The following is a 71,354-nucleotide window of genomic DNA, read 5'->3' on the forward strand; positions in this document are numbered from 1 at the left end:
CCCGGCGGCCATTTGTAGCCGCGGCGCCCTGGCTGCGGGGGCGGGCGGCGCTCCCTTCGCTCCGCACGGCACTGCTCCTCTCGGCTCGGCGCTGCCGGGCGCTCCGTTACCCGCGCTGTGCCAGCGGCGCGCTCTGTGAGCGGTGGGGCTCGGGGCCGAGCGGGCGGCGGACGGCAGGGAGGGAAGGCGGCGGCGGGCAGGGAGGCGCCGGACCTGGCGGCGCTGCCGCGCTCGGCTCCCCCCGGCTCCCCCATGGCCGCGGGCTGCAGGGACGGCCCGGGGCAGGAGAAGTACCGGCTGGTGGTGGTGGGCGGCGGCGGCGTGGGCAAGTCGGCGCTCACCATCCAGTTCATCCAGGTGAGGCGCGGCGCCGGGGTAGCCCCTCTCGCGGCGCCGGGGAGGTTCCGCTTCGCCCGGCTGCGGCGCCGGGGCCTGGGCGCTGCCCGGCGCGCGGAGCCGGGAGGGAGGAAGGCCAGGAGGCGCCCCGCGTTGCCGGTGGGAGGCGGCGACGTGACCTCGAGGGCCCCCCGGGAAGGCGCTGCGGGAGGGAAGGGGCGGCAGCAGCCTCCGGCCTGGCGCTGCCTGCGGCGAGCGGGTGGGGCGGTGACGGGGTGCGAAGCGCGTCCCTGCGGGCGGCGGCGGCGGGGCAGGGCAGGGCGAGCCGGGCGGCGCGGCTGCCTCGGTGCCGGTGTGCGACTTACGGAAAAATATGAGGAAAGGTGCGTCCTGCCGCGCGAGGGAGGGCCCTCGGTCTGCCCCTCTGCCGTACCGCTGCGGCGCGCCTTCAGGCTGAGCTCGGGCACGCAGGTAGCTGGCGCTTCAAGAGCTTGGCTTCCTGGGAAGCAGTTGCAAACGGAGCGCTGAGATGGGACCGGTTGCCGTCTTCGCAGCTTTGTGCGGCAGCAGGTACCGCGTGTGGCAGAGCGCGTCCATGCCTGCTGCTCTGGGGGCTGCTCGCTTCATTGGCCTGCTGCAGCTGGCTCAGCGCTGCTAACGCAACGCGGTGTGGTCGCTTTGGATGGCGTTGCCTGTGTGTTCCTGAGGGCATCCGGGCTGGTGTGAGAGCAGCGTGTGTGGCTGGAGGTCGGTTCTCCGGTGCTGAAGTCTTGGAAAATGCTGCTGAATGAGTTTGTGGAGTCTCTGGCTGTAGCATGGCTTTTGGATAGTCATGGCTAGAAGCGCCGAAGGAGGGAAGGATTCTGCAGAGCGCTGTATTGGTTTCTGCGGGCACTCACATTGAAACTTTCTTAAAACAAAGCTCAAGATGCACGTGTATGGAAGAAAAAGTTTTGTCTCAAGAGCTGCTGTTGGTGCCCCTTTTCCAGAGGAGATCTGTGAAAGAGGAATCTGGTGTCTTCCTGTGCGAGAAACTCGTCAAATTATTAGCTGAAAAAGAACTGTTTCGCTTTAAGAGTGGTGTCGGAGCAGCACTGTGGGGTTGAGCTGATGTGTTCAGAGTGAATTTTCCAAAACAACTTATTGTCAGCTTGTATTACATTATCTGCCTTGTTTTGTCCTCTCAGCTGCTTTATCTTGATGTGAAATCTTGCCACTGCAAAGTGATCTTTAGCAGAAAACTTGGCCTCTGAACAACCTGAGAAATAACTGGGAAATAAAGACCCTCTGTGTGGAGCCTCAGGGGCCTTAGGGACTGGTGTTGTGTGTTTTCTGTACTTGCTGCATTGCTATAGACAATAGGAAATGAAGCTTGATGTGTTGTTTCTTGGCTAGGGTATTTTCTTGAGCTCTTAATCCTTGTGATGGTGTCAAGTGTGCCTGATGCCATGCAGCCACTGCTGTCCTTCCTGCGTGGCGACTGTATTGCTAAACATGTTGTTTTCCTTTTAGGACTGTGTAGAAACTTCTCCAAATTGTTTTAAAATTGATTACAAGCGAGTCACATGCCTCATTGCTGGAATTTCTCAGGATTAAGTGGCCGACTCGTCATTGCCTCACTGCAGCATGGCTCGGTGCTAGGTTTGGCCACACGACAGGACTTGATGTCAGTGAGGGATTTCAGCTCTGTTTTGCTTTGCTATTGCTCGTGATAAAGTGTGGTCGTCACCATCTCAGTTCTGAAGCTCTTCAGGAGGAACATTTCTTGTTGGTGAATGCTTCCCACTTGGGTTTGTTTCCCTGTACTTAAATGCAAGTGCTTCAGGGCTGCTGGTTGCTTCCAGGTAAACAGGGCTGTTGTGCTCAGCCGTGGTGGGAAAGCACGTGTCCTAGTGTACATTGCCTCCTTTGGAGGACTGAAGGGGGATCTATATCTGAAAATAGGAAATGGTTCCCTCTTGTGCGGTGAAATAAGCAAAGAGGAACTGAGGCTGCAGGCAGAACCAGTTGAGCAGCTCTCTGTCACCAGCCCTGGGATCTGCCTGCCCAGTGCAGCCCTCCTGCCTTGCTCAGTGCCTGTGGTGGTGGCATGCTGAGGCCGGGCCTCGTATTGGCACTGGAGCCTCCTGGCCTGGGTGCAGCATCCGGCTTGAGAGCGTCAGTGGTGGTTTGTGCTCAAATTTGGGATGAAACAACACTGTTTTGGTCCCGCAGCCAAAGCTCTTCAACTGCATGTGAGCTGTTCAGAAGTTCCTCTTATGCTTGGAGAAGTTGTGGGGTGCACATTTGCAGATGAGGGCTGTCAGTGTGTGGTGACTGTCAGGCTCCTCTTGGCCCTTCCTCCAGGGAGATAAACAGAGCTGGGTATTAGGGCTGGTGGGACAGGATTCCATCCTGGAAATTCACAATCATTTCCTCTAAATCAGGATGTGATATATGAACTTTCTGCTGTCCAGTCTGCATGCTGTTAGGACAGGAAGTGGAGAAGTTGTAACTGTGGAGTAGATGGCCCCTGCCACAGCCATAAACCTTAGGAAAGCCCCGGTTAGTGGTAGTTCAGCTTCATGCCACGGCCTTTTAAAACTAAGTGCCGGAGCTAAGCATTCCTACTCTTAGCTAAACAATAAACAAATAATCCATCACACTGAGATCCCAGAAGAGGCAGAAGCCTTTTTTTGCAGGCAGCCAAGGCATTTGGGAGCACGAGCCGTGCGGGGCGCACAGCTGTTGCCGCAATAGCTCCTCTCCAGCTGTCATGCAGAGGTCTGTCACAAAATACTCCACATTCCCTTCTAACTCAGCCCTTTGTAATATTCAGGTTTCCTCGCTCAAAGGGAGTGCAGCCTTGCAAGTACTTAATCACCCTCTGCATACTTCTTAGCCTGCAGTTGCCATTTACTTCATGCTTTTTTTGGTTAGCTGGATTGCCGTGCCGCTAGTTTCAGCAGCACGCAGCAGGAATGCTACTGATGTTTTATGTGTCCAAGTATCTGCTCCGCAAAGCTGTGGCTGCCTTTTGTCAGAATTTTTAAAATAATTGGTTATGTTCTTCTTCTTTTTAGTGATACCGAAGGTTTTGTTGTGTTTGCATGCTGATCAGCATCCACTGTCTCCCAAGGGTGAATATCGCCAGAGAATGCATTGGTTTGAAAACCTTGAGGTGATGTTGACTGGATGCAGTTCCTTCAGTGTGGCTGAGCTCAGCTTGTCAGTCAGCTTCATGCTAAATGTAGTAATGCATGAATGTGTTTTAGGCTGCTGGAACAATTTGTGCAATGTAAAAGTGTATGTGGGGATCTAATGATTGTGTTTTGTGTGTGTGTATTGACTTCATGCTGTATTTGCATGTGAAAATTTGCAGTAACAATAGTAAGCTTCCTACTGCTCTTCCAGCTGTCAGTAACCAATTCTGATAGGAGCTGAGCTGGTCACTTTATTCAACAAGCAAGCAGAGCAAGTTGGAGGTAGATAGCTAATACCAGGCATTGCTCTGAAAGCAAGCGTATGTGGCTTACAGATGGGTGGTGAGCAGCTGTTTGGATATGCTTTCTCTTTTCCAAACTACAGTTTTCACCAGAACATTAGTTCTCAGTACTAGAAATACAACTAGGGGTGAGTTGACTCAGCGTTATCTTTTATTTGATGGAGTTGTTGGGTGAAAAAATGGCATTGTTCTCAATTTTAAGGTGAGGCTCTAAAACAGCACAGTAAAGCAGATGGAAAAGCAACAACTGAAATGCAGCTGGTGTCCACTCTGGGGGTTGGACAGACTCCATTGTCTGACTGTCCTGTGCCACTTGTATGTGCTGTGCTTGAGGGTTTAAGCCCCTCTCATTCCTGGGTATTCTGATGAACTGCTGCTGTCAGTCAGAACGTGTTCCTCGAGTGAGCCCATTTAAAAAAAAAAAAATCAAGGAATAAAATGTCACAGATTCCAGGCTGTGGATTCATATGAGGCTATGCTATAACTGTATGCTTACATTGTGGTAAACAGCAGGGTCGTATTACAGTGAGCAGTGTGGTGTGATGCAAGGTGGCAAAACATGATTCAGGGAATGAGTGTCTTTGTGTTGGCATCCACCGAGGTTAAAGGTGGCGTGTGTGTGTGTTGCAGAAGGTGGGAAATGAAAATCCTAATCCAAACAAAACTCTTGTGATGCAGTCACCTGGAAAAATAAGGGCCTGTTTTTCTCTTGTGAAACCTGAAGCCTTGGCTCCACGCTTTCCAGAGTGCTGCCACCAGAAAAAGGTTTGTATTGCTCAGTTGTAGATCTGCAGCCTGGCAACTGAAGTAGTTAACTGCTGGCCTAACTTCCTGGCAAAGATGGGTTGAAAGCGTGCCGAGAGCTGCTGAGAACTTGGTGCGATACCCCGGTGTTGCTCCTTGGTGGGGCTAAGTGGTGCAGTCCCTCACCACAGGGGTGTCTGCAAGGCAGACGCTGGGGCTCTGCAGTGGTACAATGCATCGTAACTTAGCCAGCAGGGATGCCATGCATTGATGTACTTAGAAGGGACACGATGAAAGCAGCTCGTTAATAAGTGAGCTGTGTTCAGAACTGGGCATGCTTCCTTCCCAAACTGAAATTCCTTTGAGATAACTTGCAACTCTTTGCAGTCAGAAAGCACTCTGTTGTGCAGCAGTCACTTGCACAGTAAGTTGGTACTGCTGTGTTGTTGGTTGCTTCCAGTGCCACTTGCACAAGGAGTGCTGGCAGAGCATCCCAGGCTGGGTGCCCTTTGTGCTCCCAGGGTGAATAGCAGCGCTGGCACAGAGCCCTGTGCCCCAGCTATCTGAGAGGTTCCTGGCCTCAGCTGGAGCTCCAGACTGTGCTGCAGGCTGCAGGGGGTGGCTGCTGCAAGCACGGCCCTTTTGGGGTGTGTGAAGGGCGGAGATGTTCTGCTTCAGGATACCTTATGTTTACGTAACTTGTTGGCACTTACCGATAACATTACCAGCCCCTTGAAGTGCTGCAAGATAACTACCAGCTTTGGTGAGTGTCTAGCTGGTAGGAAGCTGGAGTTGTACAGATCTTCCTGAATTAGTCTGTTCTCCGGTCTAGACCTGTGTGATGCTACTGAGTCAGTCCTTATCGCTCACGCTGCTTATCCTGCTGGCTTGGTAATCTTGCGCTCTCTTATGGCCATACGTACTATGGAAATGTAATATCCAGGTAAATGCAGTGTGTATTATGAATGTCTTCTGTTTCGAGAAGAATGTAAAACCAACCCCAGCTGAAATCCCGTTTGTAATTGCTCCTTGTACTCTTACTCGTACTTTGAGTATAACACATCCCCAGATGTCTGGATGTGACTGTGTTCACCCTAGACAAACCTTTAATGGAAGAGGCAGAGTGGATGGGATCCAGATCAGGTAACTTAGTTATAACAAACACCCATAGGTGCTGTTTGCCATGTGCAGTTGCTGGAGCTTTGCTTTAAAATGGTGATGGACAGAAGTGGTAAGCTGTTACTGCAGGTGTGGGGAGCTGCCTTCTAGGTGAGCTGTTTCTGTATGAGCAGTGAGTGGGGCCCTCCCCACTGGCCTTGAGCTGTGTTTTTCTTTCCAAATTGATCCATTCCCTATCATCTTGAAGAATTTTTTTCTGACTTTTTTTTTTTTTTCTCATGTTCTTTGCTGTTGTTCTGTCTCTCAGCTTTGGTGCTGTTGCTGCTTGAGTCCAAAATAGCCTCTAAGTCCCTCAGGGGGGAACAGGTAATATAAAGAGAAAGTAATATACTTTCTCTCCTAACTTAATCACTTCAAGTAGGAAGCAGGCAGAAAGGGTATTTACTTCAGCTCTTTCTTTGCCTTGTCTTATGACGTGCTGTGTGTATGCTTTAAGCTGGGCACATACCAGTGTCAGTGCCAAAGTTGCTGTGTGCTCCGTGGTGAGCAGGGCTCCTTCTAGGTGGAGCTGCCATAAGGGTGAAAGCACTGTTGGAACAGGTGGGTTGCCTGCAGGAGGGTTGGGGTGGAGCGCAGCACAAGGGCTTCTCACCTCTGGGTGAGGGAAGGTCATATTTGTGTGTTTATCTAGTGACCAACTGAGTGCTCTGCAACACTGCTTGGCAGTGAGGTGAGCTCGCAGCTTCTGATCTGCCGCAGGTGCAGGAAAAGCTGTGGGGCTGTGCTGAGCTGGGTGGCGCTGGGAGGGTTGTACCACGCTTCTCTCATTACATGGGGAGGTGCTGTGAGCTCTGGTTACGGGCTGAGATCCCGGATGAGGGCAGGTTGTTGGTAGAATCTGTGTAACTTACAATGTGCTGACGTGTGGCACAACTGCCCCAGGACTGTGTTGGGTGATGTGTGTGGAGCAGGGAAGGTGGCAGGGACACGGAGCCTTACCTTGGTGGTGGTGGGAGCAGCAGCCAAAACTTGAGAAGAAAAGGAACTCCTCAAGTTCTCTGCAATTCCTGAAACCCTCAGAGTTAAAAATAACCGGGGAATGTTTCTGGCAGGGATCAGTTACGCTGCCTGCACACAGCTCTGGCTGGCAGCGGTGTGAGCATAGCCAGACCCACAGCATCTTGTTGGCCCCATCAGGGCAGGGGTTGTCATCTGTGGGGGTGGGTGCAGGAGGGTTCTCCCACCTGGGTGGAAAGGGAGTAGAATGCAGCAGGATCCCTTTCAGCATGGGAGAGAGAAAGCATTAGCTGCTGACACCAGTGTGCGTTAATCATTAACTTGGTATTCACTCTGACGCATCTGAGTGCTGTAGTTCAAGAGAAAAAGATCTTTATGCAGAAGGTATATGCAAAGCTTTATTTCTCAGCAGGTAAACCTTAGGCATCTGTGTTTGGGACTATAAATGCCTGTCACCTTCCTCAAATCAAGCCAAAAAGCCTTCCCTGAAACTTCTGAGAAAATTATCCAGAGCTGGTCCGAGTGACTGTAGTTATTGAACATGTTGAGTCTCTAGTTGTATTTGCTAGAAAAAGATGAAACTTCAAAGTAATTGTAGTTCCTTTAGCATTTTTTTCTGGCAAAACACACTTCCTCACATCATACCACAGAACATCTAGAGTATTCCTAACTTATGATGATAGAAATCTGTGAGCCTACAAGCAAATCTTGAATGTTTTTGCTGTTTATGTGGCAAGTGGACCATGAAAATGGTAGGATGCCAGTGATAAGTCAGTATGAAGAATCTGGTGTCTTTGGATGGAAAAGAGATCCGTTAAACATCTTCTGCCATTAGACTCCCTCTGTGTAAGGGAAGCAAATGGGATTATGATGGCACAAACTGCATGCAGCAGGGTGTTTCTACATTCTCCATTCCTCGTAGTATTTCAGTGTTTGTCTTTCCTTCTAAGAAGGTTCTTTGTAATCATGCAAAAAAAAAGTGCTGATAATGGACTTGTGCCTGTGCTATGCTGAAGGAGGACATACTGTTAGAAATGTGTGTAAGGTTTTTTGCTAGCTTCCCCCAGTACGTCTGCATTAGCAAAATAAGCAGTGGTGATGTATTTAGATGTTACACAACAAAGAAACTATCAGGCTGTTTTTCATACTTGCCCTGCATTTTCAGTTGCTGCTTGGGATTGTTTCTAGCTGTTGGTCTTCAGAGTTCCCTGGAACTTTGCACTTTGCATGTTGCTCTGCTGCCTGCCCACTGGGCCCTGAGCAAATTATCATGACTGCGTACCCTGATTGGGATTTCCAAATCACAAACATATGCTGTGCCATTTAGATTTCCCATACGCTGCTTTTCCTTCACCTGATGTCCCTCATCTTTGTGAACTGGCTTCTCGCCTTGCTGGGAGCTCTCAGCTTGGGTATTCGGGGCGTGAGGGAGCATCCTTGTGCCTGGCAGAGAAGTCTGTAGGCTGTGTGCTGAAATGAAAGATTCCCAGGCCCTCAAGTTGGAAGGTGAGCCAGTATGAAGCCAAAGTAATCCTTAGCGTGTAAGCAGTGTAAGAGCACTAAAATGAGGAGCTCCGAAGAGTGGAAATGCATCTTATCTCTGTCTCTTAGTGACAGGTGGTGGTTGTCTGCTCCTGCCGGGGGAATGTTGCCCACTATCTGTGTTGGTGGGATTGTATGGGGAAAGAGCTTTAAACCTTAGCAGTTGCCTCCTTTGTCCTGACTTTATCTGCCTTTCTCTAAGTAGGTTGCATTCCTCACATTTTTAATAGTGGCTTCCCCTCCTCCATAGCTGCTTTGCCTTGTGTCGTGGGGCGCTGTGAATTTTTAGACTTGTGCTCCAGGAACCCTCTCCAGGAAAGGAAACTGAAGATCAAATCATTCTGCTTGGAGCAGAATTTGCAAATCTACTGTGTGCAGCGTGAGTTCAGTGTAGTGGTGACTTAGGATCTTAAAATCCAGCTGAGTTTGTACAAAGGCAGGGATTTTGTTCATGGTTTAAGGGTTTTTGTATCCTGAGACAAAATTGCACTTGGGTTTTCTGCTTGTTTTTGTTTTCAATTTACAAATACTCATAGGAGAATAACCAGAAGCTCTGCATCTCATGCAGTGAATCTCCTATGCGAGGGAAAGTGGTGGTGATCTGGGAGAATGAGCTCAGCCTGCCTGTGGGAGATGAACAGCTTCAGCTTCAACCGCTTGCCTCGGCCTTTGGGGTCTGACAGCTATTTCCTAAACCTGATGCACTCTGACTGTCAGGGCCAGAGCACATCCAAAGAGGACTTTGTTGTAACTCCATCTCTTAGAATTGTATCTGCATAGTACTAGTGCAGTCTTGGTTCGGTTCAACAAGTTTGTGATGGACACAGACTATCTAATTGCTTCTGAGCTCTGTGATTGTGGAAGGTTTCTTTTTATACATTCACAGAAAAGGAGCTTAGGGTTCAAATCAGAGAGTTCTCTAATGCTGGAAGAAGGCCTTTAGTTGATGGCATCTGTTCTGTCTGTGCGAGTAACTTAACGTTGGTTTTGCCATTAGCTGATGGCTGCAGAGCTCTGTGCAGTGATGTTATGCTGAGAGATAAGGTGCTATCCTAATTGGCTAAGGGAGAGTTAACCAACAAGAAGATAAGGTGACCTGAAGCCTTTCTTGTTACACTGATGGACTGGCTGTCCTTAGACTTCGTCAGTGGTTACTGAAAGTCTGAATAGCACTGAATAGTCCATTATTCTAAGTATGATGAAGTTGAAGAACCTGTTTTTAATCTGTAAAAATGAGAGAAACTAATGTGCTTTCCTGTGGTTTGGGTGCAGAGGGCTGGCTGCTTGTGCATTCCACGCTGTTTTCTCTTCACTGAATGCCTTTACCACAAGATCACTACTCGGTAGAATATGGGAGCGGAAATAGCAGTAGGGTATGGTTTTTCTTTTTTCTTCTAAAAGCCAAAGAGAACCAACAAAAACAACTGATCAGCCCTCCTGCATTCTAAAACCCTCTGTAAGCAAAGAAATTAAAGGTCTGCACACCGCTCACACATTTAAGATGGCCTTTGCTGTGTTCCTGCCTCTATGCATTTAATCAGAGCGCTTGCGTGAGTTCTTGTTTGCTTGAGAAGATGATGAAATAGTGGCACTTTCAACTTATTTATATAAACAGTATGTTTGTTTGTGCATGCAGTATGTGATCAGGAGGAGAAGTGCGTGGTGTTATTTGAGTTTGGAGTTTTTTGTATAGGTGATTTTTGTAATGAGAAGTCTTTTTTTTTTTTTTTATGGGTAACTTTTTCTTCAAAGTGAGGTGTTCTGAGCCCTTTCTGAGGAGATGCATAGTAAAGGTAATTCTCCAAGCACTGCTGAACTGGTACAGTATTGGGGGGCTGCAGCAGGCTGCAAATCTGAGCAGTGTAGTAGGAGTGCCTCCCTTCTGCACATGGTGGGAGTGGAGCTGGAGTAATTTAGCTTAGTTTCTGTGAACCTTCTCCAGATGGATAACTGAATTTGCTTTGTTTCAAATGGTTCTACTACAGAATTGGATTGTGGCATGCAGAAGTGGAGTGGGGAACTGAATTGTGAATTGCTTTGAAGGGGGCTGAAAAGCAACTCGAAAGAGGTTATGCTTTAAAAGCAGGAGCTTCCCTCCTGGAAAAACTAGTGGGACCTGCCGAGCTGGGAGGCTGAACCAGTGTAATGGAGCTGACTGCAGCACACAACAGTGTAAATTTGTCATCTTAAGATAATGAGCAAAAAGGATCTTCTTTGTAAGTCATTACTAGCCTCTATAGAAATCTTTCTGTGCTGGATTCATACCAGTATCTTTTTTCCCAAGCTTGCTGTCTGCTCTGATACTGAGTTATGGTGTATAGGTTTAATATTTTCTTAAAGGAAAAATATCTTGGTTAAGAACAAATCACTGCATTTTCTTTTTGGCAGTGTCTGCTCACAGAATCTATCCTGAAGAAGGTACTTTGTTTTATTCAGGTTTGATTACGAGTTAGTAGACATAAAATCAGAGACAGAAAATTCAGAACAGCAGGTAGCAGAAGCAATTTGTCTTAAGCAAAGAAATATGACTAGCATGATCAAGTTTATCTTTAACAAGCACTTGTCCTGCCTTCCTTTTCTTGTTGTGAAGAATTGTCTTCATGGCTTAGCTAATATGTTTACCAAAACTTTTCGTGACCTGTGCTCACACCTGTGTTTTCCACTTAGCTTTTCTCCTTCACTGCTGCCTCTAAAGGAATGTGATACAGAGAACTCAGTGTGTATCCTCCGATGCAAATGAGTGAATCATGTGCCCTGCCTGCTCTGTTCAGGCCGAGGGCAGTTCGTAAGTTTAGAAAACAAGTTTATTTGAGAACTTATGTAAATTTTTGTCAGAATGAGAGTGTGAGGGGACAGAAGGGAAACCACCGTGCTGGAAACCCCCCAGAACAAATTTTGACTAACCGTGTAGTGCTGTAAAACTCAAGTATCTGAATATGTATTTGAATCCTTCATTTTTAAACGTCTATGCTTTTTATAAGCCTAAATATCCAAAAGCCCACAATCTTACACATCAGATAATGCAGTCGTCAACACGAATACAATGTGTGAGAATGCTAAATGCTAAACTCTTTTTGGTGATGTGCATCTCTTATTTTCCTGTAGAACTTGAAATGTAGTTAGCCTGCTTATATACAAAAGTTGTGCTAGGAAAAATAATAAAATCTATTCAAAGGATATCTGGTAAAGAGTTGTCCTTGCAGTTTGGTGCAAATGTGCCTGTGACTCTGTAGTATTTATTGCCTGCCTCTTAATAAGGAAAGCCACTAGGAAAAATGATTCAGGAGTGTCTGAGTCAGTACACAAAGCTTTGATTTTTGCAGAGGGATGAATAGAAAAAGTACTTAATGATGCTAGAATTCATCTAAGGTCTGTCCTAGGTAAACTAGTGGTGCCTTCCCATGTTCTGTCTGGGCTGAGGCAATTACTAAAATGAAGCATGCAGAAGAGTAATTTGCAGTCAGCAGAAGGAAAAGGCCTTTATGTAGGGGGTGGGCTTTAGAGCCTTTGTGAAAGCAATACTAGAAGTGCCCTCCTTGGAAAATTTTCACATCTCTGCCATGCTGATGTTTCCCCTGAGGTTCATAGAATTGTTAAGGGTTGAAAGAGACCACTAAGATCATCTAGTCCAACTGCCAACCCATCCTCCTCATGCCCACAAACCTGTGTCCCTAAGTACCACATCAGTCCTTTTATCAAACACGTGCAGGGATGATGTCTCCACCACTTCCCTGGGCAGCCTGCACCAATGCTACCCCACTCTCTCTAAGACGAGATTATTCCTGATCGGATGTCAGGGGGAAGCTCTTTACTGAGAGAATGGTGAGGTGCTGGAACAGGCTGCCCAGAGAGGCTGTGGATGTCCTGTCCCTGGAGGTGTTCAAGATCAGGTTGGATGCAGCCCTGGGCAGCCTGGTCTAGCATAAGATCTGGAGGTTTGTGGTCCTGCATGAGGCAGGGGAGTTGGAACTTGATGATCCTTGGGGTCTCTTCCAATCCAAGCTGTTAAATGATTCTGATATCCAACCTGAACCTCCTTGGCACAACTTCAGGCTGTTTCCTCTCATCCTTTTGCTAGTGAGGATTTAACAGTGCACTGGGGAAGGATGTAAAAAGGAGGATGGTAGAATCTGTAGTTCTCTTGGTGGTCATAAGTTCTGCTGGTTTACAGGGAGTCCACCACTATATTGGATGTATTTTGATCTTAAGCCTTGTTTGCATTATTAATTTGCTAACTGCTGAAGCAGAACTGCATCCATGAGCTTTAGATGGTAGTACTAGAAGGGGACAGCTGTCTTGGTCTGCACTGTCACAGCATCTCTTGCTAGGCCTATGTTTGAAGCGCTGTACTTTGAAAGATGAAATTCTGCACCTGTAGTTTCCTGAGAAAGGCTCTTCAGTGGGGAGAGGGGAGAATGGGTTTTGCCCCAGCATCCAGCCCTTCAGAGAAATAATGGCTGAACAAAGTGCTATTTCCTTTTAGCGGTGTTTGTCTGCTGCTGTAGTGGTGTGTGAAGAACTATTTTGGGACCTGCTTTAACATCCTGTATATCTGAATGCTGGGGGAGAAAACACGAAGCCTTGTTTCCCAGTGATCTAAGGTCTGCATGGCTCCAGCACATGCTCCTGGCTCCAAGAGAAGCAAGTCCCTGAGTGGTGAGGGGAGACCTGTGGATGCAGAACTCAGTGCATGTGTTGGCTTGCTACAGCTGGCTGCATCACAGAGGTGATGCTGCTCAGTGTGGGGCTGCTGTCACCATGCATGTGCTTTCTTTGCTGCTACCATACATGGCCATACTGTTTAAAAAAAAAAAAAAAAATAAAAGAAAAATAAAAAACCTCTTGTTGACTGCTTGTGGTGGCGGAGCATGCAGCACTGCAGCTGAATGTTTACTTGCAGTGTCTTGATGTGGTTCATAATAGATGTGGCTTTTTGTAATGCGAAAATAGATATTTGCACACGAGGCTGTACTTTGTGGCATTGCGTGGTGCGAAGCAGACATGAGCATGAGAATGAGCCTGCTAATGCTCAGCTCATGGTGTGTTGCAGGAGGTGGTTATTTCTCTGCCTCAGTTATAACACCAGCTGGCTGGGAGATAGCTGGGCGAAGCAGCCTTTGCTGTTGAGATCATGAGCTCTCCAAAGGCATTGAAGATGGTATTAACACACAACTGCATAGGCCCTCTAGCTCGAGAGTCATGTAAAATATTGATCTTGTTAGAGCCACAAATGTTTAATATCTGTGTTCCCATTCCACACAGTGTGTTAGCACCAAGCAAGAAGTAAACTCCCCCTGAACCTGCATTGTGGTTTGGGTGGCACTGAGGGCGGCACTACCCTGCAGGTGCAGAGACTAAGGGGAAGAGATGCTATAGTTAGTTTTAGTATAAGCAAATATTTTGCTCATAAATAGGCTTTTTTTTAGATGGAAATAATGCCTGCTTAAACGCATAGACTGAATGCAGGAGACAAAAGCTTTTTGAATGTAAAATTTGAGGATGTGAGTGTGTCTCCCTTCAATACTCTTTAAAACCTGAAGTTTCTGTGGCTAAAAGCTCTGGTGCTCACTGAAGCTTCAGGATCTCTTCCTTTTCCCTCCATACCAGCAACCAGGCTGCACTGAGCAAGGCAGCACCTGTGACCAGTTCTGCAGCGCCAAAACTTGCTCACACATCAGAAGTAGTGACTACAAAATTGCTTGATAGCTCTGGTTCCTGGAATTGGGGTCTGTTCACACTTACCCATAAGTAAGCCTTGTTCACATTGTACTTTCCCTGTGTGAGTGGTGCTGTTTGGTGGGGCCTGTGGTGAGTGGGCAGTGAGCACCATCCCTGGGAAAGCACAGTAAATGCTTGTATGTAAACTGTAAATGTCACTGCACATTTGCTGGTAAAAGTGAATTTGCTGATTCTGAGCAAGCTTTTGTCACTGTGGTATGGACTAAAGTGTAGCACAAGTGTGTGACATCAAAAGAAGATAAATGCAAGGGCTGGAGCTATTGCAGGAGCCTGTGCTCATCTGGACTTGAGGGAATGACACCAGACATGGAACAGCAACTTCCCATATTTCACAACTATCAGTCTGGTTTTTTATTTTTACTTTTTCCTTCTGAGCACTGAGGATAAAATTTCCCACATTACATCTTCCTTCTGTCCTGTAGCCTAACGCTGATGAGAAAAGCAGTCTGAATGACACTGTCAGATGTAAAGAAGTTGCCTTTGATCTGGAAGTCTGCTACTGATTGTAGTAAGTGGAATAAGTCTTCACAGTCGTTATAAGACTTTTTCCAGGGGCATAAAGAGCTTTAACTTCAGTGCAAGCGCTGGTTAGGCTGGAAAGAAAAGCACTGTACTGCACTGGTGCCTGGAAAGTGCTTGCTATTTTTCAAAGACATTTGTCCAGCTGAAGCTTTCTTTCAAGTCCAAGCTGTGGGTTCCTTTAACGCCTTATATTAGATTTACAATCATTTGTTTTATGGAAACTTAGTGCTTCCAAAAATAGTGGTGTTAGCTGGAGCTGCTTCTTTTGAAGCAGTAGTGTCGACATCTGTGGGAACTGCCTCTGTTTAATGGACCTGTGCTTTTCCACAGGCATCGTGCCTCATTGTGATTTCAGGTTAATCTCTCTGAAATCCGTGCCAGATCTCTCTAGTGAGCAGGGGTAGAATTTCTCCTTCGTACAGAGTTGCACGTTCAGTGGTGCGGTGGCTATCACATCGCTCTGCTCTGTTTGGCTGACAATGGTCAGGTTCAGTCTTTTCCCCTGATTGCTCAAGTGCTGTGTTCAGGTTGACAGACCAAACAAAGGGACACTTGTGTGTTGGGAGCCAGAACTGTGCTGTTGCTGCTGCTAAAAGGCTTTCTGCTCCTCTTCTACCTGGCCAAGTCCTCTCTTTTTCACAGTCGGTAGGTTAACTTGACACCTTGCCTTAAGGATGAGGTAGAAAATGCTCCTAAGTCTTGTTTGGCTCTAAATCCCAAGCTAAGGGTATAAATACTTCTTGTTTTCCTATCTGGGTTAAGAAAACAGCATTGTAGCGTCAGTCCCTTGAAAAAACATCTTGTGGAAAGTATGCTAAGGTTATGGAGCTTAGTGCTGGACTTGGGAGTGATTGGCATGTAGATGCTGTGCTTTTTTCTCATTCCTGCTTGCTTTAGGAGCCTGCCAGATAATATTTGGTGACCAGGATAAATCTTCTTTCTATTTGAGGTTTTACTTGGCCATGGACTTCAGAGAATCTGTTTCATAAGGCAAAAAAAAAAAAAAAAAAAAAGCACATTTTCATCTTGGACTGCAGAACAACAACTGATAGGGATGTGCCAGAACAGCAGTTCTGGGGATGTTGGCAGTGCTGCAGCATGGGGTTCGTATGTGTTGAGGCATAGGATCTCATCTGGTGCTGCTTTCAAGCTGTGTCTGCTGTGGTGTGAAGGAAACTTAAAGTGCCTTGTTAAAAGCATGCATTTAATACGTTATCACTATAGTAGCTTCTCAGTATGAACTTTTTGTCTACCAGCTTGCCACCTGCCAGCGATTCAGATACCCTTTTCATAAGGGAAAGCTGTCTCGGATGTTTTCATCTGAAATGATTTTGCTACATGCACTACAGTGGTAATATACGTTATTTAGCTTTGGATATTGGCGTGCCTAAGGGATTAACACACTTCCAAGAAGCTGATGACTTCATGACTTCATAGGTAGACAACCACTTCCATCATTGGCATTTAAGATTTTTCAGGACTTGAGGTTAACTGCTTTGTGGGTTTTAGCTGGACGAGGATTTGGGAGGAAAGCTGCTAATTACTGGCCTTGCTAATGAAAATGGATGGCTAAATAACTCAGCTGCCACTTCAGCATTCTTGGCACTTCTGGTTATGACACTTTCAAAACTTAAAGATTACAGTAATTGTCTGTAGTCTATGAAATGAGTCTAGACATTCTTGTCTAAGGCCAAAAGGTTGGAGTTAAATAAATACACAATTTGGACAAATAAAGCCATCAGAATCATGCTTGTCCAACACAATAGTTCTTAGTAGATTTAAGTACTATTTTATAGCTCTTCCTAAATAATTAGCTTCTAATGATCAGCTAATAAATTTTGGAAAATAAAGTACTCTGTGCCTCGCTAATGAAGCGGAACGTTTTCGTGTTGGATGTTGTCCAAGCTGGTGTTCAAGAATTCCGTGGGGCTTACTGTGGTAACGGGGGAAAAAAAAAAAGGGGTGGAACCTAATGCATTGCTATCTCTGACTGCAGTGACCTCACAGAGTAAGTGAGGTGTGGTGCGGGCTTGGAAAATCATCTTCACTTTTAATTACGTGCATGCTAATGATTCTTTGCCGTTTTTCTTTCATTAATGGATCAAATGGCATATAGCGAAAACTGCTGGGAGCTCCCACTCTTTTGGTTCAGCCTGTTTGGTAGGTTTTACTCACTTATTTGGGCTAGAAGGTGTGCATTAAAGTAATACTGTGGGTCCAGATGTCCATAGCTGGGGCCAGACAATCCGAGAAGTCTAGTTAACAAGCAATTTGCTCGCTGCAAATTCTAACAGTTGTGATTTAAGGTAAATGCTCAGACTCTCCTCCAGGGTTTATCTTTGCTGTGGAGTCAAAGTTTTCAATCTGTACTTGAGCACTTTCTGTGCATCCTTTAAGGGACTGCAAAGTGGCTTCATAAGATTGTGAATGCCCTGAACATACCTTTGTAGCCTCTAACCTGAGGTCTCTTGCTGACTGTTTTAAATAGGTCTCAGAACTATGAACTGATGAGCTATATAAATTGATTCTAACCTTACCTCATTACGGTACTTAAATTTATGAATCAAAACCTCTTGTTACGCAGCTGGATCATATATAACATCATTAGAACAAGTAAGCTCCAGCCCCCTACCCTCAGGGGCACTTCACTGGGAAAAATTTTTCCACCTACAGGTGTAGTACTATTATCTGGTTATACACCTTTCCTAAAGTCAGATTATAAGTGTAAAAAGATGTGGGCTTCTTGAGGTGGGAACTCAGATGATCCTAAGGAGTTTGTATGCATATGTCTGAGCCTAATAAAGTCTTAGAGATGAGAAGATAGGGTGTACAGAATACTTAAATGTTTCTCGAGTTGCAAGTGGCTCTTGCATATGTCTGTTGTGAAGCAAAAATGAAATCAAGATTCATCTGTGCTTGCAGGATAGAGCGTGTTTTCTAATCAGGCATGTTTAAACTTGAGAAATTGCATTGCCTCCTTCAAAGAACATTGCTGGCGCTTACTGCCATTAAAGGGCATTAATTCAAGGCTGTACAGAGAAGTCTTAAAAGACAGGGAACGTGAACTTTTCTCTGATCCTGAGCGCTGAGGGCTGTATTGCCATAAGCAGCCAGAGTCCAGAGTTTAAGGTCTGTGTATCTTACAGCATGTCTGGGAGGGCACTTGGCGCTCGGTAGGATAGCTGTAAACCAGAAGCAAGCGCTTGCAGGCTGCATAGCTCCCACTGCTGAGCTATGTGCAGCATGGGGAGCTGTCAGCTAGCAATGGGAGAAATGTAAGCACAGCACTGACTTGGATTGAATTTAAATCTGAAGACTGTTTTAAAAATATTTTTCAAAGTTTTTTTTTTTTTTAAAGGTGTTCGCATACAGTTCTTAACTGAGCCAAAGGCTGCTCCTTCCTGTGACAAAATACATGAGTTAAAAACCCTTTCATTGGTGTTGATGTTACATGCATGTAACCACTGTCCGCTCTGTCCATAACTCAAATGCTGAGGTTGCATTAACACTTCACAAGAGTTCTCCTGACAGTTTGTTTAAGCCTGGCAGGAAGTTAGCGAGAAGACGTGCCATCTTTTCCAATAAAGCATTTGCCATATTTATTCTGTGAGCCTGTGTGATAGGAGCACACACAATTTGTCAGGCTGCCTTGGTTATGTGTCAGATGCCTTTTCTCTGAGACAATATGCCACTTCTTCACGGATCCTCACGGGTTTTTTTTTTTTTCTTCCCAGAATCCTGTATTTATCTGCTCAGAAGTCAGAAGCTCTCCAGTTCCTGCTGAGCCCAAGCCATTCTGTATAGTTGCTACAGGGCAAAAATGGGAGCAGAAGTGAACGTGTTTGTGAATGGGGAAGTTCAAGTCACTTCAATGCAGAAATGAAAAGTGCTTAGATAGGATTCAGATGTATGCGCTGGTCTTCAAAATGGAGATGCTTCCTCCTGTATCCCTCGTTCCCTCCCAACCTCTGCTTCCCAGCACCTTTGGGAGAAGCTGAGTTGGCTTTGCTTTTAGGTACTTTGGGTAGGGACTGCTGCAAAGCCCATGCAGGCGAGCTGTATTATATGGCCATGTACAATAACTGCCTGTGTACCAAACAATTATTTGATATTTCTTTCTGACGTGGTTGTTCCCTATATATGGAGTGGAGAAGGGAGAGGCACAAGAATGTATGACTGGGCAATGGGATTGATTCTTCGGTGCTTCCAAGCGAAGCAGTTCCTTGACAATGTATTAGAGATCCATAGATATAACTCGCACTCCTCCCTCCAATATACATTTAACTAAGCCAGATGTTTGTTTTGTATCCCACAAAGTCTTGTTCAGGATTTAAGACTTGTACTTCACAGACTACAAATGATGGGAGTAGTGTGGTGGGACTGCTCTTAGACCTTTGTGGGCGATGTGAGAACTTTGCCTTCTCTGAGACTTTTGCAGGTGTGACCTTAATCATATATATCAATATTTTATGTACACGCAATGCTTGTTCTTCAGGAGCAGATAAAAACTTCTCTATTTGATAAAAGCAGCCTTGTTTTTTGCCAAATACCAAGGTGGGGGGGCAGCAAGAAGCAAAGCTGTGCTTAGGTTGTAGTAGTCCCCCTGCAAAGGGGTTGCTTTGTGTGTGGCTCATGCCCTCTCACTGTCACTTCAATTTAACCTTCTGCTGTTGCCTCTCAGTTTTCATTGCTGAAACTATCAGGTGTTTCACATCACTTGATAATTGCGGTAATTGCAGTTACAAATTGCCTCTGTTTCCCTGGGTAGTCATAACAGTGCTGGCAGGACGCATTACAACAGCGGGAAGTGCTGTCGATGGAGGGAAGCATCCCTGATGGCTTTGAAGCACTGGCTGCATGTCAGTTGATATTTTTCCTGAAGAAAGGAACAGGTGCTCTTACTGTTTCTAGAAGTAAAAGAAAATAACCTGCAGTGTGTGAGTATGGGATAGTTAGAAGGACATACCTGCCCTTCTGTAGCATAATCCAGTATTTTGATAGTAGTCTCTGCAGCTTAGTTTTCATCAGCATCATTCTAGACCTTTTGTCACTTGTTCTCCCTAGTCTGCAGCAGCAGAATGCTACTTTAGTTATGCAGAGCTTGAAAAAGCTGCTTTGGCATAGCCAAGGGCCTCAAAATGTGTTCCTATGGACTGGCCATAGGAGCGTGCTGTAGTTCTGGCCTTAAAGTCAGGACTTGCACTATGCTTCACCTGTTGGTGATGCTTCAGGAGTGCAGAAGAAGGACAGATGCTGGGGAGCCCAAGCAGTGCTGTGCTTCAGGTTGCTGGGACGTGTTCCAAGCTCAGGCTGAGTGCTCAGTGCATTGCATTCACCAGCATGTTTGTTTTCAGTCCTGACTTAGCAATTACATCTGGGAAGGATTTGGGGGATATTCGCAATACTGAAATTGTGGATGTTATTTAAATCTAGAGATGGCCTGTAACTTCAGCTGGAGGGTGGAAACCCTTCTATTTCCTTGCTTTCGCTGGATTGAAACTAAGCATTTAAACATGTGGAAAAAATTTAAATAAGCAACTTTATTTCTTTAGAAACATTAAGCATATATTTAGTAAATACAACAGATTATAGACACAGCGAGGATGAAAATGTATTTTGGCATGTACTGCTCCTTCAGCTTAGTCACAGCAGTGTGCTTTGCCCTTTCTATGTTTTGCAACTTACCTCGTGGTGCCAAAGGATGGAATCCAGTGGCTTTTCAGCTTGCAGGCTGTTGATGGCCCAATGAGGACTAATTAAAAAACCTCACAAAAAAAAAAAAAGCAACTTGACAATGGGTCTGTGCCTTTACATGTAAAAATGATTTTTTTTTTTTTTTTTTTTTTTGCTAATTGTTATTATTAATTTATAGGGAGGGAGTCCTGGGAATGAGTGAGTCCAGCTAATGGAGGAATTCCCCTTTGTATACTAAAGGCAGCATAATGAACTGAGGGGAGAGATAAACTGAAGGCAGATTTTCACACATCCTCCTTGCCAGAAAACTTGGGTGACTGAGACATTGTGTTAGGAGTTACTCTTATCTTTAAAAGGAGAACAACTGTTGGAATGAACGGTCACAGTCAGCGTGGTGATGTCATTGTGCCAGAATACTACAAGGAGAAACTCCTGGGAAGGTCAGGAAATCATGGGGTTGTAACCAGCAGCACAGAGTCCAGTTGGAGGCCTGTAAATAGTCCTGTTCCCCAAGCACTGGTACTGGGTCTGGTCTTGTTCAGGATGGAAAGGGTGAAGTTAACCCTCAGCAAGTTTGCTGGTTATGTAAAGCTGGAAGGAGTGCCTGACACACCAGAATGCTGTGCTGCCATTCAGCAAGATCTGGACAGACTGGAGAGCTGAGCAGAGAGTGACCTGGTGAGGTTCAACAAGAGCAAGTCCCACACCAGGGGAGGAATAACTGCATGATTCAGTACAGGTTAGGGGCTGACCTGTTGGAGAGGAGCTCTGCAGAGAAGGATGCTTTCCTATGTGACTTGTTGTAGGGAACCTGCTTTAGCAGGGGGTTGTACTCAATAATCTCCAGAGATCCCTTCCAAGCCCTGCAGTTCTGTGTGTTTGGAACACGTTTTAGGATGGTGATGGTGAGTGTGTGATAGGTGGGGGTGAGTTGCCCCGTTGCAAGGGATCATAGAATCACTAAGTTAGAAAAGACTTTTAAGATCATTCAGTCCAACTGTCCACCTACCACTAATATTTCTCATTAAAACATGTCTCTCAGTACAATATCTAAATGTTTCTTGAACACCTCCAGGGACATCTCCCTGGGCAGCCTGTTCCGGCTCCTGACAGCTCTGGGAGACGTATTTCCTAATATCCAACCTGTGGCTGTCCTAGAGATTACTTTTTTTTTCTTTGTAAAAAGGCTTGTATCCTTGGTAGGTTTTCTCATGTTGGAGCAGGATTGCCTCAGCAGTCTTAGAAAGAGGAAATCTAGAAAATTTCTTGTGTAATATTTTGGGTAAACTGTATGGTTGATGAAACAGCTGGGCTTGGCTTCTCATTTCCTTTCTAGGAAGCGGATGGAAGAAGCCTTGATTTCATTAGTGATGAAAGGAGCGGTGTAACAGAAGACCATGTTTGCTTACTATCTTCACAAAGTTTCTTCTAATTATTTACTGTCAGTGACCAACCAGAGCGAAACTAATTGAATGAGGCTCAGCTCCTCAAGTTCATCATGGAAAAACTATTACTTTTGAGAGGGGAGATATGGCAAACGTGTTCCTGTAGGGTGACCAACTGCAGTACCACAAGAGAATAATCCTGCATGGTTTGTACCAGCAAGCATCCAGGACACTCTAGCTCTGCTGTCTTATAGTTTAGCAGAGAAACTGTTGTGGAGCATGAGGGCTTATATGTACAGCTTTCATTCAGTAGGTAAGCCTGGCATGGCACAGCATTGCTGAGCAAATCTACCTGGCCTCAGCATTAGCACCAAACCCATAGGCTGGTGGTTGTTTACATCTGTTGGTGCTGCTGTTAGTCCTTTAAGCACTTCTATAGCAAACTCTATGACTACTTCTACAAAAACACTCAAGTCTTGGGCTCTTTGGATATGCTAGCGCAGAGCAGCCTTCAGAGGTAAGGGTGCCACCTCTTGGAGTACTTCAGGCTGTGCTGTGCCATCTCTTAGTTCTTTAAATGCTGGCTGAGTGGCAACAGTAAGGTCCATTTCTGCTCAGGTTGATGCATGCTGTGTCTGCTATGCCTAACATTCTTAAATCAATCCTGACTGAACAAGGCTGTGAGCTGTGGTTAATGTTCCCTGTGGCAACTACTCCCAGTGCAATTTAGGAAGACTCCTTCAAAACCAGGAGCTATTTCAGGCATGTTAGCTTTGTCCACTGCCTGCAGGTAAACTATGGCACTAACTGCTTTGCAAGCCTCACCTAGAGTGGCTGTGACAGCAGGCTTAGCAGTGTATCTCCCAGTGTGGGAAGAAGTTGCCCATATGAGGCTTGCTAAATGGGTGAGCACATGCCAGACTCCATCTCCAGATGAGTCTGAGATGCCAGACTCCAATTTGAGATGAGACTGATATTGGACTGGGACAATTTATTCCCCAGCTGAAGGTGGAACAGCATTCCATGTGGGTGTGGTTAGTCTGACACTTGCACTTTGAGGTTTTCTTATTAAAAGCAGAGAAGCTGAAAAGAAGGAAGGGAATGGGAAAGGTGCAGAAGTGGAGGACAGATTACTGATGCTTTATCAAATGCAAGGGAGGTGTGTGGAGTTGTTTAATGTCTCTGGTCTGGGGATCAGCAGCTTTCAGCATGGTGCCAGAGCTAAATGAATAGCTCTGCAGTAGCCTGTATGCACTCTTCCTGTAGCCAAGTGTAAGATGGCCAGGCTGCAGTGCATAGAATATACACAGCTGGGAAAGCGCATCACAAGAAATGAGGTGTCCCTCCCATGTAGGGCAGCAGCAGCTCAGTGTCACAGGAGAGTTTTAACCGTATTCTGTGCTGATGGAGATGTGTCTGAAGAAGGTTGGTGGGCTGGTGCTGTAAAGTACAGTTATTTTAGTTGTTTTTTTTTCCTATTTTCTGACTGTGCCATTTGCAAACTTCATTAAGTTTAGGGCACGGATGCTGAGTGCAGTAGTTTCTTGTTGGTATCCTTGAATTTATGTGATGGGGAAGATGCTTCTGCGAACTTCTGATGTTGAAATAAACAAGGCAAATACCTTATTTTTTGTGATACCCTATTCATGCCTGGACAGCCCCCCCACCTTTTTTTCCCTTCCTCATAACAGCCAATGTGTGGCTTTAAAGCACTTCTATTTCCTTCCTGGCTTACAGAAGTGAATAACATGCGTAAACAGTGCTTCTCCAGTTGCTGTAATGCTCATCCAGGTGTCTGAGCAGTCGGGGCAGTGCACGTCACCAGTGGTGGTATTGAGGGGGAGGAATTTGATGGTGTTCAGCCACTTGTTCTGCGTGGAGTCACTGATAGAAATAGTTACAAAAACGGTAAAGGATTCTAGAAATTACTGGGAAAATCCTAGTGCTTCCTAGAAACTACTTAGAGACTGGGGAGGCAGAATCCTGGAAATGTACAGGAGGTGCCAGAAATGTCTGAATGCTGTCACACATTCAGAGAGACACGGCAGTTCCTGGAGGCTCAAAAAATCCCGAGAGACTTCTGACTTCTAGGAATTCCTGCTGGGAAATACAAGGCATTATTACCAGAAGGCAGAATTCCTGTAGTAATCCATCAGATTTGATAACTCTGCTAGTAATTTCTGTAATTCATGAGCAATAGAAAGGCTGTGTTTTTGAGTACAAACTATTGTATGTGGATATTAATCTGTTCTCCTTCACTAAACCATGGGGCTTCAAGATCTTAGTGTCCTCCATATATTTCTTACACTTTTTTTTCTTTTTTCCCCTCACAGTCCTATTTTGTTACGGATTATGACCCTACAATCGAAGACTCCTACACCAAACAATGTGTGATAGATGAAAGAGCTGCGCGCTTGGACAGTAAGTAGTAGAATAAAAACTGCATCACACTGGGCTGTCATGTGCTGTCTCTTCCACATGCCATCTATTTATTTTGTTTCAAAAGTTTCAGTTCCCCCTTGTCAGTGATCTCTTCAAGGACAAAACAGCACCCCTCCCAACACCACCCTCCTGTCTCTCTGTATGTTTTACAGCTGCATCAGCTGGACCCAAATTAGTGAAAGTTCATTGGACTCTGTCTTTTAGTTTGGTCGGTCTTGAATTGTTCGATAAGTCCCAGGATGTGTTGTAAACCTTAGTAAAAATCCAATAGAACCTGTGTAGAAGTAATTTCTGCTTAGCTGTTTGTGAGAGGCTCTTGTAGTATCCTGTCAAGGAGGATTTTTACTTTTGGTTTATGTTCTTAGAACTTGAACTCTAGTAATTAATGTGTTGCTTATGTTCAGTTCTGGATACAGCCGGACAAGAAGAATTTGGAGCCATGCGTGAACAGTACATGAGGACAGGAGAGGGTTTTCTCCTGGTTTTCTCAGTCACTGATAGAGGAAGGTAAGCCTGATGTCAACCAAGTTAAACCCACAAAAAATGTTCCATCTTTATATCTGTGACTACTCTTAAATTGCTGCTCCTCATCCTTCACTGGGAAAACAAACAAACCAACCTCAAATGTTCTGCAGTGTAAAATGCTCTCTGCACTGAAAACCCTTTGAAGCAAATTGATGAACTGAAAGGGTCTGTCCCTTAGGGTAGGTGACTTGAGCATAAGGAAGCACAGCCAACTCTGTTCAGATGTTCCCTTATAGCCCAGTGTACTAGTTGCAGGTGACAGACTTGCAGTAAGGGCAATTATTACATCCCAGTTCCTAAGAAATATCTCCTTGCTATGTGCTTGTTGACATCCACTGGCTGGCTCTGTGGGTTTCTGGGCAGAGAAATCCAGCTGAGGCTGTGTCTCTGTCCTTCTGCAGGCAGGTGCTCGCTGCCTACTCCCACGAATTGACTGGAACCTGCACACCTGTAGAGCTGAGATGAAATACAAGTTTTTTGGCAGCTGAGAGCTTGGTCAGGTAGCTTCCTGTAATTGTAAGAGTAGGAAACTGCTGTGTATAAGCAGTCTCTGTTTTCACTATGATAATCTTCCATGGAGCTAGCTAGATATTGTAGAGGTAAAGGAGAAGTGGGCAGGGAGCTATCACATTTGCTTTGGGTTGTAACAGAAGAGTAATAAAATGAGGGGGGAAAATTCTTTGCAATGTTATTTTCCTTACAGATTCAATATGGACCCTAATAACTTCTGATTATACTAGAAAAAATCTCTCTATAATAAGAATTAAAATAAGTATTCTTTGGAACGTACACATTTCCCTTATGAATGCTGCAGAAGTTCAGATTCATTTTGATGTACTGTCAGTAGAGACTTTACTCTCCTGTCAGAGATACTTGTCTGGTTTTAAGACATACTGAACACTTGTCTTAACATAAATATTTTTGTAGCAGGGGACTGTGCACTTCTAAAATCACCATGTGAACTCCTTGGCTTGTCTGGAAATCTTAAGTTCTTGTTTGTTCTTTTGGCTAAGGATGTGCCTTGATCTTAAGCAGATCTTGTCATGTTAAACCTGCGTATTACTTTCCCCTCTAAAATCCTTATGAGACTGATGAGGAACAGAGTTCTTGTTTTTGTTCTGATATCCATTTCATTCAAGACTTGCCTTGCCTGTCTGTGAAGCATCTGCTAGAGGTGTCTGTTTAGTGTGGATGAGACATTCTGAACCATGAGGTCTGTGAATTAGTTGGTAACTTTCACCAGTTTCCTCCAATTGCTACAGGCATCTAAGTGGAGTATTAACAATGGTGGTCCAAGTATGCCTAGTGGCATTCTTTCTGCTTCATGTTTCCTCTCATAATTGCTTTAAAAGGCTGAGGTGTACTGTATTGTCATATCTGCCTATGTAAATTTTCTACCAAAATGTAATTGTAAATGGCTTCAGACTATATACCTGGAATTAATTATAGTGGTTGGGATGTCTCTGAGCTAAAGAAAACTTGACTGTTTACCAGCATCAGTGCTGAAGCTCTGTGTGCAAATGACGAAGCTTTAACTGTTTTTACTGAAAATGGTGTATTTTTTTTCTCTCCATAAATCAATGTTTAGGCCAGAATTAGCTGCATTAATATATTGCTTCGCTAGAATACTTCTATCTAAAAAGCATTACTACCAAATAAGACACACTTGGTGACTTTGGAAGTGTTCATTTAGCCTTCCCGTTTTTCCCTTCAAGATATAATTTTTTCCTTCCCTCCCAGTCTCCCTACCAAATTCCTGGATGTAGCTGTGGAGGTTGCTAGATGAAATATTGATCACAGGTGTTTCCAGGCTACGTTTTGAATAGGTAGAGTTGGACTCCAAAATCCGCGTTTGTCGATTGAGCTGATTCTCTTCAACTGGGTGGCATCCTGGTCCCTTTAAAGTGGGAAAGTGTGTTGCTTAACCTGTGGCCCAAATGAAGTCCGTTCCTCTCTGCTGCCAGCTTGAGTCAGGATTTTTTTAGTTTGAGTACTGCATGATTCTCTGACCTGTCATGCTGTGACAGTGGACTCTTTGATGGAGCGCCTGCAGCTGTCTGTGCTCGTGTAGCATGGCAGGGCAAGTCCCAGTAGGTGATTCACCATTCCTGAACTTGCACAGAGCCTGAGAATCTGTGAATTTGTACACTGATGCTCTATTTTTCTTTTACAGTTTTGAAGAAATCTATAAGTTTCAACGACAGATTCTTAGAGTGAAAGATCGTGATGAGTTTCCTATGATTCTAGTTGGTAATAAAGCAGATCTGGACCACCAAAGACAGGTAATTAATTTCTTACTAGTTACTGCTAGCTCTCTTAGGGAAATTTCACTATTTTTTCTCATGATAATAGAGTGGGAACAAGAAACAAATGGGGGAAAAAAAAAAAAAGATACCGTATTAGCTAACTGCAATGCAAGAAACAACTACTCAGGAACTGTACTTGAATCTTTGAAGTAGGATGGCGTTCCACATGCAGCAGATCTGTCTGACTCATGTGTGATGTTAGACCAAATCTATTCACATACAGAGGTTGAGAGCTCTGTCATGGCTCAGGCATGAATGTATGTCATTCTTCCTATCTGTTACTCACCACTGTGCACTGTGCCAAGCAGAGCACATTCCAGCACTGCCATTGCTGTTATTGCTCACTGCTGTGCTTCGTATGAATGAGTAGCCATTCATCTCTTTCCATTTGACCACCTGTCTTCTGCATAACTGACTCAAAGCTTTAGAAGATAAAACTATAGTAATACAGTGTCCTCCTATTTGAGTACCTTGAAATTTTGGATTTCAACCTCGCTTCTAGTTGTAAGAGTTGTTAAAAGATTTGATTAAATGGTTTAGATGGATTTTCTGTATTTACTCTTGGTTTTCATAAATCAAATTGATGGTTTGAACTGAAATGGAAATAATTGTACTAAACCAGCAGGAAAGGAGCATGTGTCAAACTTCTGTCATTCAACTTATTTCAGAAGTTGTATTTTCTCCTGAGACAGTGAGATGACTCTTAAAGCTTTGGTAGCAAACGTGATTGATTTTTACCTGAAAGTAAACTAAAAGCTACTGAGATTTCCCTATTTTAAAAGATTAACAAGGAGAGAACAACTTAAATGCTAAGATTCTCAGATTTGTTTACCTGTCTTTAGTCTGTCTGTGAGTGTTTACATAAATATTCTTTGCTAAATAAAATATTGCCTGTGTTAAGAACCAGTGGCTTGAGCATGGAAACATTTGACTCGAAACACGTTAGTATTTTAGTGGTTTAATACACAATTGTTGAAAGATTTTTCTTGAAGAGCACCTGAAGCCACGGAGTTCAAAAAGAAGTTCCTGTTAAATACCCTCCTTTGATTGTCACACCCTCTCTATCCAGGACCTGAGTATAGGAAGGTCATTACAGAAGTTAAGACTGATGCTGAAAGATGGTGTCTCAAAAGTCGGAGTTGGACACTGGTCCTTGTGTATCCCTTCCAAAATGGGATGTCCTGTCATGAAAGAACTTTTAACAGAAGCTCTGTGCAGACTCATCAGGAGTAACTTCACATGTTCACACATGCACAGAGCTGTGTAGCCCCTGTCCCTGAGACAGAAGTGGAATGTGTTCCCACTTCAGTTACCATCATACCCCCATCAGAATTGCTGGATTTAACCTTGCATGTCCTGGAATATGAGGTACTTCACGACAACAGCTGTGCATTAAACTGTGTAGGTAGAACTGAGCTCTTTTGAAAACTGTAACAGCTGAATGACAGACTTCTAAATAATTTGAGAGGGAAATAACATCATCTGTCAACCCACATTTTCAGAGGATACCTGTAAATGTAAATAGTAATCCTGGAGATCATTCCTAGAAATACTTTGATCTCCTCCATACTTTTAATGTTACTACACAGCCTGTAACTTATCAGCTTCTCCTTTAAAAAAGGTGCCCTCCCTTTTCCCCTGCTGGTCCCTCCATACTTGATGACTAGTTTCTTTTACAGAAAGCAGTCCAAAGCAGCTGCTTCCACAGTGCCCAACTTTGCAGTTCTCTTCCTACATCTGAACACAAAAGCATGCATCACCAGAAGCATCTTTATTGTTGTTTTTATGGCTTCATTAATTGGTCTTAGATGCTGGGAAGCATAACTCCTGGTACTGCCATGCACATTATTTATGTGCAAATTGGTAGGTTTGTCACTTTTGTCCTAGGTCAGGACTTAATCTTCATTAATCTGTAGCACTTGCAGGTTTGCTGAAACAACTAGTGGCGTGTTTTTAACTCTTCTATGCCCCTTTCTCTGTCATGTGATGGGGCTCTGCCCTTAGGTCAGCCCAGAGGAATGATTTGGGGATGCTGAGGTGACATAATAGTTCCTTAGAAGGGAGGGGCTTCCCTCCTTCTTGACTTGACATTTATGCTCTTTCCTGTGTTGTTGTTAACACTCACCCGAGGCACTGTGCAAGCTGAATCATCTCTTTAGACAGGGAGAAAAACAGACAAGCTGGAAGGGCTCTGATACGTGTGCAAGTGAAATCAGCTCATGGAGAGATGGAGTGAGTGCCAGAGCTTGAAGCATGGGAAGGGGTGGGACTGTGGCTCTTAGCAGAGCAGGGAGGAGTTGGGGTGGGGGAAAGAAAGTGAGACCTCGCCTTTTGGCAGCAGTTAGCAGTGAGATGTTATCAGCTGGATGTTAAACAGCAGCCAGAGCCTCTGCTCCATCACGTGAGCTCAGGCTGCCAGCATCTATTCAGTGCGCTGGCTCAGCTTGCTGACCTGGCTGAAAGCAAGTCCTGCCACCACATCTTCCCAAGTATGGAGAACTCCAGCCTGCTGCAGGCTGGCTACACAGGCAGCATGAGGGAGAGGTGGGAGCCAAGGCAGAGTTCTCCCCCCACTCCTGAGCCCTGTGGTGTGGGAGGTTGCTCTGTGCTGTAGCTTGTGGGCATGCAGAGAAGTGCTGGCCTTCTGCCAGTAGTGCTTTCAGAGATTCAGAAAGATGAATTTTTAGAATCAGACTGTTTGTGATCATCATCTACCTTTTTCTTGAAGACAGAAGGCAAAGTAGTGAGCTAACAAAGTGCGCTCTGCGAATGTAAAACTAAGTTAAAGGAAGTCATTCAGCTTGTTTTTTGGTCAACCCGTGATGCTTATTGCAATTAACACAGATTTTTCTGCATCTGGAGAGAGTTAAATGTGTATGGAAAATGTTTAGGATGTCTCAAGGGTCTGACCACACCCCCATGCAAGGAGGTGAATTGTGTAGTTCAGACAGAGTGCTATCATCGTGATACCATAAAATAGGGAGCAAATAACTAACAATCCTGATGGAGTGCTGACTGCTGCTCAGGCAATATGTGAATTGCACGGTACTGCAGAAGTGCACAGCTCTAGTATGATCTTGATGCAACCTTCGTGGCATGCTGAAGGTGTAGCTTAAGATAGCAGCTGTAATAGAAGTAGGTTGACTCAAGTGTTCTTGTAAGATAATAAATGAAATAGGAAGTTTGAAACAATAGTTTACTACAGTAATAGCTGTAACTGAATGGAATTAAGAGGACTTGTTTTGTCTCCTGTGTAGCACAGGAGGTGAAGTCCTGGATACCCATTTGGCTGACAAAGAAAGCTGATTTATTAGAGGAAGAGCAAGCAATCTTTACAATTTCTTTGTACGATGAGAATAAAATCACCAGTATTTCCAGATTCCCTCATCAGTCATGGGTTAGAGACACATCTCTGCTCTTCCCTTTGAAGTCAATGCCATGTAGTACTCTATCTTAAATGGGTTAGTTCTGCACACCTCAGACAGCACTGGATGCTCCTGTGGTAAGGCAGTTCAGCAGAGCCGTCTATATAACAATAAGTGCTGCCAACAGGGGAGCAGGCTTGTCAGTGCAGTGTGTGTGACTTTTTGAAGATAACTGCTGGCTTAAACTGGGTCAAGTCTGCTCATGGCCCAGATGGCAGGGTTTCAAGGAAAATCCAAGTTGCAACAGGAAAATACTTGAGTTTCATTCGATACTTGTTTCAGATTTTACATTGTTACTGATGTAATACAATGAGCTGGTGTTAGCTTACCTATATTGCTGAGTCCATTTAAAGCAAGACTTTAAGGAGAGTTTGTCTTGTCTTTATTCTGTGCCTAGACAGATGATGAGCAAAGCCAGTGGTGCCTGGCAGGTAGTCCTGTGGTTGGACTTTTCTCTGCATGAGCCTGGATACTAGCAAACAGTAGTTCATAGCTTGCTTTTGCTGCTGCATGAGCTTAGCCTGAGATATCTATCAGTGGCTAGGTGCAGTGATTTCTCTGATCTCACAGAAGGATTGTACCTTCAGGTTTTGCCATGGCTTGCTTGCTTTTTGACCTCTATAAATACCAAGCAATCAGCCATCTGATGCGGTAGTTGAATACAGCAAGCTGGTCTTTGATTAGGTGTCATTGCTTTATAACCAGATTGTATGTGCCAAAGGGTTTCTTGGGGTCTCTCTTGGGAGAGGAATCGCTGTCATGTTCTGGCACCAGTCCAACGTAGCTCTTAGTCTTTGCAAGTATAGGGGGAAGGTATGCAGGCAGTGCTAAGTCAGGCAGCATTGTAGAAGTTCTTTAGGTGGAGGAAAGAGTAGAAATGTCAGAAAGGACTCTATTTCTAACAATTCTCAGATACAATAATGTAGAGGGAGAGCAGTCTGAGATCCGTTCACAGGGCTCATGCACGTGTTGAAATGGAAACTGATTCAGTAAGAATGCTGTTACGTAGGGAGTTGGGGGATACGCTTTTCCATGTTTGACTTGCTTGTTTACATCTATTATAGTATTTAATTGAGTAACTTCTACCAACAGTATCTGAAAGCAAATAGTAAAATACCTAAAACAAAGGATAAGCACTGCAGGGGATGCCGTTCATATTCACAATTAAGCTTATTGACACAAAGATTGTCAATGCAGAACCAACACACCCAGTCTATCAGAAATTCTGTTCTGGGAACATAAATTTGAGTGTTCCTTGACAAAAAAAAATGTAATTTTGATTTTCCTAGTGTCCTTTAATCTCTCTTATCTTCCTTACTGAAAAGTCTATCACGGTTGTTATGTCTAAGCAGGGAGTATGGAGAACGTGAGAGTGTAAACTCATATTTTTGATTTCTACAATTTCTATGTTTGCTTTTCCAGCAATTTCCTCAGCTTTGAAAGCAGATCCTGTATGCTCTGGCCTCTAATTTACTGCTTGAGCACTGCAAATGCTTCCATAGCGTGCCCAAAGCAAACAAACGCAAATCTAAATTGATTTTGTTGAGGTCGCTTGCATTGACTGCAAGCTGCTTCACAGCATTCCGGTAAAATTAGATGAAATGACAATAAGATTATTTTGAAATTAAGCAGTTACAGATGTTCTAGCAAAAACAACAAGGGCTCTTATGTTGCATCTGTAATGTTGTATATGCAGACTTTTGGGAAAGTGTAGTTTCACTTTATTACATTAGTTTCTTACAGCTACATTTGTTCGGTATCTCTAATGTGCTTTCGATACAATAACGAAGAAAATAGTGATTACATTGGTTTAAAGACAAGGTTCAATTTCTCTTCAGGACCATGCTTTCTTTTATAGCTATTGAGTTTAATTTTATTTTAATCTTCCTGGGGCTACAGTAGGCTGTGCAGGAATGAGGAAAAGTGAAGTAGAAGTAAACAGTTTTTGCAACTGTTGTGTTGGTACTTGAGCTTATTTTTGTCTGATGAATGAGACAAAGAAGCATTAAAGTTTCTGAAAGTCTCCATACAAACTTTGGGGGATTCTGCAATGTCACTGACTTGCCAGAAGATAGCTGAGAATGTTTCTCAAAATGCGGCTTTGGAATAAGGACATTTCAACAATTTGGGGCTGGGGGAGGAGATGAAAATGGAGCAAAAATGTCGAGTGTCATTTGGTTTTCAGGTAGTAATGGAGAATAGAAAGATCCCAGTCATTCATTCTTTGTGCCCTGCTGTTAAAAGTTCAGGTACAATAGATGATGTTGGTTGTGTTGCAGTGCAAGTGGGGTGTCAGTGACAGAGGATCAGATGTGCTGAGGTGCTGTGAGAGAGGGCTCTCAGGCCTTGCATGTAGCTGTAGGAAAGTATTCTGCATGTTACAAAGCACTCCTGCATCTTGCACTGTGCTGGGTGCTCACAATGATGTTCTCCTGTTTCCATCTCTTTCTGCTTCTGTGTGGTTCCTTGATCTCAGCATGCATCTGACTGTCTTTTCAGAAGCAAACTAAAAATAAACCTTCAGGGTCTTTGTTCTCATTATATCAGGCCTATGCGTGCTGGTTTGACATATTTCTGTGAAAGCAGTATATAATCTTTGACACTTCTACCACTAGCTGCTGCCTTGGCGAGATCTGTTGCGCTTCCTTTTATCACTGAAAGCTGTCCTTTCCTCCCTGTTCTGGGGGCAGCTTCCTGTTGAAGGCTTTTTTCAATGTTTTGCACTTCTCGCAGTCGTCTTTGTCATCTGTCCTCACTGCTTTTGACTTCATCCAAAAACATGTAGCCATCTCCGTTGCACTGTGACCAACTTATTCCTTTCTGTATTGAAGTCTTCTTGCTTACTGCCTTCTGCTCCACCATTTCAAGTGTTATTCCATCTCTTTATGACGCTCACCATTTCCTCTTAATCTCCCTTTCCTCCTCCCAAGAAGACAAGAGGCAGACAGTTTCATTAATATCTCTTAAGTGGGGAGACTTATGTATATCTAGACCTCCTGTGATTTAAGCCACTTATAACTGGTTGTCTTAATATTTTGATGAGTCATAAATAGATTTATAATGATTCAGAAGCTAACCCACGTCTTTTTTTTTTTTTAAAGCTGTAATTTTATTTTTTCCTCTAGATTTATGTGGGCCAGGGAGAGTTGAGTTCAGCATTCCAAGCTCTTGTAGTAACCCCAGAAATCTTGAGTCAGGCAGTTGCTTTGGTGGGTTCTTGTGTGCTTAGGAAGGGAAACTTGGTCTTGTTACACAGAAATGAAGTGAATGGGAGGCAGCTGCAGTGGAGGAAATTCCTTGTAGGTTTGGTCTTTGTTTATAAAAAGACTTCACTTGAATGTGAAAAGATGTATTACAAGAACTTGTTTTCCAGTTGTATTACATGGTCAATGTAGAAATCTGATCTGTGGTCAGAAAAGCATTATTGTTTGAGGGAAGTAGACCCTTAAACTGTGTTTGCAGTGCCTACTGACACAGCTGTGCCAGCAATAGGTTTAACTTAATGATTGATTTCTCTTACAGGTGACACAAGAGGAAGGTCAGCAGCTAGCACGACAACTTAAAGTAACGTACATGGAAGCCTCAGCAAAGATCAGATTGAATGTAGACCAAGCTTTTCATGAACTTGTCAGAGTTATAAGGTATGATAACTTAAGTCCAAATAATTAGTGTCCCTTCATTAATGGATAGCTTGAGCAAATGCATTGAAACGCAGCAGGAGATGGCTGAAAAAATTCTGCCTGCCGTGAACTTCAGCCAGTATTCTGTGTTCTAGAATTTTCCTGTGTAATGGTAGAAATATCTACGTGAGTATTATGTGTATTTGAAAGAGAAGGAAAGCATTCTGGACCGTAATCTTTCAGATTTTACTGAGTACCCAGGAAGCCAACTTGTAACATAAATGTGAATATTGGCCTTCTGTAAAGAGCAAAACGAAAGTACTATCACTCACTCCTGGTGCTCAAAATTATTTAAGTTCATTCCCTATGCAAATGTAAAATCATAGAATTTAAATACAGTTTCTATGTTTATTTAACTGAAAATGGTTCTGCGAGTTTAACTTTGAAATGTCTTTTTCTAGGAAATTTCAAGAGCAAGAGTGCCCTCCTTCACCAGAGCCAACACGGAAAGAGAAAGACAAAAAAGGCTGCCATTGTGTAATTTTCTGAGAATCCCAAGAACCAAGCTATCAACTGCCAGATTATTATTTTTTTTCTTTCCATCATTTTACATCACTTCTGGTATTGGTCTAGCCTTACATGTGCATGTCCTAAAAGTGGTCACCAGAATAGCCTTAGTCCAAGAAGCTGGCAGAATAGTTCTTGAAGACTCGGTCATCTTGGGGCAGACTTCACAACAAAACACTAAGGCTGCTTCTTTAATACCACAGTTCCTTCGTTCTCTCCCTTTAAGAGCTTGCACCTTGTGGAGTTTTATTCGCAAAGGAGATGAAACAAAACCGTGTAGGACAAGGTGTTGAAGTCACGCATAAGTTGTCTCTTGTGAATTAATTTATTTTTACTTCTGATGTTTCATTAGCTATTACAAAGACCTATATTGAATTACAGAGAATACTTTTAAAAAACGTGGGTGGATTGGCTTTTTTGCCCTCAGTTAAATTAGACTTGAGTATTCAGCTAGCCTTAAGAAACCTACACTGAATTTCATTGTCAGCAAAATTTTTCATCTCTTATTTATGCTGCAGTTTTATTTCAGTGGCCAAAACAAGTCTACTGTATTTATTTTCTGAATCCAGAACAGCTACGGGAGGATTACTGCTACTATTAAAATATGGCCAAATACCTGAGCTCATTCTGGATTGAGGCATTTCAGCTTCTTATGAAATTTCACATCATTGTTTGGGGGGGGGATTAAAAGAAAATTGTCTTCCTTTGTATTTCTGGGTAAGGGATTAAGGAAAACTAAAATTGTAGCTGGTTTTTTTTTTTTTTTCATGTGATATAAAAATGAATTTGATCTTTCCATTGTCAGAGATGATTAAATGTTTTTGCTATATACTTTTATACATTATTTTCTTATCAAACTAGTTAACAAGTATTTTTATATGTTTGTAAGCAAATATGCTTTCACAGCATAACTTGTGTATATGTAAAGATGAGTATTTAATTCTCACAGTTCACTTTTAACTGACAAAATGTGGGATTTGCCAAACTGTGGTAAACTTCTCCTTACTCTCCTGGTTATACCCAAGAATGGCCAATTATGTGCCTGCCCAACGCGCCCATAGAGTAAAATCTAGTGTTGTTTTAATCAATTTCAGTACCCTTTACTAAAGACTGACCATTATGTGAACTATTAAACTGTAAGACTTTTAACTGATTGTTTAGTTAAACCGTGGATGGTTGTTTAATTTTCAGTTCTGTGGATTGTGTTTAAACAATTCAAGAGTATGTTCCCTGATATTGAAATACTGAGTGGTATTGCACAGTTGTCACCTTACTGAATGTGTCCAACAGTTCTTTGAAACTTGATTATTAAGCAAACCCTTGTATAACTTCAGGTGCTAGAATTAAAGATGATCTAACCATTATCAGGGGGTAAGCATATTGCCTCTTTCTGACTCTTCTAAAGCCTGGTTCTTTTTGGAGGGTGGGGGGAATGAAGGAGGTGATGGAATCTAATTAGGAGATCAGCATGCACATCCACACGACTTTCTTCAAGCTTGAAAGTGAAGTCATCTTAACTGTGATAGATGGTAAAAGCTGGTATTTATTTTGACTTAAAATGTGTGATTGGTGGTCTGCTCAAGAATTCCACTGTGCTTCCAGCTGTGCTATCAGGTGCTCTGCCATAAATCTGCAATGTCTGCTGAGAAAGCAGTGTTGAAACAAGGTCTGCTTACCTTTCCTGCAGCCAAGCATTAGACCTCGAAGCAACGCTAGAACCATGCAGAGCAGAGGAATTCAGAGACAGTCAGGCTGTGTAATTCTGAGTCTGAGAAAGTGAGCAGCTCTTCCTTCCTCCCTTGAGTTGTTCCTGGGCAGCGAAAGTCTGCTTATGAATAATGTGTAAAAAATTCAAAGCAGGAGTTATGGTGAAAGTACTTTTGGGAGATGGATTACATTTTTCAAGTCAAATGTAAGGAATTACAGCCTGTAGCAAAGAGTGTGTGTTTTATTGTCTCTAATATGAAAAGCTCTCTGGAGTCAAGTCACTAACTGCATATGTTAGAATGAGTTAAGACAAAAAATTGCAGCTTGCACTTTGAGGCTAAAGCTGTGAGGTGTGAGTATGGTTATTAAGTTTCCTCTTTTTCATTTTTTTTTTTGGCAGCTCAATCAATCAATCAATGAGAGATTGATCTTAAAATAAAGCTGCTGCATATATAAGTCTTCCAATATGTAACTAATTCACAGAGAAAGTGGAGAGCACCACACCCTTGCATTTCCTCGTATGTAAAACAAAATTGCTTTGAGGTGGTTGATGCTAAGCAGCCTGCTCCTGTAAACACGGTAAACTTCCACAAGCTAATCAGAAGTGGAAATGGAAACTTGCTCTGAGAGTTTGAGGCAATGTGGTAGTTGATCCTGCTTTTCTTACCTGCCATTCCTACTTGGTAGCAGTTAGCTGCGACTGGTTGTTGTATTCAGAGGTGATGAAGGAAAATGCTGCTTCAGTCCCAGTGTGAACTTGCACAGTACAGTGGGGACCTTGTTGGCCTTCTGACAGTAGAGCTGACAACAGTAGCTCCAAGCTGTACACCTTGATTATTTGTGAATTGACATTGCCACCTGTAGGATAGCATTTCAGCTGACAACATAAAGGAGAGCTTTTTCAGCCTTCACCTGGCAGAAGAATTGCTTAAAGTTGTTGCTTTCTTTTGTAGTTGTTTCCACATCTATAAATCATGGAAGTTCATGCTTAATGAGTTCGGGGTGCTTAAAATATATTCATGAATGACCTGCTCCTGCTAGGGCACAGGGAAGAAGGTCTGGGTCTTTGTTTTTCAAAGCACAAAATAACTCACCTTGTTTCAGAATCTGCAACTCCTGAGACTGCTGCTTGCCTGGAGGACTAGGAGTGACTTGCTTATAGGTAAAAGCCTTTTTATAAGATTGGTAAAGTTTTATATGTTGGTCAGCCGTAACTGGGGAAGAGCACTTCCCTGTAAGAAAGTTTTAGTTCTGTATCCCTGCTTTGATTAATGGATTTACTTTCTCTGACTTCAATGCTCTGCGTCAGTACTCCTGTACTAGCTAACATGCACAAGTGAAGAGGTGGATTTCCAGAGGTACTGCATTACCTCCTCTTAAATCTGCTGCTTTTTGTGGTACAGCCTGTTGTGGTGAAGTAGAACTGCTGGTACTGATTATAATTAGAAAATTACCTTGATTGCACAGGAAAGAGAAAAATAAAAATAATGACTGGCTTAGTCTGTTTCCAGCTCACTGCACTGGGTGTCTGCATGGACCGTCTCCATGCAACCAGCCCGTCACTGCTGCAGGTTAAAGCTAATCCAGTACAGCAAAATTGCAAAGCTGTGTAGGAATATGAAGCGGACGAAGTTGTTCTGCTTTTTTGTCTTTTTTCATTGATAAAAATTTGCTCTGTCCTGCAGTGCAAAGTACATAGGCAATGCCCACCCTCTTCCTGCACAAAAAAAAAAGGGAAAACTGCTGTTCCTCTCCATGATGACACTGATTGTTACTGTTGGCTGTGTAGCCGTGCTTCATGGTTAGACTGTCAAGCAGGAGGCTGAAATAGAAGCCCCAGGACTGCAGACATTGCTGAGTGGGGTTCACCCCTTGTCTTGTCCTGACGCTGTAATGAGCTCATTTCAAACAGAAGAGTCCTGAAGTCAGTCACTACAGGCTGAGCACCGCCTGAAGTTACCCGGACTTACTTAGAAGTTTGGTGTCTGGAGAAGCTCAGGAATCTGCTAAGCATTTCCTTCCTTGCTCAGTATTTGTTCGCTTGATTTAGGCATAGATGTTGGTAGCCTTGTTACTTTCCCATGCTCTAGCCTGAGTGCAGGCATGCAGCACATCAGGTGCAGGTGTGGGAAGGTAGGACTACCTTAGTGACCTTTTGCTGGGAAGACAAAGTGCTTTAAATGAGAAGCAGCAGATTTTGAAAAGACAGCAGACTAAATTACAAGGAGAGCATAAATCCTTGAGATGGCATTGCAAATGTGTGCTGTGCTTGCTTTGTGTAGCTGTGCTGGGCTTTTACAGTGAGACCACAGCTATTTTGGAGAGTTTTTGTGGATGAAACTGGAGAGTAGATGATGTCCCACACCACAGCTAGACTGGATTAATGTGTGTAGTATAATTAGTGGTATTCCTGAGACAGTCTGCAAGCAGCATGCAGAACTGAATGCATCTTCTTATTGCTGGAATGCAAGTTCTAATCTGTACAGCTACTATTTAAACTGGATCAGGTGAACTGAAGTGGGGTACATAGAGGATTTGGTGCTCATTAATCAGTGTTGACAGTACTTCATGCATTATTTTGCTCTTTAAAAATGCTTCTGACAAAGTTTTTAGAGAGGGAGAAGTTAACACTGCAAAGTCCAGGCACCGAAAATTCTAGCAGAGGCCGTATTAAAACCTCTTGGCTCCTCACCTCTGAGTCCTAGACATTAATTAACCCATATTACAGCAAGTTTTAATTTCGGTTGAACCTGGCTGCTGAAGAGTGAATGGTCTGAATGCATCTCACGTTCCTTGTGATGAATGAAAATGGATGAACTTACACCAGTGATGTGAATGTCTTATGTTCCTTAAAGTCTTTGGTAACGTTGGCCTTGAAGACCTATGTGGGACTGTGCATCCAGCCTGCTACTGAAACAAGGCAAGGTGAGAACACACGGGCAGCTTTCCTCTGGCAGCCACACGGTGTCACCCGTAGGCGCGCGTGGGGCTTGAGGGGGCCATGTCCTCATGGAGCCCTTTGTGTGGAGTTACTGTGCTTGCAGGCAAGATGGGAATGGAATACAGGAAGCATAACAAAGCAGTAGAGCACTAATGAAAGAGGGCCATGTGTCAGTGCCACCTCAGAGTTTTTTGTTCTGTGAACGCTGTGAAGTCTGAATGGCTAGGGGAAAGAAGCAGTTTATAAATAGTTCTGAAGAAATGTGTATGAAAAGAAGGTAGGATGTTTGCAATCTAAAGCACTAAATGCACGTTAAAGTACAATGTCTTAATTTCTATATAGTCTGCTAGAGTTCGGTTGTGTTGGGAATGCAGGAGCAAAACAGAGCTGGTAATGTTTGACTGTCATCAGCCACACGTGTGGTTTGCATCCAGAAAGTTATCTGAGCAGTGGGAGGCTGTGCAGAAGTGAGGGATCTAAAGGAGGATTGCTGTTAGTGGGAGGTAAATGCAGTCACGTTCTAGGTGCCAGTTCTGACATTCTCTTGAATAGAGAAATCTGAATGCAGTACCAACCATTGACAGTGGAACAAAATTTGAATGCTACTTTCCTTCCTGCTTCCAGACTTTGTGTTTTCACAGCAAGTCCACGTGTGTGCTTTAATATCTCGTACAGCCTGCCTATCTCTCACTGCCTCACGGAATGTCATGTTCCTCAACTGCTGGTTTTTGGTCTCATTGTAAAAGGTATTCATCCCTCTCTGTTCTCTTGGGAGCCTGTGTCTCAAGATGATTTTTTTTGTATCTACAAAATAATGAAGTGCTGTAATGCACTTACGGAGTAGTATGTTGACAACGTGAACTGATAGCTTCTACTTACAAGCTCATCCCTCTCGTTTGAAAAGCTTTGAGTCATTTTGAGAACTATGTTTTCAAAAGCACTACTTCCTTATATAACTTTCTCTTCTTTTCTAGCACCACTTTTGAAATCTCCTGTAATTCCTTTTTATTTCCTGGAAGGGAAAGGGAATTGAGAATATCTTGTGTTCTGTCTGTTTTGGCACATCTTTGTCTTACAGATTGCTAGTGTGCAAGTTGCACACTGAAGGTGGTCACCTCTCTAGACCAGTTGTCTCTGAAGTCATTTTCTGCTTGCTCTCCTTCTATAAAATGAAAAGGAAAATAGACCTATCTTGTTTATCTTAACCGACTTCAGATCATCAGATTCCCCATTATGACAGCTAGCAGCACAGTGCTATCCACATCTAATTCCACACTTGGTTGGTTTTGTAAGATGTCTGGCAAGACATCCATCACTGTCAAGTCCTGAGAGCTGGGCTCTCGCTGCTGCTCTCTTGTTCTGCAGTGAGCTGCCCTGTTGTAACCTTATTGCTTCTAATGTCTTTGGAGAGCAAGCAGAGAGCAGTCCACCATTTCCTAGTTTTGCCATGGCAGCCAGAGAGGGTTCTTGTTACCATGCTGTCTGCAGACAGGTCTGCCTTGCTGTCTCATTTGTTTGCTGTCTGTAATAAGATAAATCTGCAAGGGTGTCAGTGTTTGCGTGCGAAAACACAGCCAAAGGAAGTATTAGCAGTTGTTTGCTTCTGAATCATGAAGGCAGGAGGAGCCCTGGAGGAGCAGCACAGGGAATGACACATATAACACAGGGTGGAGGTTTGAAATACCTTCTGGCTGTAAGCTCTGTGCTGGGACCGATGCCGTCATTCCTACTGGAATTGGAGGAGCGTCTGAACTTTCAGCATTTCGCAGTGCTCAGCCAGGCGGTGCTGAGGGCTGGGAACATCCCTTGGGTAGAACCTCACTGCTGCTGTGTGGCGCTGCAGACACTTGGCCATCCCTTTTGGAGGTTGGTTGCAGCAGAGGGGTCACTTTGTGGTGTAATTTTTTGGATAACTGAGATACCAGTCCTGAGGAAAGAATGCAGTACAAAAACAGAACCAGCAGATGGAGACTGGAATCAAGCTTCTTTTTTTTCCCACATATTGCTGAAGGCCTCTATAGCAGTCCATCAGCACAGCTTCGAGTTTTTGTATGCCATTTCCCACATTGAGATACTGTCAGGATGAGCAGGGGATGAAAAAAGCTAACAAGCCAGTACAGGGCTGCTGTAGCAATTAGGACTGTATAAATGAATAAAAGCAGCATGCAGTCCTCTGTGGGACACTGACAGGCAGTGTATATACACATCTGCCCATTGTTTCTTGGTGGCTGTTGGGAAAATCACAGTGCTGCAACTTCCTTTCTGTAAGATTTAATGATGCTGACTCCTCTGTAAGATGCTTTGGGACTGTGGCATGAAGTTGTTTATTACATTGGAAAGAAACTAAAATTGTAATGATTGTAGTAAGGAATCTTTAGAAGCACTATTAGCCTTTGAAAGATAGATTAAATACAGAAATATGCTGGATACAATGGTTTGAGGCTCTTAACACTCTAAATGCTCAATTTTTCAGATAAAATTGTTAAGCCCAATTTGATGAGCTTTTGTTTTGGCATGTGAAAAACCAAACAGCAGCACCCCTCCTTCCTTAATTCCCCAATAGAAAATATTATACTATCTAGGGCTCTGCCTTGTGGCACCCCTGATGTAGGTGTGAGGTTTCTGGAGCCTCCTCTGCCCATCCCTGTGGTGTGTTGCCTCCATATGGCTAGGTAAGGCATATGGATACAGTGTACCTTGCAGCCCCCCAAGAACGGTGTAGCATTTCTTCTCAGGTGTCTCTCGCTCATTTTAAGATAGCAGATGGGTACAGAGGTGTCCTCTTGGCTGTCACTGCTGACACACAGCACCTTGTATTGCTTGAGGTCAAGGACTGCTAGCTGCAGAAGCAAGAAATGGTGCATACAAATGACTGAGGCTCTCAATTCCTACATGTGCCAGAAGAGAGACTGAGTAGCTCTAGACTGTCTACCTGCTGAGCATTGTCCCATCCAGACAGCAGCCCTGAGGGCATGGACAAATCCCTTTGCGTCACTACGAATTAACAGTGGAGGGAGTCATAATCTTATTGAGGAACTGCTTTGTCTGTGGATGGAAAGCAGTCAGAGCAGTGTGGAGTGACAGAGCCTGGAGCCCTGTGTTGGGGGGCACAGCCCCAGCCCTCCACTGGGCACACCGACCCAAGTTTTGGGTTTGTCTCAGCGCCCTTTCCTGTTAGACAGACACAGAGGTCTGTCTGTCCTTCAGAGCTCACCTGCTGGCTGTGCAGTACAAAGAGCACCACCACTGTGCAGTACAAAGAGCTGCAGGGAGACGCATCTCCTCTGAGAGGTGGTTGGTCATGGGCACAGTGTTTTGCTGGGAAATTTTCTGTGCCCCAAATATGTGCTTCCACCTCATATTACTTCAAGAACACCCAACCTGAAGCTGTTCTCTGCTGGGTTTTTTGACTTGTTGTTGAAGATGTTCAGCATCATCCAGTGACTCAGCAGGTAGTTTTCCACTCCTTTGCAGCATGGCGTACACCAGCACGGAAGGTCAGGGACACAGTCTGTCTGCCTCAGCTCTGTTGCCTGTTTAATGCCTGTGGTAATTTCAGTGTCTCAAGGCAGTGTTCTTGCTCAGTGTAGTACTTGCTCTGTCTGAGAGTGCAGTGGCAGTGAGCCCCGGTGGGGAGCTGATGAAATGAGAAGCCTCTCACTGTTGGCTGTCAAAGAATACTCAGTGAAGGTTTGATATGGAGCATGAAAAAGCTCTTAGACTGGTTCTATTAGCCTGCCAGGAAAGAGCTATGGGCTCAACCCTTCCACCTTCTCAAAATAAAAACTGGAAATAAAAATACTTGTGGCAAATTTAAGGAGAAAGAGGGTTTAACATGAACTGAGTGAACTGAACAGTGAATGACTAAGTGTGTATCCTATGTCTATGAATGCCTTTCAGCTTGAAACAGGTTCCGTGGTGCTGTGGCCATTCCTTTCAGTCTGCTGCCCTCCATGCAGCTCTGAAGGAAAAGCATTCTGGACCTGGCTGTTTGGGACACCCGGGGAGCATTCCCCTTTATCTCTGGTGCTGCAAAACCCATAATAGTGGGATGCAAAATGATGGCATCCTGACCACATGCAATCATAGAATCACAGAATGGCTTGTGTTGGAAGGGACCTCAACGATCATTTAGTTCCAACCCCATGCTGTGGGCAGGGTTGCCACCCATTAGGTCCGTCCCTGGAGGTGTTCAAGGCCAGACTGGATGGGGCCCTGGGCAGCCGGGTCTTGTATTAAATGTGGAGGTTGGTGGCCCTGCATGTGGCAGGGAGGTTGGAGATTCATGATCCTTGAGGTCCCTTCCAACCCTGGCCATTCTGTGATAGGTCAGACACTAGAGTGGTTTGCCCTGATATCAGCACGGAGTAGTTAAAATGGATGGAAATACTTTATCTGATTCTGAGAAAAAAGCACATAAAAAAAAAAAAAACCCAGGCAGCTGGGGATGAGCATAGGAGAGGGCCATGCGTTGCGTCTCACACAGCCAGCCCCAGGGTTGGGGGCTTCTTCCTGCAGGAGCTGTGGCGAGTGAGAAAAGGCTGATTGCTGTCTGCCTGAAGGATCCTGCTGGAAAGACCCAGGGACGGCAGCGGGCTGGGAGATGGCTGATGTCAGCGCGATGGGCCCGTAGCTGTGGCAACCAGAATAAATAAATAAAAAAAAAAAAAGAAGCGTGTGCCGGAGCAGGAGATGTGCAAGCTGCCGCTCGCAAGCGCAGCTCCGCCGAATATCTCTTAAGCCGCTTAGCACCGCCGCTCCAGTTCGTTACCTGAGGCCCTCCTGCCTGCAGGCGGCCGAGAGCATCGTGGGACGGGGTCCGTTCCCGGGAGCTCCCCGCTCCTACCTGCGTCCCTCCTCTGCGCGGCAGTGGTTTGCTCCGTGCACGCACAACTCAACGCGAAGCAGGCGCTGGATTTTGGCCCCACTGCGCAAGGCCGGCGGCACCCGGCCTGCCTCCCTCCCAGCAGCGCGGAGCCCTGCCCGGTGCCCGCGGGAGGCCGGGGATGCTGGGCGTGCCGTAGCGAGCCGGAGATGGATGGAGTCGGCAGCAACAGGACCATGTCTTACAGCAGGTGGAGTTACAACAGGTACCGTCTATCCCAATTTTTGTTGTTGTTTGGGTACTGCTTTGGCCCTACCGGGGTTATCTCCAGCTCAGTGTGCTCGTAGGGTTGAACAGAGCGATGCTCAGACTTGCAGAGAGGCGATCTCCGGTAGCTATGGCTCAGAGCTGGCACCTGGGTGCTTGCTGTGAATCCAAACTCGTGTTTGGGAAAGGATCGTGGCTGCACAGTGGCAGTGCCAAGCAGAGCTGCTGGGAAGGCTGCGTGTGGTCTGTGCACACAGAGCTGGGCCAGGTGTAGCGCTGAGGCAGGTGGCATATCCGTGCCGTGTTGTGTAGCCAGGTGTTCCTCCTCTCCTGGGGAACAATCCTTGCACCAGCAGGTTTGATTCTGTGTGATTCATGGTGGTGACTGACAGTTCCTCTGAGCTGGGTGAAAGGGAGCAAACTTGGTACTCTTTTTGTGTGTCTGCATGTTACAGCTGAAATGGAGTCAGATGCATTGTTACCATCTGACTGAATCACTCCTGCAAGCCACCAAAATATTCTGAAGAAATGACCTTTGGAAGTGTTTTCTGGGCTTAAACCTGTATTCAGTGCCGCCCACAATCCCTGGTGTGGGGATTTATGGCTCGTGCATCCACCCAGAGAGTTGCACTTGTTTTCTGTGCATTGCCTCAGCAGAAATACGTACGGATTTCAGCCTCCAGCATGGTTTATTAGCAGCTAATTTCCAGTTTATGAAAACGTTCACAATAAATCCAAGCCATGCAAACCGATGGCTGTATAATACGTATTATTTTCAGTTGCCTGTGTTGGGAGGCTGAGGAATGAATTGTTGCTTTTCCTGACAGCCTTCCCTTGCTAAAAAAAATACTGCAAAGTTGTTCTCACACGTTGGCACTGTCCTCCCACACCCCGCTCATGCCCAGGCCCATGACAGGAGGAGGCAGTAACCTTTTTTCATCTGAACCCTGACTGCTGCTGCTTGTGATCAGAGCGCCATCAATGCCTCTTCCTTGGCCTCACTAAACAGGGACAGAGCTGGGGGGATCTTTCTGTTGGCAGAAACACACTTCGGTAATAGCGAGCATTGGTTGTGACTGAATGACATCTGGAATCTCTCCTTTCTTAGACTTACTTCTGTTTTTCTTGATGTTGCAACACATTGGTCTCAGGCTAGGAGGATGACATGCAGATTCTCCCTGTATGGCACAGGAGAGGGGACTGCTACAATGGCAGTGCTTCAACAGAAGCCACAATATGTCACATCTGTTCCTGGGGCAGATGGTTTGTGGTAGAGCATTTCAGGATTCTCCAACAATGACTGGGCCTAAAGCTGAGGCAATTGGCAACAGTGCTTTGCTGTTGTGTAAGAGGTGGGCTCCTGTAAGCACAGCACATGGTTGGGGGGCTGGTACAGCCAGTCCTCCTGGTGTCCTGGTTAGGCAGTCTGAGCAATGACCTGTTAGTGCTGAGAACTGCAGTTGCAGTTGTAATCATTAAGTTGAAAAAGATCCCAAAGACCGTTTAGTCCAGCCGTCCACCTACCATCAAACTGCCCACTAAAATGTGTCCCTAACATCTCCTCACTGAAATGTGTCCCTACATCTCCACAGTTCTTGAACCCCTCCAGGGATGACTCAACTGCCTCCTTGGGCAGCCCATTCCAATGCCTGGCCACTCTTTCAGAGAATAAATTCTTGTAGTTAATTGTAATTGGGGTGGGGTTAGTGTTAAGTAGTGGTGTCAGGTGAAGAGATATACACAGCATAAACAATTAGGAGAGACCAGATAAAAAATTTCACCTCAAGTTCTCTTTTCAGTATAGGAAAGTCATTGGATTTTTTTTTGCTTTTTGTCTTGCTATTATTCCAATCCCCAAAGCTGTATTAGTGTGAATGTGCAAGAGAAACAGGTACAGCACAAAAAATGCTCCTAATCAGTGAGTATGGCATCCCCACATCTCACTGTTATCTTCCTGAAGGCCAACACTATGTTAGGCATAACATAAGGTCTGTACCTTCCTCCCATCTCTATGCTGTGATGATTTTCTCATCACTCTGAACCCCAATGGCTGAAAGCAGTGACCAGGCAGCAATTTGGACAAAAACTGTTGATATTTCAAAGTGCTGGAAGCACTCAGGACTCCTGGTGGCAGCCCGCAAATTCCTGGTGTGAAATAATGCTGCTCTTATACCTCTGCTCTCAGTGAGATAGTATTTCCTGGACAGTTGCTACTCATTTCTATTCAGTAGATGTTTCTCCTGAGTGAAAGCTCAGTGGGATGACATGGGCCAACCATTCAGCATAGGTCTTACCTATGGAATCTTTTCTGTATAAAGTCTGTTTACAGCACTGTGCTAATACCCTTAGTTACCTTACAGTTGTTGCCTTCTGATGCCTACATCTGTTGCAAGAGGAACAATTAACAAATCATCTCATTGTGATTAATGGAGGTTTTCTCCACCAGCAATTGGAAGTATCTTTCAGTAAGCTTACTCCTGGAATGTTTCAACTCCTGAAGGCAGCTGAAGACTTTCTTCCATTGATCTCTCTTTGCTCTATCCTGGATATCAGCATTGCTCATAGCTCCCTTTTGAAGCTGCTGTTTCTGTTCTGCCTTTTTTTACCTTGTGTTGAAAAGCTGTTACTGTGTGTTTAGGCAGTGATGTTGAAGAGTTTCAATCTTAGATCTAATTTTTCAGGGCTTTCAGCTCCTCTACCTTGATCTTTTTGGGACACGCTGTCCTCAAGGAGTAAATAGGAGATGTCCTATAAACTCCCATTCAAAAGGGCTTTCTTAAGGAAACTAATTCTTTGAAGTATCATCTCTGAAATCATGAAGCAGGTATGCCTCTTACCTCCCTGTGCTTGCTGTAGTGAGCATGCTTTGACTACATGGAAGAGCAGAGCAGCTCCTCACTCTACTTGCAGCAGAGCCAGCTCAAGCCTCATCCACTGACCTGCTCCCAGAATCTGGAGGCATACGATGCCCTGAACTGCTCTTGACAGCACTTTCTCTGTTTGCTCTTCGGCGAAGGTAACGCGTTTCTTAGAAGTTAGACAATATCCCTTTCTGTACAGTTTCCAGTACTGCTGCTCCTACATCAAAGCCTGACTGTAGCTCCATTTCCAGTCCTCCTGACTCTTCAGGTCTTCTCAGGCCCTAAATTCAGCAAGAATTTGTGTGCTCAGGAAGGAAACTCAGTCCTTCCCCACAAATGAAGCAGGACTTGGCACCCAGTGGGTGAATGCTTGATGTTTCCTTGTCTTGAACACCACCACCCTTTTCTCCTCTGGCATCTTGTGTCCACACGGGTTTTTCTCCTGGACAAAGGTACCTTAATGGGTGCAGCCATTGGTCAAAGCACCTGATGGGACAAGAAGTGAAGTTCTACAGAATGAAAGAAGGGAGGAAATCCAGTAAGTCCCAAAATGAGAACAGAATAAAATGTCCACATAACTGATTAACTTACATTTATCAACCAGTGTTGTACATTTAGTTTGCTGGAAATCTGGGATATTTTTAGTTGGCTTTTTTTTTTTTTTTTTTTTTTTTTTTTTTCCACAGTGTCATAATATCATTTACATAGGAGAAATTGGGGAAATTTATTTTCATCCACAAGTCAAAACACTATGGAGGATCTGCAGGTGCGTTCACACACATCCTTCTTGGGATACTAGGAAAAATTTATTCTCAGAAAGAGTGGTAATACACTGGAATGGGCTGCCCAGGGAGGTTGTGGAGTTGTCATTCCTGGAGGTGCTCAAGAACCATGCAGATGTGGCACTGAGGGATATGGGTTAGTGGGCATGGTGGGGATGGTTGGCAAAGCGGATGCAGGAGCCTGCAACTGATGGAAGACAGGCACAGGCTGTGGGTGGCATGGAGGAGTACACAGATGGCTTCTGTTTGCAGAGAAGAAGCTGGAGTTGTTTCTCCTGAGCTTTGGCCTGAAAGATGTTGTTAATAACCATCTCAACCAATTATAAGGACTATCTGATTGGAGGATGTTTGCTCAGGTACGCAATACAATGTTTTGCTAAGTAAGAAGAAATGAAATGGAAATGGTTAGCAGTGGTGAGGGTGGGGGCAACAGGAGGTTATCTTTAACAGAGAAGGCTAAGTATGATAGAGGAGGAAACTAGCAGACACTAAAGAAAAGGAGGAGCATTTTTCAGGACAAACAAATGACTGAAGAAAAAACCATTATCCAAATGTTTCATGCAGCGGGGAAATATACGCACCATCTGGGGAAAATGTTGAAGGCACAGGGAATAAATGTGTAGTATGTAAAGGATTGGGATTTCCAATTGAAAGAGCAGAGTGTTGAACTGGAGCCTGGAGTGGCTGTGTGCCAAAGCCAGTGATTAGTAGAGCAGATCAGTGGGAGAATTTTAAGGATGGAGAGTAAAAACTCTGAGAGCTGTTGGAAATTGATAGATGTCGAGGGGGGGAAACATTCCATTTTATATAAGTTGGTAACTTTAAAGAGGAAAAACGTGATGGTCATGTACAAAATTGTTGTTTTTTTCTCTGAAACTTTTAGTTCTCTAAAGCCTTCAAAATATCCTTATGCTAGATGATGAAACATACAGATAAGTGCATAATATACCTGTAGAATGAAGAAGTGTGTGAACTTTCAGATCTCCCTATGTATTTAGCTGTAACACTAGTACCAAGACAGAAATGTATTTTGGTCCCTCTGTTTTGGCAGCCTTGCAGGAACTTTCAAGTTGAAACTATTTTTAAAAAGGAATGCTATGAAAATGAATGTTTTACTTTCTTTGTGAAGTCATGGTGTAAGTGGTATGGTCTCTAAATGTGAAGAGTAAAGGGCAGTGCAGCAAACTGCTTCAGCTTCAGGCTGACATCCCATTTCCTTCCTGCTTGGAGAGTTCATTAGCAAGCTCTCATTAACAAATTCAGTGATGGTTTCTAGTAGAACGTGAAGAGAAAAAATAGAAATGAAATGTACATATGTTTTTACAACATGTTTGTAGGTGCCTATAAAACCTCTAACGTTTCCTTCAGTTATATGCTTAAAACCTGCGTTCAGGATTTTTCTTGAGCCATGAAGATGACTCCAGCATTTCCTCAGGGTAATAAGGGCAATAGGTAGTCATAAATGAAATGTGAATGCTATGTGAAATGCCATAAGAAACACTGTTCTGGTATAATTTGGTAGGTTTTATTACTTCTCCTTCCCTCTTTTTGTATGTTCTGCAAGAGTGCTTTTTGATACCACAAGATATAAGGCAAGGAAAAGAAAACAGTCAGAAATTGTTATAACTTTTGTTAGCAGAAATCATTGTAACCTTTGCTAAGAAGTGGAGAATGTGGCTGGGAAAGGGAAAAGCTGTGATGTGTGCTGTGTTAGGAGTTACACTGATGGTAGCTCAATAATAGGGGTTTTTGAACATTCAAGGAGAGGGGAAATAAATAGGTCCATACAGGACTTGGTGAATGTATTATAGGGTCAATGAGGCATAGGGCCAATGAGCATCTTCACACAGCTTTGCCTGATGCACTAAAGATGAGGAAAGAATTCTGCAGTCTAAATTAGAAGGAAAGGAACAAGAGATAGACCATGCCTTAGTCTCAGAAAGTGAATTGGGATTTTTGAGTCAGGCCAAATCAGTAAACAGAGGCTGGGCTTGGAACCCCTGCACCTGAAAGAAGAGTTAGAAATGAGTCAGAAGATATTTTATCCCAAGAACAAGGAAACAGTGCTGAAGCCACTGATTAAAACAGAGACCACTGACAGTGGCTAAGATGGAGGGGTCCCACAGGTGGTTACCAAACTGCTGTACGCAGCAGCCAGGATGGCAGACATCCAAGAGCAGTATGGCAGGTTAGCTGGAGGAACAGTGAATCTGTTTTCCTCCAGTTAGTCCGTTGGTTCTCTTATGTTTTGGTCATGTTACTCTGACCAACTGCTAGTCAAACACCCAATTATTTGCTATCAGTTCCAATTCCTGCACCAGTTATGGGTTCCTAGAGAGACAGTGTGCAGCAAGAGTCTTTCAGTCATGCTTAGATATGATTAGTCCAGAGAAAGGGCTCTTCTGGTTTGGAAGTCTGGTTCATTTTGAAATCTGGTGGTTTCGTGTACCAACAGCAGCATTCTCCCCCATTCTTTGCGTTTTGCTGTCTCTGAATGCAAACAGCTATGTTTTGCAGGATGGAGAAGTTCCTGGTAGCCCTTCAGGGAACTGATGGCATTGATATTAATGTTTAACTATTGATACAACCTTTGTTAATTTTGCATGCCTACTTAGACTCACTCCTGTCTTCACAGAGTTTACAGACAATCCTTCAAAACATATTTATTGAAGTTAAATTTTGTCCAAATGAAAATTCTGTCCAAAAATCCCATAGAATCATTTTCTGTGCAGACTCCTGCTGTGCTTCTTGTGGCTTTTTATGTACGATCATGCAGGTTTTGGTAGAGCTGTCACCTAGAATTCCACCAGAAGACAGGGAACTTGCATGGCCACTGTTGGTCCTCTGTAGCAGGGATGGAAGTCAAGGTGCTTCTTGGATAGCTGGGGCTGCTGTGCTTCTCTGAGAGTCTGCACAGGGAAGCTCCAGTTCCTAATAGTAAAGCTCTGTTTCTACTTTATTCCTCTCTTGATTTTTAAGTAAGTATTTTTTCTTTCTCCCATGTGAGGTATAATTGAAGAACAGCTGTATGGGCCTTCCCAAGTTAAATTTGCTGCTTTAAGATAACTTAGTGAAACTTGGATCTCATTAGGGGATCAAACAGTTGTGATCTGATTTTCAGCATTTACTTATCTGTATCATGAAACAGTGCATTCAGACCTGAACTAACTTTTTGGAAGGCACAGATAAACTTAAAGGAGGAAATAAAGAGAATGACCAGTAGGCAAATCAGTAGCTATTGATTATTAAGCAGCTGCTTGGTCTCACTACAGAGCAAGTGAGTTGGCTTTTATGCACATGCAAAGTACTGTTAGCTACCAAGAATGATGTATGTCATCAGTGGATTTAGATGGTTTAATTGGCTCTAAATGAACCTCAAAAGAGCAAATAGCTTGCTCAATGTAGATTTCTGAGGATGAAGTCTTCTAAATAATACAGAGTTTATAGTCTTGTCTTGCTAGAGATGAGTGAGTAATAGGTAAATACTGAGATGGAGCTGAGCAGCAGTGGGACTGGATCTGGATCCCAACATGTGGTGTGAAAAAAGGCTTGTAAGGTACTCAGGGTGACTGCATGCATGGCACACCATGCTTGAAACAGCTCTAGATTTTAATCCAGGCTACAGCAGATGTTTGTACTGAAACAAACATAGTCTTGGAAGAGGGCTGTAGTTTGCTTCCTAGTTGCTTTCTTCGGTGAACATAAACATATTATCACCTTTTTCCAGTAACCTCATATCTGCCCTCTTGACCCTGAAGTTTCGCTCCTTTCATCTACCTGTGCCTACCTGTGCGACCTGCTGTAGGGAACCTGCTTTGGCAGGGGGTTGGACTCGATGATCTCTGCAGGTCCCTTCCAACCCCTACAGTTCTGTGATTCTGTGATCTTGAACGCACACCACATAAGCTACATTTTCTCTCTTGCATGTCTTATTTTAATTCTCTTCTACCTAGCAACCCCTTAAATGTATTAATTAATGGGGATTTTGAAATTCAATTTGGGCCACTGACGCGGGAAGCGCAGGAGCTGGTCTGGGCTATGAACCCCAGCTGAGGCCAAAGCCTGTTAAGTCCCTCCTTGCAACCCTTCTGTTCTGCTGCTAATCACTATAAGAAGATTACCTTGAAGCAAGGGATGTTGGATACTACAGTCAAAGATGTTCATGTCAGTTGCTGGGCTATTTTCATTCATGCATTTGCAAACATAAAATGATTTAAAAAAAAAAACAAACAACAGGTGAACTGAGTCAAGTCAGTGTAGTCTTGCTTAGAATATATCTACCAAGAAAGGGAACTGTGGACCAAAAAACAAGAAGTGGCCTTAAATTGGAACTGAGTTGATGTTCCAGAGTTGATCATAAGCCAGAGCTTTTGCTCCCATTGTCCTCTTGTTTTTGGAAGAGTATTTTACTGTACAGACATTGTTTGTTTCCTCATATGAAAAATAAGCAACCATAGTACTATACTGCTATATTTGTTGCTGTCTAAATTGCACTGTCTGTGAAGATTCATTGCTTCCACAGTCTCCTGGCGCAAGCAACACCAATATAGCTCTTTCTGTTCATGATTTCTGGAGCTCCTAGAGCAGATCTTCAGCCTGACGGCAGGGATTATTAAATAAATCATCTTAAATATGATATCATTAAATGCAAATACTCCATCTCTTGCTTGGGAAGCAAAGTGGGAAGGCAGAGACATTCTCCCAGTATGTATCATCTCCTTGGGCATCAGCTATGGGCTGCCTGTAAGGCAAAGTGAAACACCAGCAGTGCTGTGCTGCAGTGGAAATTGGTCTAGCAAGCATCTTTCTAGGCAGACTGGGGCTCGGAGTGTCCAGACTGAACATGAGTGTGCCACTGCATGCAGTTGAAGCTTAGATGTGGTGACCAAACTCTGTTTTGTTCAGTATGGCATCCTTACCAATGTGTCATCTGTACATTGCATTCGTTCACTGGAAAGTTTATATGGACTGGTTGTTTGTTTTTTTAAATGCAGTTAAGGTGATATGTCTGCAAAACCAGAAGCATTTGTTCTTCTTATCCGCTGCAGCGATGCTTTTTTGTTGTGCTGATTGTGCTGTAGTTTTGCTAACACAGTGCCAGTAAGATGCTGAATTAAAAGCCAAATGTAAGAATGGTGTATGCTGGGACATTAGAGGAAGCCATGCATTTGTCTTTGACTCAGCCTGAGTCTCCTGCGTTGACAACTGTCTTTCTAGTACAAATGCCTCTTTCACTTAGCTTGCAGCCATAACCCTGTGGGATTGTCTGTGTGATTGGAAATATGAGCCTGAGTCCTTCTTCTGTGAATTTTATGCATCATGCCAAGAACAATATTGCAGAGATGATTAGTTTACCAATTACCTTCTTAGATGGTTTTGTCCAGACTTTGTCCCAAAGAACAGCTGCTACTATTTTTGTGTTTTTATTATTTCTATGTGTTGAACAGTGCCTCCAGTAGTGGTATGATGTTGCAGCAGAGCCATTTGCAGGTCTCTGACTTCCTTACCATGTGACTGTGTGGCTCTGGGCAGCCTGGTCTGGTGGTTGGCAACTGTGCACATGGCAGGGGGGTTGAAATTAGATGATCACTGCGGTCCTTTTCAACCCAGGCCATTCCATGATTCTATGATTCTATGATTGCTCATTTTCTACAGCTACCCCTTCTGAATTTACTTTTTTTGCTGTTATCTTGGTCATGGTGCAGCCAAATAACAAATTCTGAATTCTGTGTACAGTAAATGAAATAATGTATATCAGAGTTGAAAACAAACAATTTTTTTCTTACTAAGTAAGTTTTCTTTTCCATTCTTGTGTAGGTAGTTGGAAAGGGAGGGTAGGTGACTTAGATAAGAATAGGCAAGGAGGGAGGGGGTGATACAACTCATTACGTAGCAGAGAACAATATAGGAGCCCTTTTATAATCCCTTTCTGAAGCATCCAAGATTCAGGCTTTTAAGGTGGTGTAGATATCATGCGAAAAATATTCTAATATTACCTGGCTTCTGTCCATGTGTACCATCAGCATCTATCTGCAGAAGACAGATGCATGTCTGTAAGTTATTTGATTTTATTAAGTTTGAGATAATTGAAAAATCCATCCCTGTACAATGAAATATTCAAGTAGGTACTAAAATTCCACTGACTGTGACAGTGAGGCTGTTCTTAAATGCTTGTTCAGCTCAGTTAAGGTTCACCTTTGCTTGAACTTCGTGCACAACTTTGTGCTTTGCCACTCAGCTCTGCTGGAAAAGGTGAGAGAAGAGCAAAGGTGCCAGGGGGACGTCTCACCACAGCTTTTCTGATTCATTTAAATTCAGGCTGACATTTAACTGCAGCTTCGTGCTTCCCACCTTGGCCCCAGATGTGCTTACAAGCGCTGGAGGCTCCAATTCATGGAAACTTCTGGCAGGCACCTGAGGCCATCCCAAATTGTATTTGTAATATCTTTCACAAATTAAAGAATGATGATGAGCATTAAGCTTTTCCCCCTTACTGAAAAGGAGGCAGAAATAAGAACAAAAAAAGGAGAGTACTAAAAACCCATATGAATATAAATGAATATTATGACTATACAATTGTATAACTTTCTATTTGGCTTTCCTCGAATGTAAATCAGATTATATCATATCTAATAGGTTTCCACAACATGATTTGGAATTGTCAAAAGCCACAGTTGTAGTTGGTCTCATACACAGTACATTTGTTAGCTCCTCTATCTGTGGGGCTCACATGGTAGAGAATTACCATTCTGGGGAAGATGGTAAGGAACAGAAGTAGTGATTGAACTGCAGTGACCAATTCCTGTTATCTAGTCCCTCTTTGAGCTGTTATGTCCTGGATTCACACTCCAAAAAGAAAAATACTCTCATCATATAAAACAGAACATTGCTGAACAGACAAGAAGCATTACTGTATTTTAGGGACTTCTGTTGCTGATGTTGCTCTCCATCGTGATCTAGCTGTACAGACTGAAGAGCCTGTGATGTGCTGCTGAGAGGCCTTGGGCTCTGGTCACACCCTCTGCTAAATTTATATATGTTTGCATGTTCATTTTGGGGGGTATTTTAACCACTGTTGACTGTAGGACTAAACTTTACACATTGTCTCTTCACTGCAGCTATGCTCTCAGCACAGTTCAAACTGTGGGTGCAGGTACCTGTGTGGGGAACTTGTCCCTCCTGAGCTGGATGGGACCTGAGAGCAAGCTGAACTCTTTTGAGGTGAGGGAGATGCCTGCTGGTGGTCATGCATGTGCAGCCTGCATCTTGCCCTCTTTGCCCAACCTCCCCCTTTGGAGGAATACAAGGATGCGTCAAAGAAACATCAGGGAAATGATGGCTGTATTGCCTGAAGGTGATTCAGTAAGAGTTTGGTTTCCAGTTGACTGATGTTTTGCATCAGAAGTGGTGTCAGCTGCCAAAAAAAATCCACTTACAGCTCTGTAGCTTCTTGCTACAAAGGAGGCAGAAGGGATGCTATGGCAAACGCAGCAAACAAGTAAAGCCTGGGAGATGCTTATCCCAGGAGAGCATTTGTCAGCATGTATGAGAGTAAATAAAAACAAGACAGCCTCTATAAGCTGAAATCAAGCCAGTCTACAGACCATTAATGGTGTTTGCTGCTAATTGCACTTGGGAGCATGCCTGTTCAGGAAATCCCAAGGAGCATCTCATGTGCTGCCAGCAGAGAGGCATTGGGGGAGGCTGTGGTGCCTAAAGGGAGAACAGCAGAACTCTGTGGAGAAGTGACTGGCCTTGTGCAGGGCTTGGGAGAAACAGTGGCAGTGATGGCTAAGCGGGCAGTGGAGCCTTGCTGCTTCACTGACTTCTTGAAATGCTGTTGAGAGGAGGGAGCTTGGATTCTCCTCTTCTGGTACTGAGAGCAGAGGCTTGAGTGAAGATGTGGACATCTCACTTGCCCAGGCATGGAAAGAATATTTCTTATCAGACATCAGAAGATGAGAAGTCTCTAGAATTGGATGTTTGCAAATAAGTTCCCTCTGTGATGCTCCCTGTGAGCTGTCAGCGTGCTCTGGGCTATCTCTACCATCCTGCACGTCCTGTAGCTGTGAATTATATACCTCTGATGAGATTCTTCTGATATGATATCTGATGATATCCTTTGGGTATCCTAGAAAGCTTTCAGGCCCACTGGATGAATATTTTTGTCCAAAATCATATTCTCATCCTTCAGTCTGAAAAGGTTTTAGTGCAGAAAGAAATACATGAAGATTAGGAAGATGCTTTGTTTTCTTCCAACTACTTCAAGCCCCATCCTTTTTATTCCTCTTCTGTCCTACTTCATTGTCTGGCCTTTTCTTACTGGTTTTTACTGTTGTTTCATTTTTGGCAATGGACAGTCAGGAAAAACAGGCATTGTTATTTTGTGCCTCAGCAGTGGACAAGGCTGGGGACAGTGAAGGTAGACCACAGCTGTGTGCTTGGTTTAGCTCCTGGCTGAGCTGTCATGTGGAGGAGTCATTTGCCTTCTGAATCAAATCTGTGCTGTCTCACTAGTGTATTAGCTGACAGTTGGCCAGAGCAATGTGAGCTGTTTTGTTGAGGTATTAATCATATTTTGAAGCAGCATTTCCTTGTGGTGGTTGTGGAGTGAGTGCAGCTTGGCAGTGCTGAACGCTTTGCTTGTGCAACAGTGGAGTAGCAGCCAGGCAGCACCATACTTGGGAATATTTCCATTGCAATGGGTGCGAGAGTGTGGTTGTCTGTGTTGATAGGGCTCAAAAAAGCCAGTTTGTGTTTGCTGTCTCCTGTTACTGGGGTACGTGGGGGCTGAGGGGAGTCAATTGTCTGGGCATACCTCATTTTTTAAGTTTGAACTGAAATACTAAGGCTTCTTAGTGGCAACTAACCAACAGCGTGATGCTGGTGCTATGTGCCGTAGGTTGCACAAGCTCTCCAGGCAAGGCAGCCTTTGGTGGAAAGAAGCATCTCTTAGCTCTTGGGATTGTGCTGGTTACATTGTTTGCTTCCTTCTTATGCTGTATGTGTTGTTAGACATGGGAAACTTGTTTTCAGGTGCCCTCTTTTGCAGAAAATGGTAAACAATGTATGCATAGCAGGGCTCTTTCTTTGTAAATGCTAGTCTTTGGATAGTTTCTCTGCTCCAAGGGAATGTGGTCTCTGTCAGTACAGAAGCGCTTACTCTCAAAAAGAAGTATCAGCTGGAAGGTTTGTGGAAGATGAGCTGCTTTTAACTCATGTTTTCCCTTCCAAAGTAAAGCATGAACAGATAAGGCATTGGTAATAGGCTGCCATGCAAAGCAAGCAGCGGTGTAGATGTCATTCATGTCATTCATATACTCATCGTGAAAACATTTGTCATCAAAGGGGAGTGGGAATAGGGGCTCTCCTCCCAAATGGGCTATTAGTGCATTTGGCTTAGGTAGCTCCCCTGCCTCAAACTCCACGCAGGTTCTCTTCTTCTCTACTTGCCATTATGTACCATGCTCAGCTGCCTTGATGGGTGTACAAGGCACCATTCCTTCATACTTTTGATGACAACAATTTTAAAGCTCTATTTAGTTGAATAACTGTACCTTATTTGTACTTGATGACTGAAGACAGTCATCGCAAAGCACTGCATTCGTCTGGAAATTGGATCTCGTCTCCTGGAGCCTGCACTGTGAGAAATGCAGTCTGTGTCTTTGGCAACTTGCTGGGCTAGAAGAGCCAGCCCAACCCTCAGCATGTGTCACAGCTGTCACTGACACTGCTCAGCACTTCCCTGTTAGCAAACAGGACAGCAGAAAGCGGACAATCCTTTCACTTGCCAGCAATCACAAAGCTTTGGTGAAGCCAATCCTGGGCAGTTTTCCTATATGTTCCCCTTTTTGGGGCTATTCTATGTGGAAGCCCCACAGCTGCTGTCATCAGCAGGACTAAGTGTCACTCCAAAGTGCTAAATCATACAGCACTGAGTACCTATGGCAAAAAATAGCTTTATGCAGATTGCAGTTACTGAAGGGAAGATGAATTCCCCGAGGCTCTTGTAGGAGGGGGAATAAAAAGTCTTTTTGTCCAACTATGTCACATTTATGCAGTCATGTCAAAGCATGATGGTGTGCTGCTTCTGCTTTTTGGAGGACTCTGGATTAATTGCTGTTCTTTCGAGGACAAGGTATGTGAAAGACACAGCGATTGATGACATAGCAGGCCTTCCCCTCCTCCCTGGAGGCCAAGTTTTCAGGAGCAAAAAGGAGAAGGCTGCTAGCATGGTGGTGATATTTCTTCCTGAGACCTGCTATATTGAGAAACATTCTGCTCTGCACAAAAGGAAGCACGGTGGAAAAAATATTGAACAGAGAGCGAATTCTTCATGAAGAAGAGTGAGCTTCTTCCCATGTTGCATCAGTGATGTCTCCCAAAAAGCAGTCATGGTGCAAGCAAAGGATGTTGCGTACAAACCACTGAAGGGTCTCTATGTGGCCATGTTACGGGGATACATATTATGCTGAGATACAATTTCTTTCCTGGCCAGACATTTCAAAATATTTTTCTTTCATTACGTGGAGTAGTGATACTCCTTTCATCTGGGATGGACAAAGGCAAACTATCTGTCTTTGGCTTAGCAAACAGATCTTCCAGCAGAAGATTTTACCTTTTAACTTGCAGTTTTTGGGGGCAGCTCTCCGTGCCTGGCAGCTGTTCTGCTCCACAGCAGTGCTGTTCAGTGCATCCCAGGCTTGGCCAGAGGCGGTTGCCCTGACAATTCACTGCTGATGAATCAGAGTTGTTGCCTAGGCAACTGCCTTCAGCTCTAACTGGAAAATGATGAGTTAAGGCCATGTCTTAAAACTCCAAGGCCTCCATCACACTGGAGGCTCTACTAAGCCTTAATCTTTACAGGCGTGTGCTGGAAAGATGCAGGCTGGGGACAGCATTGGAGAATGCAGCGTAGCTGGGAAACAACAGGTGATGCAGCACAGCAAACTCTAAAGTGAAAAATTCTGTGCTGGACAGAGAAACCTATTATAAATTCAGGCAGTACTTGGTTACTTGATGGAGAGGAGAATGCTGAGGAACAGCCAGGCCTGGCTGATGGCTGCCTGCTACTCTAGTGGTCTGTCACCAAGTTTCTCAGTATGAAACTTCCCATGTTGCAGTTTGTGCCTGTTGCCCCTTATTATAGTGCTGTACATCTCCAAATTAGTCCAATCCAGTGGCTTTAGTATTATAAACAGTGATGAGATCCCCTCTGAGCTTTCTCTTCTCCAAATGGAAGAGTTCCAGATGCATCTCTTGAATCTATGGCTATGGTGATGTAGCAGTGGGGACTACTGCAATCTCTACTGGGGAAGCTAAGGATTATGGTGTAAAATGGAGGGCAAAGAAGCTGGTTGAAGCCAGAGCAGGAGGGAGTCCAAGTTAAACTTTTAGAAGGACTTCCTAAGTCCTACCTGTCAGCAAGGGATCTCCTAGGCCAAAAAAATAGATGTGTAATGAAGGTTATTACACAAAGCAAACGTTGTGTGATTAATTCAACAGAATATGTTTTGTGTGTTGGAAAGAACGATTTGATGCATAGGGCTGCAAAGAAAGGAACTGTTACTTTTTAAGAAGCTGAGCTGGCTGCTGAGTGGAAATCGTAAGCCTTCATCATTATCTGTCTCAATAAGCACAAAGTATCTGACTGCATCTATATCTGTCCTCAACATTTGTGTTGAAAATCTGGGCGGCAGACAAATGTAAGCCTGAAAAGAGTCATAACAATTTTCTTGTAAGCCTGAAAAGAGAGTCATAACAATTTAGAAATGGCCAGTCCTTGGGAATTTAAGGTAATTAGCAGGTTTTTGGATTTGTTTTCCAACATTGCTGGGACTGTTGCTTCTGTCTAGCTTTCCTTGGAAGTCTGGGTTCTGAACATATGAGTGCTGCAGATATTAACATTACTCCAAGATGAATTTAAGTTTCTTCTCTACAATGCTGACTTTTACAAACTGGTGTATATAATACAAAATCCATCCACTGCTAACCACAGCAGTAAATTGCATGCTGCAGTGCAGACAGATGAAGTACTTTTTTCATAAACATACAGAAATGGTCACACAAGGCCTCTGAGGGAGGAGAGCTTTTTCTTGCAGTGCTTCTGCTAGAGCCATCAACAACCTTGACAGGTCTCATTTCCTGCTGAAATTGAAACGTTTCCTGGGAATAGATTAATTACTGCTAATAGTCTTGACAGAACACTGTCAAAATGACTTGTTTTGATTTATATGAAGTTCAGAATGCAAGTCAAAATGACTTGCTGGTGCTTGAAATAAGATTCTTTGGAGTCCTAAGTTTAGTGTTTCCAATTCTTCTTTAAAATCAGTTCCTAGATGAACTGGAATTTCTGACATGAAAAATTATTCCCAATCAGTTTCAGCTTACAGTTTTCTTTCCTCTTCACATTATATGTCAATTGTATTTATCCAAGTCACATATAAAAGAAAAATTTTATTCTTAAAATGACGATTGTTAATATTTATCCTTATGCTTTTGTAAAATATCTGTATGAATTTACAGTTGGCCATATAGCTCTGGATTTCAAGACTTACATATACTGGATATTTGAATTGGTGTTGAGGATTGATGAAATATTATTTTTTATCACATATTGGGGACAAAAATTATCACCCTTTTCTTGATCACGTCTACTGAAACTCTTTGAGGCCCCTCCTACAAGTATGTTATGCATGAGATGCTGAGGAAGGCTTTCATTCCTCTTACCAGATCCATGAAATCCTAACCCCCTCATTTTTCTTTACGAAAAATATGTGATGACAGTCCTTCTAAAATGCACTGTTGACTACTTCATTAGGAAAACGCAGCCAGCTGTGGCACAAATCCCAGCACGGCTGTAGCTCCATGTTGTATTGTGAGAGGGTTGTGGCATATGAAAACAAAATAAATGAGGGCTCCTTTCTTGCACAGCATTATGGTTTCTCCCTATCCTGGAAATGTAACATGGAGGTGTGTTGGATCAGTAATCTGTGAGCTCGGATCACCTCGTGTGAAAGAAATTTAGAGGACGGCTGTGAGGTGCCTGCATATCAGAATCTCTTATGTTTACAGTTTAGAGTTACTTGACATTTTGCAACAGTGTGTGTGTGTGCTCTGCAGACACAGACAAATACCAGATTTTTAAAAAGGCAAAGTGGAAAAGCAAATGCTTTGTCTGGTTGAAGTGAGCCAAAGGAAGAGCATTGTTTGCTCCCCCAGGGCATTTTATGATGATTTGCCTTAGGCTTCCCAGCAAAAACCGCAGAAGCACCTGGCTGTTGTTTATTTTTTTGTAAATCTCCATGAGAAATAAGAATTACTTATGTCAACGTTTCAGTTTAACTGCAAACAAGATTTATTCAGCAGCTTACCAACACTCGCCTTTTTAGGCTTCCATATGTGGGATCTTTGCATCTGTCTAAATATCCCAATTTGTCTGTGGTCTGACTGTGAAGCTCACACAGTGTGTGGAGACTTCTTGTAAGGGCAGCTGAAGAAGTCAAGCCCCTGTCTGTACAAATACATTTTAAAATATCAGTGTGGCTCACAGTCGAGAACTGGGAGCACAACAGAGCAGATATTTTACCAACATTTTGCCTGATATTTAGCATGTGGGAGAATGTGTCCAAACTTGCTTTCCTGCTGGCATGGAATGCACGAAGGAGCTGTTTTGGACCACCTTTACAAATACCCTGAAACCACATTCTGCGCTGAGAATTGCTAATGCTGGAGAAGAAAATGTGGTGCCAATTGTCTGTTGGAAGTCTTGAGATGCCATACTGAAATACTATACTGAAATATCCGTGTTTTGAAACTCTTTATGTCTTCAAGTCCTCCCATAATGCTCCAGATTAAAGTAGAAAAAAGTCATTTATTCTTGTAGTTGAAATAGACAGCATTTGTCCGAACAGACAGAATGCACTGCCAGAAAGTTTTTAGCTGGAGCATTTGCCACTCTTTCCAGCAGACTTTGGTTTCATGATGCAGTCACGAGGCAGCTGAAGGAACCAGTTAGAAAACAACGATGCAGCTCAGTGCATGTATGTGTTTATGGCATTCCTATCTGTAAAGCCCACTGAACTTCTGGTGAGGGAAAAGAAGGAAGAGCTTCTTTGGGGTCAAAAAGTGTCAGTCTTCTTGTCGGCACTGAACCCATACCCTGGCACTTGGAATGGTTGTAATGTTACATTTGTTTTTTTGGGGGGGACTCCTCTGTTAAAACAACTTACTGTCCAATCTTCAGCTTGAGCAGCTGAAGGGAAATTTCATTTCTAATTTGTTTCCCGTGGTGGTTTAAGACATTAATACTTGTATATATGTACTAGTTTTCAAATAATTGAAAACAAATAATTAACTGATTTCATCTCTTCTTGTTAAAAAATAAAACCCCAGGGATGAGTAGCTTTTCTGTTTCCTCCCATTTTTAGTGTCTTCTTAAGTCTCAAATTCATTTCTGGTGCAAGAAATGGCAGGCATCAAATGAAGCTGATGTGATAACATGGTCAAAAATAAGCAGAAGGAAATAGATTTTTGCACAGCAGGCAACAGATGTGTAGCTCCTTGTCATGAAAAGCTGTGGATGCCAGAGGTTTTATATGGATTCAAGGGTTTGATTCAGGGAATGCCCTTAACTGAGGATCCTCGAAGACTGGAGGAATTAGGATGCTTTTTTTTAAGGATTATGATGTTTTTCTCCAAGTGCCAGCACATGGCTGCACACAGGATACTGAGCCATGTGGACCCTTGGTCTGGGGCCGCACAACTGTTGTGCTGTTCTCACTGTGTTTCACACTTTACACTGTTCGTGTTTCCATGGCTTTCGTGGAAACAGAGAAACACCCCAGAGGTCGGTGCTTCTAGCATTTGCTGATGTAATCCCTTTGAGGTGAAAAGAGCTGCATGAGTAAACATAAAGTCATGTTCTAACCAAGTACATGAGGCAGTGAAATGGCTTAGAGACCAATACATGTGAATGGTATTCACACAGCAGTTTTCTTGCAGCAATCTAGACTTCAAGAAAAGAAACGCTGTTTCCCATAAAATTGCCACTGAAATTATTGTTGGAACTGTTGAGAATCCTACCTGGGAATATGCATGTAAACAATAATACATAAATAAGTCAATTCTTCAGACATGAAGAGCCAATAAATGAGTTGGAGAAGATACATGAAAGCTACGGACAGTGAAAGATTCAGCAGTGCCAGGTAAAGCATCTCTGTTCTGGCTCCTTGTTTTTCAGAGTTGTTTGTATTTTGAAATCCTTTCATGTGTTCTACTCCCAGTGTCAGCCTTAAGCTCTTGTTGATATCTTATCATGAAGTGTGTTTGCTTACCAGAGAAGGTTGTGGAGTCTCCTTCCTTGGAGATCTTCAAAAGCTGTCTGGATGTGGTCCTGGGCAATCTGCTCTGGGTCTCCCCGCTTGAGCAAAAGGTTGGACCAGATGGCTTCTGGAGAGGTCCTTTCCAACCTCGACAATTCTGTGATTCTGTGAACAAGCAAACTTTCTGCAGAAGCTGCTTTTTTACTGAGAAGTATATGGGCTACGCTGTCCCTAACAGTGGAAGTCACATTGAATGTAACAGAAAAAAAGAGGGGAATGCATCATGGTGTGGGTAATTTTGCTGAGGGGAAACATGTTTGCTTAAGTACGACTCTTAGAGGAGGACCAAATCCTGTTCTCTTCAAAGGAACAGGCATGATTTGTGGCCTGGAATGGTGGAAAGTACTTTGAGAAGATGTTAGGATCTCCAGTGTTAAACACTAGCTAAAAGACTGAATACTGTGCATCCAGAATGGAAAGCAGGATTGTGATGTGTTGAAAGCACTGGACAGAAAGAGAAACAGTGCTGGATGAAAGAAGCTGGAAAAAGAAATATCGCTTGACAGATCTTCTGGAACCTGGTATGTGAGGATCTCAACCCATCTCAATCCATCATCAGAGAGCTCTTACAGGGGATGGGTGGGGAAGGGGTTGGAGTGGAAACAAGCCCCAAAACAGCAAAAACATGGATTGTCTTGCTTTGTGTTTAAAAGCCAGGAGAAAATAGTGTAATGTTTTCCTATTCAGAGTTCTAAAACACAGTAAGAAGTCATCCTGAGCCTCAGCTGCTCCAGTTTGGCACAGCGAGCTTTGCAGCAGTTGCCACAGCTAAAACTGCATGGATTATATGCTGGCTTTATTTATTTATGTATTTATTTTTAATCTGAAGGCAGTCTGACAGTGTTGCAGGTTGCCCAGAGAGGTTGTGGAGTCTCTATCTTTGAAAGTACTCAAAACATGGCCTTGGACAACCTGCTGCAACAGCTTCTGCTGGACAGAAGGAGTCGGACTAGGCGATCTCCAGGGGTACTACACACCTGGGGATCCAAGCTCAGTAACAAGCAATATGAGTGGTAATTTTTAGTATGGTATTATCCTTCATCACCTCTCAGTGTGTGAAGTAAAATTATTTTGTACCTGTGTCTATCAGATAAGGCTCTCAGGATAATGGCACATTTAGGTGCAGCTGGTTCGCTCACTGCCTCTGCTTCTGTTGCTTCAGCTCAAGAAATGTCTAATATTAACGAGCCTGTTATAGCAAACTGCTCCTAGCCTAGGCTTAGATGCATTATTTTTAACAGTGCTCTTATCTGTGCTTTTACTATTTAACATTTTCATTCTATTCTGGGCAAGAAATAGCTGTGGGATTGAATTCTGTTGCTTTTTGCACTATAGGAACATCCATGCTAAAAGATTTCTGCAACAGATCCATGCTCTGGGGAGGGGGACAGAAAATAAGAACTGCAAATATATATGAGCACAGAGAGTATTTGCATGTGGCTCCCTGGGAATATGAGAAAAACATCCAGAATTATTTCTTCCATCATTGTCATGGCACAGCTGTTTTCTCAGAGGCCATAAATGAACACCCTTGTGATTCTTGAGCCATTTCTCTTTCACCTCTAGTCTCTGATGCAAGCAGGCATAGAGCTAGCAAGGACTCTGCTTCAGGCTTCATCCAGCAATGTGATTTTTCCCTTCAGTCTTTGCTGCTGTTGCAGGTGAGGTTACCTCCTCCAGGAAGGCAGTAGGTTATTAGTGTTGCAGAATCACTGCCAGCAAATAGTTGAAATGCCTCTCTCTGGAATAATTAAAGGCAAAAGCTATGGGGCCAGCAGAATTACGGGTCAAGAAATCCTGCCTTTAGTAAGGAGGCCATTTTCCTACCCGCTGTTAAGTTGATTGAAGCAAAAAGGCTAATTTTTGGAAGGCTGCTGAGCCATGAAACGTTGCTTCATTTTGCTTTTACATTTCAACACTAATATTTATTTGTTGAAGGTTCATTTGCTGTTTTCAAACAATGCCTGTATTTCAAATATATTAACGATTTGAGTAACTCACTTATTACATTCAAGAAATTGAATAACTCCTGTATGATTAGTTGCAGTAGCCTAGTCCCATGGCATTAAAAAATAAAAAATAAACCTAATTTCCGAGTTGTCTTTACATGTGTCAGCAGCCAGTCCTACTTTAATGCTGAATTATTTCCTACATGAGATTTGGAAATATTTCTGTGGTCAGCGCTATATCTTCATGTACTTACACGGTAGTACTGAGGAATCATCTGTCAAATATATCAGCTAAGGATTCCTCACTTATAAATGGTTCTTATTATATAAGGCATCCTCAAGATAAGAAAGTGCAAGAGACAATAGCATATGCTTGCTCCAAAGTAAACCCATGTTGGTACAGAATTTAAGTGCTGTAACTGTGTCTGGCAGTAGCTTTATAGTGTTGATATGGTGCCAGTAAAAGAAGAAATTCAAGAGGCTCTCCGGCTTTTCCCTTGGGGCTGCCTACAAAATCAGCCCAGATGCTGACATCCCCTGCATCATCCAGGACCATCGGGTTCTTGAATTTGGTTTTGCCACTTGTTTCCTTGCTGTTAGCTTTTATTTTAGTTTAATGTTTTTCCGATGCTGAGTTTAGGCTTACAATCTGGGTGCTTTGAAAATAGATGCTTTGGAAAAAACTAAGCTAAGTTTTCTTTTACCCTGTTGAGGTACCGCATTTACATAGCAAGAAAAGCTGCCAGGCTGTGTGGAACAGCAAGTGAGAAATGTAGAACAGGGAGTTGGCAGCATGCTGCACCAAGGCAGAGAAGAGTGAGGGGCTAATCAGGCCTATGGGAGGATGAGCAAACCCTCCTAGAGACCAGAGGAGTAGTGCAGAGCTTGCTGCTGTGCAGAAAGGCATTGTGTGCACTAAAACAAGGACTGGGATTAACGACAAGGCTGGGCAAGGTGAATGTTTCATGTAAGATTTTCTATTGTATCTTTCCTGTTGCTGTCTTCCCCACCTTATTCTGTAGGGACAATTGACTACTTGAAGTCTTGATCTGAATGAGGAAGGCAGGATGAATGGATAGTTGCAATGAGTCATAAAATGAAGCAAGAGGAGCTGTACTTTAGTATTTTCCTGAAAGAACTTTTACATATTATACCACAACAGAGCTCCTGTAATTCAGAACATGAACGTAAGAAGATACTAGATGACAGTTTTTGTGGTTGTAAAGAAAGTCTTCTATAGTTTAGCATGTGCCATCTTTCTTACTCCTCCCATGTTCCTTCCCTACTACTGTTATGGCGTTTGAATCTCTTATAAAAAACATGTACATTCCAAGATGTAGCCTGAAAGAGTTTTTATAACTTGGCCAAAATAATATGAAAGCAGTTATGTCCATGCAGAATACTGGAACCAAATCCAACACTTGTTTTTGTGTTGAGCAAATTTTATGTTGCCTGTAATCTGTTTAGACTACTGAAAAGTCAGACAAATTCACCTGATGGAAACTTAGGCTCCTTTTCTTGGTGGGTGATACCACATGAGCAGATGTTAGGCTCTTGGAACAATGCTATTGAAAGGAAGTTGTCACTGCTGTTTACCATCCATTTATTAAAAGGTATGTGCTATGCTGACTTCAGAAGGGGTACTGTGGCCTGCTGTCATGCATGTTTTATCTGTGGATAATCCTATTTCTATTATAACATTAATTGGGTTTGAAACGGAACCTTAGAGTGCTTTGTAACATATAGATACAGGAAAGGGAGGGACTTTCTCAACTCATTGGACATATACCAGAGGCAAGTTCATAACAGCAGATCAACATCTGTAGGCTAGATAGCTGATAGAGGAGTCCAGGGGAAAGACAAGCAGAAGTCTGAAGGATTGCTACCTAGAGGCAGATGGTGGGAAAGGATCTGAGTCATTCTCTGAAAGGTGTAATACAGGAGTGTTTAGAAACAAAAACAGTAATGGAAGCCAAGACCACAAACATATCAAGGTTGATAGTGCTGATGACAACCATGGGATCAAGTAAGATAAAAGATAAAGTAAGATGAAGATGAAGTAATTTTTTAAGTGACTTGACAAGTACAAAGGTATCAGATATTTTTGCTGGAGATCTACTGAAAAAAGTAAAAGCTGTAGTGTAGTGATGAGTCTGAATTTGAAATAACCATCTCTTCAGAAAGCCAGTATGATGAGAATTTTAATTAAATTCATGTTAAAGTGTCTATCAAATTTGGGAAGCAATGATGAAATCAGCATTATTAACACTTCACTTTTTTGGGAACACATTTTGTGTTGGAAAAGAGAGGGGGAAAAAAAGGAGTAATCACTCAGTTCATGTTTTTAGAAACACAATTAGAACTAAGTATATCTTCCCCACAATATAAGAGTGACCATAAATCTATATTTTGAATATAAATTATACATCTACATTACATTTTTATTCCATTTACATCTGTGCAGAGTTATATTATTAATTCTAAAGATCTGAGGATTTTTTTTTTCTAAGATTTTGTTATCCAAAACTAGACTTTGAAATAAAAAGGTTGAGAATATTCATTACATCACTATGGAGCTGAGAGTCATTTTAAAGGATACAACAAAAGTTAAGGGTTTTTTATTTAGTGATGTAGATATGTATGTGTATTCTCACAGAAGTGACCTACTGTCTTGATGCCATATGGTTGATGTACAATTCAGGTGAAGTTCTTAGCCACCTGAGAGCAAAGCTCTGATTCTCACGTGTTATTTCTGGCAGCTGAGAGCCTTTCACCAAGTGAGCAGGCAGAGGGGACTGGGAAGGCTTTTCTGTCTGATGGGAAATCAGTGAAATATGTGGAACGTGACAATTAAATGTAATAAATGCAATGTTTCCGTAAGGGAAAAGTGGGGAGGTACCCAAGACTAGTTCGCCCCAACAACACAAAGAGGCATGGGCATTGTTATGAAGAAGACTGGCTCTTGAATGGCCATCCCTGCTTCTTTTCTGATGGTAATAACCCTTTGTGTCTTGTAGTGCTTAGTTCAAGTAATTACCCATATGAAATAGCAAACTCTGTATTTGCATTTTTTCCATCAGCTCAGAAAGCTTAGACAAGCACTTGGACAGCTTCATGAGTAAAGCATCACTGCTCAGTTCTGTTTGTGACTGTGCAGTGTTTTTGACTGCCAATGGGTCAGTGGTTATTGTCTATCATTGCTCACTCTCTTCTTATGGGGAACAGTGTGTGCTGCTTCATTTACGTAAAATGTTGTGGACATCCATGGAAATTACCTATTTTTAGTGGCAAAGGAACTATTTTTTAGTCACGTTCAACAAATCTGGTCTGATAAAGGCATCATTTACTTGAATTTGATAGTAATGAGAATAATACAAATTCAAAGAAAAGTTATCTTTTGTTTTGTTTTCTTAGCTATAAATCTTATGTGCACTAGGCATTCTCTAGTGGATTGAAGCATGAGGAACTGAAACTTATCTGTTTGTGCTCAAACTGGGGGATCAATACAGATACCACAATTTCTGAAATACAGCTGATATCACCAGGCATGTGATTGAAATAGGCTTCAGTGTTGTAGCAAATAAAGATATCAGCCTAACTCACCACAGCAATTGCATGTGTCCTAACTTGGTAGGCCCTAAAGCATGTGATTTTGAGTGCTTGTAAATAAGAATCGAAAGACACAAGATGCCTAAATGTTATTGATCTTGGTTAAGCAAGCAGCAATTAGTTTTCCAATACATTGTGGCTCTGGTTTCAATGTTTTCTAGATAAGTGACAATATATAGCAGCTGAGCATGTCTCTTCATATTGTTTGTAGAAGCACAGATATTTTTTGCAGTCTATTCTGTGATCAAATGCTCTTAGAATAGACTGTGCTTCATCATCCTTTTTAAACAGGTCACAGCTAAAGTAGCCATGGAGAATTCTGGCTATTTGTTAGGAAGTAGTCATTCTTTAGCTCAAGAGGAGAAAAAATATATATTTGTATTAAATGTGATCTGTGACAGTCTGTGACTTGGAAAACTCCAATTGGGAATTTAGGCAATACTTCAGTGTTTTATTGCTTTTTGTTTTTTGTTTGTTTTCTATTTGTTTACCAGAGAAACATGTCTCCTATAAGAATGCCTTTATTTGGCTGTGGTGTTATGTGGCACCTGGTGACTCTGGGACCTGGCTCATAGGCCCTCCTGGGCAGGGCTCTTACAGGGTCCCGTCTTCATTTACCTGCCCAAAAATGTGTCTGCAGATCCATCTTCACTGCATATAGTAGAAAGGAATGGAGGTGGATTCTGCCTTGTCCTTATTGCTAATTGAACAGAGGGGATAGGTGCAGAACAAGACAAAGGAGAATGTATTGCCAACTGAGGAGAAAACGGGATTTGATATTTCCTACCTGAGCTTTTCTGGCACTAAAGTTCCAGTGGATTGTGCAGAGGAATGGGGTAGGAATGGGAGTAAAGAGAACAGGAAGAGGAGGAAGACAGATGAAGGCAGGCAGGAGAAGTGACCTGAGGTGTAATGAAACAGGTTTGGAGGGTCTGGAGCAAGCATTCACACAGGCAGTCATTAAAAACTGCTTTCTTACAGGTATTCTTTGGCATCACCTTAGTAATGCGTTATGTGTTTTGTTTTGTTTTTGTTCCAGTGCAGCAGCCTGTTGCACTGCCTGTTAAACCACCTGCTGCCACTGGTTAAACTGCAAAATTGTAGATGGGAATTAGATCCCTGTGAAACAGTACTATTCAAATGTTACTTAAAATTCTTATAACAAAATAATCTATTGGATGAGATGTTCAAAATTGCCTTCAGCTTTGTGAATCTTCTTTGGGTTGTTTGTTTGCTTTCTATCTATCTTTGAAAATCATTTCATAGCAAAGAGCTGATGGTACAGACTCCAGAGTTCTTTAGCTATCTTCTTAGGTATAAACCCTTATAAATAGGAGGGGTGTTTTTTTGATAAAGTTTTCTAATTTATTCTCTTGAAAATCCAAGTTCATTGATTTCTTGATATTAGAATAAAATTTCAGTAGTAAGGATTGACAGATGGAGCTCAACCCAGTACTAGCTCAAGAGGTTAAAATTCTTTTTACCTTGGTTGTTTCATTTGGGATACAAATGCAACCTAGGTTGTGAGCTTATTTGGATTTGTAATATTATATATATCTCAAAAGATCAGAAATTATATCTTCATCTTAGATTTCAGTACTTAACAACTCCTTTGCTTTCTGTTCTGTAAGCATTGGTGGTTTTTCTTTAAATAGAGTTGCAAGTTCAGTGTACTTACAGTAATTGCTGTTCTCATCCTCCTATGCCAAATAAGGTAATTGAAATTCTTTCTTCCTCCTTTGGTCTGAATACATTTTCATTAGAACAAGCGCGTGGTCTGTTAAGATTGTTATCACAAACACGTTTAGAGGTATTGATTTGATCAGGGTAAGCATGGCCAGTTACAGTCTTTACAGTAAATTAACTGGTGCTATCTGTAGGGATGTTTAGAGAGAAAAAAATATTTTGAAATTAAGATCTAGTTGGATGTTAGAGAGTGGTCTAGTTGCCTTACACTTTGTGTAACCAGGTGCAGTGTGTGAAGTCACACCGTTTAGATTCCGTCCTGTTTCTCATGGCCTTCATAGTGGTCTAAGTCACTGCAGAAGGGAAGAAACCATACAAGTAACATCTTACAATATGCAATCATTTTCTGTGTAAGTTTCTCTGTGAGCTATGCAGTCAACAGGAAAAAGAATGCCAGACACATAGGGAAGCTACTTTATACAAAATAACAGTGCACATGCTCAAAGGAAGCCAAGGTTATTTGAGGGGAGAAAAGGAACTTTCTCCCTGGTGGGCACAACAGATGAAATGTTTATTTAGGCAAATGGGACTTTGGCTGGCCGTCTTCTTTTTAACTACCTCTGAAGAGCCTTGGGAACAATGCCTGGAAAGAAGCTGAAAGGTGCGATACATAAAATGTTCATGATGGAAGGGGAACAGGTGTTTTTTTCTCTCTTGGTAATTCTTAATTATCATTTTCAAGGCAGTAGAAGGTAGGGTTTGTTTTGTTTTTCTCTTTATAGCTTGGGGAATTTTAGAGCATGGCAAACAGTGGGTTTTTTCTTCCAGTGAGCAAGCTGTTCTGGACACTCAAGGCGTAGCTTTTAGCCCATTAGAT

General features: G+C 43.3%; 1 protein-coding gene across 3 annotated transcripts; it reads left to right on the plus strand.

Moving 5' to 3' along the window:
• The first annotated feature begins 237 nt into the window (after window positions 1-237).
• On the plus strand, window positions 238-35,831 carry RRAS2 (RAS related 2). Of its 3 annotated transcripts, XM_042882116.1 has the most exons (7): window positions 312-357; window positions 3,399-3,455; window positions 23,916-24,003; window positions 24,429-24,531; window positions 26,723-26,831; window positions 33,803-33,921; window positions 34,362-35,831. In XM_042882116.1, the coding sequence occupies exons 2-7, from the start codon at window positions 3,426-3,428 to the stop codon at window positions 34,447-34,449; spliced, it is 537 nt and encodes a 178-aa protein (XP_042738050.1). In that variant the 5' UTR covers window positions 312-357; window positions 3,399-3,425; the 3' UTR covers window positions 34,450-35,831. The 3 variants fall into 3 exon arrangements, with proteins under 3 accessions (XP_042738049.1, XP_042738050.1, XP_042738051.1); XM_042882115.1 differs by lacking the exon at window positions 3,399-3,455 and having other exon boundaries at window positions 238-357; XM_042882117.1 differs by lacking the exon at window positions 312-357 and having other exon boundaries at window positions 3,423-3,496.
• The last annotated feature ends 35,523 nt before the right edge of the window (window positions 35,832-71,354 follow it).

The sequence above is a fragment of the Lagopus leucura genome, unplaced genomic scaffold (genome assembly GCF_019238085.1).
Source record: "Lagopus leucura isolate 7727_CA_CO unplaced genomic scaffold, USGS_WTPT01 Super-Scaffold_100033, whole genome shotgun sequence".
In the NCBI taxonomy this organism is placed as follows: domain Eukaryota; kingdom Metazoa; phylum Chordata; class Aves; order Galliformes; family Phasianidae; genus Lagopus; species Lagopus leucura.

Bases quoted from the DNA above. Each gene is read 5' to 3' on its own strand.
- RRAS2 (XM_042882115.1), top strand. From the start codon at position 253: ATGGCCGCGGGCTGCAGGGACGGCCCGGGGCAGGAGAAGTACCGGCTG. The intron at 24,532-26,722 runs GTAAGCCTGATG...TTTCTTTTACAG, and splicing joins TCAGTCACTGATAGAGGAAG to TTTTGAAGAAATCTATAAGT. The intron at 33,922-34,361 runs GTATGATAACTT...GTCTTTTTCTAG, and splicing joins GAACTTGTCAGAGTTATAAG to GAAATTTCAAGAGCAAGAGT.